This window comes from Mytilus edulis, chromosome 13 (genome assembly GCF_963676685.1).
Source record: "Mytilus edulis chromosome 13, xbMytEdul2.2, whole genome shotgun sequence".
NCBI lineage: Eukaryota > Metazoa > Mollusca > Bivalvia > Mytilida > Mytilidae > Mytilus > Mytilus edulis.
The window spans coordinates 67,356,869-67,420,249 of record NC_092356.1 but is presented as its reverse complement, the minus strand read 5'-3'; the positions used below and the strand labels follow the sequence as shown (position 1 = coordinate 67,420,249).

At 34.0% G+C, this 63,381-nt stretch overlaps 3 protein-coding genes across 5 annotated transcripts; 1 reads left to right on the top strand and 2 right to left on the bottom strand.

The window, feature by feature from the left end:
- Positions 1–3,480: 3,480 nt before the first annotated feature.
- Positions 3,481–9,339, bottom strand: LOC139500487 (uncharacterized). The gene is made up of 3 exons (XM_071289226.1): positions 9,275–9,339; positions 4,795–5,167; positions 3,481–4,437 (listed from the first exon to the last, which is right to left on the bottom strand). The coding sequence occupies exons 1-3, from the start codon at positions 9,337–9,339 to the stop codon at positions 3,481–3,483; spliced, it is 1,395 nt and encodes a 464-aa protein (XP_071145327.1).
- Positions 7,320–35,070, top strand: LOC139500864 (cytochrome P450 4F6-like). Of its 3 annotated transcripts, none has more exons than XM_071289754.1 (12): positions 7,320–7,339; positions 12,420–12,596; positions 14,643–14,790; positions 16,229–16,410; positions 18,676–18,800; positions 22,591–22,653; positions 25,129–25,252; positions 29,675–29,822; positions 31,020–31,149; positions 31,930–32,208; positions 32,969–33,034; positions 33,771–35,070. In XM_071289754.1, the coding sequence occupies exons 2-12, from the start codon at positions 12,426–12,428 to the stop codon at positions 33,871–33,873; spliced, it is 1,539 nt and encodes a 512-aa protein (XP_071145855.1). In that variant the 5' UTR covers positions 7,320–7,339; positions 12,420–12,425; the 3' UTR covers positions 33,874–35,070. The 3 variants fall into 3 exon arrangements, with proteins under 3 accessions (XP_071145855.1, XP_071145857.1, XP_071145856.1); XM_071289756.1 differs by lacking the exon at positions 7,320–7,339 and adding an exon at positions 7,497–7,517; XM_071289755.1 differs by lacking the exon at positions 7,320–7,339 and adding an exon at positions 8,991–9,105.
- A 2,194-nt stretch (positions 35,071–37,264) lies between these two features.
- Positions 37,265–38,335, bottom strand: LOC139500486 (uncharacterized). Its single transcript, XM_071289224.1, has one exon. It carries the CDS (start codon positions 38,333–38,335, stop codon positions 37,265–37,267), a length of 1,071 nt encoding a protein of 356 aa, XP_071145325.1.
- Between the last annotated feature and the right edge of the window lie 25,046 nt (positions 38,336–63,381).

The window sequence follows — 63,381 nt, the reverse complement described above, 5'->3', positions numbered from 1 at the left end:
GGGAAAGCGATGAGCGAGGTTCTTAGGTTTGATATATGTCTTTTTGTGCTTCTTTGTTGAATATTTGTTTGTTTATGTTGTGATTAAGATGTTTGCGGTACTTTTACGTCCTGTCATTATTGTTTGAGATATTCTAGTATTCCTGTCTTTCGTTTTTGCTGATGTGCTTTGTCTATATGCCTTTTGGTGTTGTGATTTGTCTATATGCCTTTTTGTGTTTCTTTGTTACATATATGACGTGGCTCTGTAGTTATACATCCCGTCATTGTGTTATTGTACTATGGCAAAGTTGTGTATTCTTGTCTTTCATTTTTGTTAATACGCTTGGTCAATATGCCATTTTGTGCTTCTTTGGTTATGCATATCTTTTTTTTAGGTGATTACGAATATAACACAATGTTTACTGCTGTATATTTGACATTTTTACCTATTATGTCTGTTTGGTTTGTTTGCGCACCGTTGTCAAAATAATGGAATTTGATGCGACTGTCATATACAAGTGATAGGTTTAGCTAGCTATAAAACCCGGTTACGGTTAAATCCACCATTTTCTACGTAAGAAAATTGCGGCCTGTGCCAAGTCAGGAATAAGACAGCTGTTACCCATTCGTTTCATGTGTTTGAGCTTTTCATTTTGTCATTTGATTAGGGACTTTCCGTTTTGAATTTTCCTCGGACATTTGTCGGAGTTCAGTATTTTTGTGATTTCACTTTTTTCAGAGAAATATGTCTTATCAGAGACATACAGTGTCTCTGGTAAGCTTGGATGGTGCTATATAAAAATGTATTTCATTGTTTTTATTTTAAAAGCTCATATTTGGAAAAGCTGTGGTATCAATCCATACGCCATATCTTTATCGTCATTAAAAGCCAAACTAGCGACTGGAACAGTATGTACCTTCAATATTACCGTTCAAAATTTAGCAATGTTCATGTGTCACCAATCTGCATAATTTGTAAAGAGGAAGTAGAAGGTATCAAACATTTCACAGCGAGATGCTCATCATTAGTAGCTATATATAGAGAGAGGATATAAGGTCCAACTACTTGATTCTGATACAAGAAGTACTAGCAGAATGGCTAATGGACAATGATGTCACTATCGAATTGATGACAAATGATGCAATTTGTGACAACTTATCGTCGACTGCTCAAAATTTAGGTTATCGCAAAGCAGAAAATAGAAACTATATCCCGTGGCCTCTGTCATGAATTATTTCAAGAACGGACAATTCTCTTGGAGAGGTAGTATCTATGATTGTAGTGAACATATCAAGATTTTTTGGATGGTGAACAGATGTGTATATAATTAAAATTGAGAAAGGAAATGGTGAATATGTCAAAGCGACAACCACCCGACCATAGAGCAAACAACAGCCGAAGGCAACCAATGGGTCTTTATAAGGAACATTTAAGATTTTTAACAAGGAATGAACTTTTTTACTTTATGTATGTGTATATATAGAAGCGATTGATCAGCCTAAACGTGTACGAAAGGCTTTATGTAAATATCTGTGATAGGATCACATACCCCATAAGATGTTTTTTATTATCTCTAGTTAAGCTTTGAAAGTTTTACCTTTCAAATCAACTGAAGATTTTTCAACGTATTTATTAGGGATTTTACGCCGATCTGGAGTATTGGTGGTTCTCCAGTCTGAGGCTGATATAGGGAGTTACAGAATAGGTAACAGGTAACGGGTAATAGCTCATCACAAACTCATTTGATATTGTCGCTTCATAACTGAAACTAATACATCTATGTATTAGTCCTTCAATGAATCTGATTTAAGATATATTACATGTGGAGTGTCACAAGGGAGTCTTTTAGGACCACTTTTATTCCTATATTATGTTAATGACATGTCTAGAAGTATTAGTAAAGACTGCAAAATTTTACTATATGCAGATGATAGTACCATACTATACTCTCATAAGAACCCAGAAGTTATATCTGAGAAACTTGGTAATGAACTTGAATCTTGTAGCAAATGGCTGATTGATAATAAATTATCAAGTGCTTCATTTGGGGAAAACAGAAACTATTCTGTTTGGGTCAAAACGTAAATTATCTAAAATCCGTAACTTTAATGTTACTTGTAATAATCACACAACTTCCTCGCAAAATTGTGTGAAATATTTAGGCCTTAATATAGATAATTCGCTTTCTGGTCCGAGACCACAATTATTTCGTAGTGCATTTCTTTTAGAACATAAATGAAAATAAAATCCCACCTGCGCTTTCTCAAAGAAACTTTTACAGTGTGTTGTACTACTTTTGGGACAAACTATATCAAAATTATAGAAAACTTCATCGTCTCTAACTCAAAATATGGACAATTTTATCTTTAGGGCGTCTTGAAATCTTTTGATAGCTTCCGAAGTACTATTTTTCAACCTTTTTCACCTGGACCAAATCACTACTTTCCTTTAAAATTCTGGACCCAAATTTTTTTACAGTGTAATTTTACCCCCCCCCCCCCCCACTTGTAATTTGAGGCATTAAACATGGAGAAATAAATTTGGAAGGGGTATAAAAATTAATGGCAAGTGACCTACTGTCAACACTAGGGACTATATATACAACGAGAACAACGAAAATACGAAAATCAAGGGACGACAAGTATTACAAAACAAATGTGTTAGATTTATAAAAAAAAACACTGGATATAGATCAAAAGTTGACCATAATGTATTGAATACTATTGGTTATGTTAATATTGAAAATCGTGTTAAACAATTGGGATTAAACAATGTACATAATATTTATTACCACCATTGTCCTAATTATATATATTCAAATTTTACAAAGGTGAGACATTTACATCATCATTTCACACGAAATAGTGAATATAACTTCTGGGTTCCTCCAGTTAAGAGTCAACAAAAAGACACATTTTATTTTAATGGCATACAAGATTGGAATATGTTGCCAATTAATGTTAAAATGCCATCAGTTTCATCAGACTCCTTTTTATATTATTATTCATATTTTTCTATAAATTATTTTTATATGAATTTTTAATATGTCATATCAATTTGTGAGTTATCTTTTTTTGTGTGTCGAAACAATAAGCCGTTTACATGAATGGACCCCATTGGAAACAAGCTTTAGTGCTTTCATGGGTTATCCCTGATAAAATATCAGCAAATTTGTTCATACACTAATAATGCCAATATATTTTACCATAAATGTGTTAGTATTGTCTTAAACTTTATGTAAAATTATGTGGCAAAGGAAGTGAGGACATTAAACATTTCCTTCTATTATTCTAATATTGAATGTGTATCTAGAGGTTATTGTTATAGACTACACCATTTTTTTCTACCATATAGTGACCGCCTTCAACAAATTGAAGATTATGTCACAGGAGGAAACTTACAAGACATAGATTGAAAATATGTACAATTTTTAAAAAATACGAAAAAAATAAAAAATATAAATTGTTTTGTATAATAAAGTAAGATGTTGTAATTGAGTTAATATTGATGCTTTGAAATTGAAGATTTGAAAGAGTCTACTGAAGTGCAATTTACAATGTTATCCGGTAGTTTGTTCCAGTCGGTAATAGTTCTTGGTAAATATGATTCTTTTCTGTACTGTGTTTTGCAGGATGGAATTTGGAAACTGTTCGAATTAGAATGTCTTGTTTGTCTTTTTTGTGGAATTAATTTGTTATTTTTAGGAATTGCAACCTTTTCGTGTTCAATTTTGTAAAGCATTACCAATCTGGAGTCTTTTCTTCTGTCAGAGAGACTGCGCCATTCAAGATGTTGTAACATACTACCAACGCTTGAGGTGTTTCTGTATTTGTTGGTAACAAAACGCGCAGCCCTCCTTTGAACTTTTTCAATGCTATCTATGTCTTGTTGTAAGTATGGATCCCAAACAGAGCAAGCATACTCTAGTGATGGTCTTACTAGGGACTTATATGCTTGCTCTTTAATGGATGTTGAACTTATGTTCAGATTCCTCCTTAGAAAGCCTAGTGTGCTATTAGCTTTCTTGCATATGTTGTTAATATGCACATCCCATTTAAGGTTGGAACTGATGGTGACCCCCAGATATTTTGCTGTTGTTACATGTTCTAAAGAATGATTGTGTAATGTGTAGTTAAATGTGATTGGTTTTTTATTTCTGGTGACTGAAATCACATTACACTTATCTGGGTGGAATGCCATTTTCCAGGTAGTTTCCCATGATGCCAGTTTGTCGAGATCTTTTTGTAGTGTTAATGCATCGGAGTTTGATTTTATTGCCAAATAAACTATTGTGTCGTCTGCAAATAAACGTGCTGTAGATGTTAGACCAGTTGGAATGTCATTAATATAGTACAGGAAGAGACTCGGTCCAAGAACTGACCCTTGTGGAACCCCTGACTCAACTGCAACATACTCAGATTTTCCCCCTCTAGAACTACTGCCTGTTTGCGATTGCTAAGAAAATTTTGTATCCAGTAATTTAATTCCCCCTGTATTCCGTAATGATGAAGCTTATTAGTTAAAAAAAGAATGTGAAACTTTATCGAATGCGTTAGAAAAATCCATGACCAAAATATCTGTTTGTTTACCGTTTTCCATATTTAATGAGACATCGTCTATAAATTCTAGTAGTTGTGTTTCGCAGGATAGACCTCTGCGAAATCCATGCTGTAGGGGATATAAAATGTTGTGATTATCTGCATGTTTCATGATGTGTTTAACTACGATGTGTTCTTAAAGTTTGCAACAAATACATGTAAGTGATATAGGACGGTAGTTTTCAGGGTTATATTTTTGGCCTTTTTTGTATACAGGAGAGACATGGGCAGTTTTCCAGTCATCTGGAACAACGCCTGTTTTGATTGACTTCTCAAAGATAATAGTGAGTATGGGTGCAATTTCATGTGAAAGTTCTTTTAAAAATCTTGGTTTAATTTCATCTGGTCCTGCTGCTTTGTTCGGATTTAAGTTATGTAAAAGTTTTTGTATACCTTCTGTTTTTATTATTAATTTTGATATGGGTGGAAAAGGAGTATTCTGTGGCATGTTACACTGTTTGACAAATTCTGTATGAGAAATATTAGATGCTGGTGTGAATACAGACTGGAATTGTGCGTTAAGTGCCCCAGCTTTTTGCAGTGGATCAGTTAGAAGTTTGCCATCTTGTTTGATTTCAGTAATTCCACTGTAATCAGTTTTTTTTTATGTTTAATGTTTAATGTAGGTCCAAAATTTTTTCATAGTGCCAAAATTTGTTTCATCTTGTGGTGGTAATATGATGCTTTCAATGTATTCCCAGTATGATTTTCGTATACTTTTCTGCACCTGGTGTTTAACCTCTTTGTATTTTTTAGCAAGTGATGCATTCCCAGATTTTTTTGATTTTTTATAAAGTCTATCTCTTTTTCTAATGAGCCGTTTTGTTTCCATTGTGACCCATGAGTGACCGTCCTTTGATTTTGCTGTTTTATGTGGGATGTGATCTTTCACTGCTTTTGTTATTGTTGTTTTAAAACAGTTCCACATTTCATTTACACAAAGATGTTGCTGATTTTCAAAGAGATGTTTATGTAAGGTGTTAATTTCTTGTTTAATTGTGCTCCAGTTTGCTTTTTTGTATAATGGAATTATTATTGGCTTTTGTTTAAGTTTTGATGAAGCTATTGCAAATTCTGCAAACACAATATCATGATCAGATAGGCCAGGGATAACTTCAACACGCTGTACTTGGTTTGGTAAGTTTGTAATTTATCAGATCAAGAATATTGTCTTTACGTGTAGGGACATCAACAATTTGTGTGAGACATGTGTCGTCAAGTGAGTTGCCAAAGAAGTAATGAAGGTGTGGGTAAGTAGTGTTTGGTTTTAATGATCTGTTATTCCAGTCCCAACCTGGGAGATTAAAGTCTCCCCCTATAATAAGCGTAGAATTATTTTTTTGTGTGGCTTTTCTTATCATCAAGTCAAAATTTTTGAGACACCAAAGAAGAGCTTCGCTACTTCAAATAACCTAGTTATCGTCATTATTCAATTGACAATAATCTTGAAACTGTGATTAATTCCATGTGAAGAACTGTTTTGAACTGTGCAAGTAGAAGTATGAATAAGCCAGGAGTGGAGTCATGCACATGTGATGATTTGGTATCTAAGGCTAGATTGTTTATATTAGTAACTGTTCTGCAGAAGCCTTATTTAATGCATTTGTATATACTTTAATTAAACATAGTAAAGAATTAGATGTTTCGCGGGTAAACTTTGGGTCAGGTCAAACGTGAAGGGGTGTTCCAAAGGAAACTGTCAGTACGAGTAATGAGACACTTTGGAAGAACACCCCTCCTATAATAATGGCACGGCTACCATTGGGGTATATAAGCAGGAGAGTATACGGACTTGTACATTTACAAGCGGAACCGTATTGTACCGTATAGGACAAGTGTGAGTCTGTGTGACCACCTTGTAAAGTACATAATTGTACCAGAGGAACAAAGACGAAGTGTGTAAACTTGTAGGGTACATTATTGTACCAGGAGGACAAGTTTGTTCCTGACCCAAGGACACATTTGTAATAGTACAAATTTGTACCAGTTGTATATATATATTAAAGTAGAATTGTTTGTAGATAGTTTATTAAAGATTGCAAAGAGCAGTTGTACATATTTTGGTTCATTGACGTTAATATTTGAATAAAGATTATTTGTTATATGTTTGTAAATAGAGCAATTTTGGATCCAGTATCTAACTGGTAACGGACTCATTCTAAAATAGAAACAGACATGCTTACTCTGTGTCAGAGACATATATACACATATGTCTCTGCCTGTGTACACGTTACACACATATTTGCTTTAAAGTTTATATATTTAATTTCCCATGATTTAAAGTAAATTTAAATTCCCATTAAAATATATATTAACTTCCCAGTAAAGTATATATTAACTTTCCATTTATGGTCATTATTTGTATATACCTGGTTGACATAAAATTCATGATGAAACCCATAATAAATCATGTAGTTAAGGTGTGATTGAGCCCCTGTATATAGCAACACCCAAGTTACACCGTATGGTGGTGCGCCGGACAGAGGCGGAACTTACAGATTAGGTAACAGGTACCGTATATATTGTGTATTGTAATTATAAATATGCTTGATATTTTATTGAATAAAATATTATTATTATTATTTCAATTGGTCCCAACATTAAACGATTTAGGATGCTTTGACAGAAACCTCATTCGGCGGTGATCCTCTAATTTAGGATGGAGATCATAAAGAAAAAATAATAATACACATCGCTTCCCTCCCTTTCAAAATAATTCCCCTTTGAATTTCAGATGCATTGTACATGTACATGTTGTAGTAAGTCAATGTCAGTTACAGTTTTATTTCACACCCGAAAAAAGCACACACGTCAATTATACATATACAATATTAAAGCCTAAACTCGTATGCATACAAATAAAAAAAATACATTACATGAATTGGGTCAATATCTAGAACGATATCTTTCAGGACCTTTGGCCCTAAAATCAGAAAGGTTAGCAAGTTAGCCTTTTTTAATGACCACAATGCTTTACTTGTATAAATCTTTGTTATGTTTTTTGAGAACAAAATATTACATGACCAAGGATTTGTTAAGAAAGAAGGTTCAAGATTACAAAAATTAGTCAAAATACAAAATATGTAGTGTTTTAAATTTGAATCACCACAAGAATATTTTGCTTGATAAATTCTCAGATCTGCAGTGACATCACAACATGTAACTGACCAATCAATGATTAGCATTTTTGTTATGTAAACAATGTTGAGAGGTGATGCGGATAAGATTCCTCTAGATTTTCCATAGACTTATTGCAAATTAATTTAATTGATATATATCGTAACCAGTTGAATATAGTAATTTTACTCTTTTAATACTGTTAAAGACACTATATAATATCTCTATTTTGATTTTTAACATACAATAACCTCTGGTTAAAAAATAATCGGCAATATAAATAATCAGTAATCCCCTTCAAATAGATGAAAAATCTAGAGGATTCCGGATGACATCACCTCCTGACAAATGTAAATGCCAGGATGTCCGGATCTGAGAATTAAGGTTCCTCTATAGTCCTCTGCTTCAGTGACTCATTTAGATGATATAAAATTATATCAAAGATGTGGATTCTATATATCGGCTATTTTCATTTCTGCAGGTTTTCAGTTTCAATTGTCAATAAATGTTTGTTGATGGTATTTAATTCTTCATTACACCTTATGTAAGAATGCTGCATTTTGATTGGTTGAGAACCAGTGTATTTTTTGCACATTCTAACTTTTTTTCCTCATTTAAAAAGAATTTGCCTCAAATACCCATGATACCATGGTGTTTGCCATTTTGGATATCCTTTTTTGGAAAATTACGCTTTCAGCGTCTTGTTCCAATACTGCTGATCTGAACTTCCATTACATTTCTCTGCCTTCTGCGCTTGGTTTCGCTGCCTTCCGGGCTTGGTTGAAATCGTATTATATTTTCTTCCCCATTACATTTCTCTGCCTACCGCGCTTGGTTTCGTATTTACTATTTTACATACAAACTGGAATCTGCTTGTATTATCATGTGTAGTAATCAACCGGGAACCAGTTTACATACCTCCGTTCCTTCTTATTACCAAACAGATCGAAGTGTACCAACCAATGCAGTTAAGATACTCATAAATCTATTTTTATAACTTTATTGATTATGTGAAGTAAAACTAAAACATTGTTAAAACATTAAAGATATATAATTAATCGGGGAATACTTGATAGACTTTTCGTTTTACAAACAACTGCCTTTTTTATAAGAAAATATAATATGTCCGTGTTGGTCCACTTTCTACTGGTTATAAGACAGATGGAAGTACCGGAAATCCATCTTTGTTTACAAAGTTACACCTGTAGAGTCTGTAACAGACTGTATCTGTATGACATGTGCTGCCGATTTATTGGCGGGGCGGGAGAACAGACTTGAAGCTCTCTACGTTTGATGCGTGCACAACAGTGTCGTCATAGCTGATTCGGCGCGATTATACACTGTCTTACAAAGGATGAGTTTGCATAATGTACGGTGTTTTACATAGTGGAATGTCAATAAACTCACAGTAAGAGTTATTCTTTATTTGCTTTTCCATTGCTTTCCACAATAATTGTTGCGTGGTATTCTTTGAATTTCTCTGCAGTTATGGTTCTCTTGGACATGCTTTTTTGAGGAATTCGTCTGGTTCAATAGCGTCAATCAGCCCCTCAACTACTTTTTACATAAATACTAACTTTGGCTTCAACTCCTTGTTATTCCTTGTCTGGAGATCTTGTTGAAGTTCCAGTTTGGCAAGCATTTCGGAGACTTATCCATCCTCTCTTGACTTGTAATCTCTGGTTATAAATTTTGCCGCTTGACATGTTTTATTTTGTTACCGGGTTGGGGACCCGGGTCCCATACTATGGTTCCATATTAAATTATGAGATCAATTCCTAAAGGTCTAGTTCATTATTCAATCTGATACAAATTTCAATAACTGGAATGCCACCCAAGTTGAATATATGGTGACCCACTATAACAGCATAATTACTTGGAATTGTGTTTAATACCATGATGGTTCGAAAGCATAAACTTAAATGGAGACAGTTTGACATGAAAGATTGTGGATTAGTGTAAACTAAAAATTAGATTACTATGCTATACATTGTATGGTTAAAGAATGAATATCAAATTGAGCAGAGTTGTTATAAAATATCAATATGGCAGATAAGGGGTTTCAAGTTTATATAAAGGGACCTGACTGACATGAAATAAAAAATCAAAGGAGTATCCCTATTTGTCTAATCTTCAAGGTTAAATAAGACAAGTATAACAATATTATGCAATTGTATAAAGCTACAGAAATAGAATTTGCTTCAAGTAACAGAAATAACTATGTCACTAGTAACTTATTTAATGAGTATTTGGGTAATTAGTCCTATAACATATGACCTCTGTAGCTTTATTTACTATTTCTATTTTACTGTTCTGATATTTTTTTTTACTATCAATGTGGCACACTTTGCATTCAAAATTAAAAAAAATAATGAAAATATCAGCATAAAAACGTTAAAAATTGAATAAGAATGCGAAGTCATATGTTATAGGACCAGTGGGGTATAAGAGCTTGTTACAACAGGCTCTTCATAATCATTTGGTTTGAAAGGATACTAGTGCACTTGTATTTTTGTCCGTCTGATGAGTTAAGCCTTTTTCAACTGATTTTTATAGTTCGTTCTTATGTTATACTGTTATACCACTGTCCAAGGTTAGGGGGAGGGTTGGGATCCCGCTAACATGTTTAACCCCGCTACATTATTTATGTATGTGCCTGTCCCAAGTCAGGAGCCTGTAATTCAGTGGTTGTCGTTTGTTTATGTGTTACATATTTGTTTTTCGTTCATTTTTTTTTACATAAATAAGGCCGTTAGTTTTCTCGTTTGAATTATTTTACATTGTCTTATCGGGGCCTTTTATAGCTGACTATGCGGTATGGGCTTTGCTCATTGTTGAAGGCCGTACGGTGACCTACAGTTGTTAATGTCTGTGGCATTTTTGTCTTTTGTGGTTAGTTGTGTCATTAGCAATCATACCACATCTTCTTTTTTATAGTCATGATAGTAGTCTGTATTCTTGATTTAGAAAAATGTAATTGCAAGAAAAAAATTACACATTACTTAGAGTACTTTAGCTCATTCAGGTAGTCTTTTTTTAGTATGTACAAAAGAACAGCCAGTAGCCATTGGATATTGTAGATCATTTAAATAGTCTTGACCTTTTTATTACTACAAAAGAACAGCTAGTGATCATTGGATATTGTAGATCATTCCAGTATTCTTGATCACCTATTTATTTGTACCAAAAAAACCAGCCAGTAGTCATTGGATTCTGTAGATCTTTCAGGTAGTCTTGACCTATTTATTTGTACAAAAAAAACCAGCCAGTAGTCATTGGATACTGTAGATCATTCAGGTAGTCTTGACTCTTGATCTGTTCATTTGTATTAAAAAAAAGCAGTCAGTTGTCATCTTCACTTCACACACCCATATACGAATATCAATTATATGCTTACGAGACATGTTGCAATGTTCAACTTATTACGGTATGTGAAAATCAAGACTTGCATAAAATATATCCCAATATTAGAGGCAGTGGCGTCATTTTTCCTCAGAGCTTTCAGCTCTTTGATTACCCTCGTGAGACTGTTCCCGCCAAAATTATTCGAAACCTTTCTTACTTATCCCGATTGTTAAGACAACTAGGTTAAACACTTGATTGAGTTAAACCGAAAACTGTAAGAGATATATACATGTAAAGAGGGAAAAAAGACGTCTGTACAAATGAACGATTTAATGATGGAATAACAATGACGTTTACACATACTGACATATAGATACCATGACGTTAGAAAAAAACAGCATTAACGGACATTTATAATTCCCGCGGTACTACGATTACCATTCATATGTACAAACAGTATCAATCAAAATATATTCGGTGTAATTAAACAGATATATCATGTTATTGAGTAGTATTTGCGAAAAATACCAGTCTTGGGACCAAATTTCCCTCGCCTAGCGTCTTGTGGAAATTTCACAGTCCCTTGACTGGTATTTTTCGCAAATACCCCTCAATAACATGATATATCTGTTCAATATTGACATTTGAAATGTTCAATAACTTATATAATTAGTTCTGTTTTAAAATAAATACACTTAATGGATGTTTGTTGTGCTACAGTTGTTGATATGACTTATATGAATGATATCAGTTCCATATGTTCAACTTCCACAAATAAAGTAAAATATAAACTCAGTTTTACATGGTTTATCTGAACCAACATCTGAAATTAAATCTTCAACATTTGTTCAATATGATGAGTCAAGCACTTAGTGTCTCCCTTTTTTATATATAGATTAGACCATTGGTTTACCTGTTTGAATGGTTTTACACTAGTCAGTGTGTTGCCATTTATAGCTTGCTGTACTTGTGAGTCAAGGCTCTGTTTTCAAGACCATATTTTGACCTATAATGGTTTACGTTTACAAATTGTGACATGGATGGAGAGTTGTCTCATTGGCATTCATACCACATCTTCTTATATCTATTAATACTTAAAGGATAGTAGCAGTAATTTGATTTGACATGTATTGGTCTTAGTGTAACCATCCTGAACACGAAAATAAGATAAATAATATGCTGTCTCATTTACATTATATATGTTTTTTAATATCTAGTTAAGTTATATTCATAGAGGGTGGTAAAGGGGGGCCCTGATAACAGAAACACATGAAAAATAAAAAGGCTGAAAACGTTGCACGAAAATAACCCTTTACCGTCCTCTTCACATATAATTATACACTGTAATAATGATATTTTTAATATTTTATTTTGCAGCCAATTATGGCAGTCACAGTTTCTGTCTTAGCCAATATTGTTGGAGTTGTTGGCCTTGTTGTCATAGTGATAAAACTGGTACAAAAAGTTCTGTCACACAGGAAGTGGGTAGCAGTTTATGATGCTTTGCCTGGAGAGAGTCATAAGAAACATTGGCTGTGGGGACATGTACATCTGGTAAAGTTTAACAGTTCATCATAGCTACATTTTTACTTTGATGTAAATAAAATTGAGAATGGAAATGGGGAATGTGTCAAAGAGACAACAACCCGACCATAGAAAAAACAACAGCAGAAGGTCACCGACAGGTCTCCAATGTAGCGAGAAATTCCCCCACTCGGAGGCGTACTTCAGCTGGTACAAAACTACTATAGATTCATTAATATTTGTTGCATACCAATTTTCTTTGATTTTGTTGGTCCAGAGGGACCATGAATTTAAATGAACAAAACGAATTCTAAATTTTATTAAGGAAAGTATGCAGAAGTTTGCCAAAACAACCATTAAAATGCAAGTCTTCGAAAATTGGTACCCATGAAAATAAAGGAATACATGCAGTATTACATGTGTAACATCATCTCTCGGAGCGTCCAGAATTTTTTTTGTTTTTACAATATTTTCTCTAGTTTAAAACAGAAAGACAAGTATTGAAAATTAAAATACAAATTAATTGGACAGAATTTGATTAAAATTTGTGATAAGCAAAACAATCTATAAATTAAAGCTTGAAGAATAATGAGATCCACTATTTATTTAGCCTCTGAACTCACAAAATAGTAAAGTCTTTCAATAGACAACTTTCGAGTTCGATGCATTTCTGTCAAAAACTCTTTTTTAGTGAACATCACTTGTGTGTTAAGGGGCCTCCTCTCTTCTGTTCCCATGTTGAGTGAGTGGTTGGAAAACTATGATACTAAGTTGCATGAATTATTCGGCAAATTGAATTCTAATAATTGACATTCAGCGCTTGTATCATTAGGAAATTGTGATTAAGCACCTACGGAACAAACATTATTGGTAGTTTATCCTGCACAATGACGATCACTAAGACGCTTGATGAACGTTAATAGTGGAGGGATACAGGCGATCCCCTCTATCTGGTAAATGATGTCTTAAAGGTGCGCATAATTGACGAGTTTTTTCCAGGTGAGGGAGGAACTTGTGGTCTATTCTTTCAAAATTATGCAAGTTCTATAGTTAATTGAATAGATTGATATAATCTGTTCAGAAAAATCAGTTGTAATGTCACCATGGTCACTATCACAACATTAATCATTTAAGAGGAATGTACTGTAGACAAACTAATTTTAGAAAAAAAATATTTTTATGACTTTCATGAGTAGGAAAATATTAAAGCAAATAAATTGTATCCAATGTATAAAACTTAGATCTTTCCTTATATAACCATGTCAAGTAAATTTGAAGTTCATGACTTTAAATCACCCTTCAGTGGCCATGGGCTAGTAAAGGGGCTAAACATAAAAATAAAATGTCTGCAAAAATGATTTGGTTTACAGTATCTAACCTAGATAGACCATTTTAAATATGTTTTTGGTCAAATGAGTAATGAAACAAGGCCATAACAAAAAAGAATGTGTTAAGGTTGCCATTTTTTATTAGACATCTTGCAGCACAGTATCTCGTAGGGTAAAGCCTGGGCTGATATCTATGATACCAATTTATATTAATGACTAGATCTCTAAATGAGGTTGGTTTTAAAGATTTTTTTCAAGTTTGAAGTCTTAAAGCAAAATGAAAGATACAATTCCCAATGATAGTGTTTTGTGAACACCTGCAAGATCATATTTGGCTGATATCTATATATAATACCAATTTATCCTTTAAAAATTGCAATAATAAATGCACACAATAATTTCTGAATTTACAGTAAAAGTTATAAGTAAAATTAATGTTTACAGATTTATATTTTCAGTACCCAGGTCCAAATGAAGAAGGATTGAAATTTCAGATGGAATGGGTTGCAAACTTTCCTAAAATTTATTGTATCTGGATAAGTCTCATTCGCCCAGTTGTTGTGTTACATCATCCAGACTCAGTCAAAGCTATTCTAAAAACGTCAGGTTTGTGCTATCACAAGTACTCAAACGTAATACTATGATAAATAGACCACACATTTCACTCCCTGTCTGCTTTCCTTTTGGAGACCTTATATGTGTGTAGCCCTAATTTTCCAATTTATTTACCAGACTTTATGTTTTTCAGTACCCTGGTCCCAATGAAGAGGGGTTGAAATTTCAGATGGAGAGGGTCTCAAGATTTCCCAAACTTCACTGCTTGTGGATAAGTTTTATTCGTCCTATCATTGTAATGCACCATCCAGATACCATGCGAGCTATCCTCAAAACATCAGGTTTGTTATTTACTGCCAAATTGGTTTGTTATTTACAGATTATCCTATCAAACTAGATGGTGTTTCTTGGTTTCAATCTTATCAAAGTTGTGAATGTAGAACATAAAGAAATTGACTCCAAGTTGATTGATTGTTTGCTGGTATTGGACACCAATTACACCACACTTGGCAGCTGTGAAAACTAGCAATCCTAGTCAAATACGATAACACCAATTACACCACACTTGGCAGCTGGGAAAACTAGCAATCCTTGTCAAATAAGATAACACGAATTACTCCACACTTGGCAGCTGTGAAAACTAGCAATCCTAGTCAAATACGATAACACCAATTACACCACACTTGGCAGCCGGGAAAACTAGCAATCCTTGTCAAATAAGATAACACCAATTACTCCACACTTGGCAGCTGTGAAAACTAGCAATCCTAGTCAAATACGATAACACCAATTACACCACACTTGGCAGCCGGGAAAACTAGCAATCCTTGTCAAATAAGATAACACCAATTACACCACACTTGGCAGCTGGGAAAACAAGCAATCCTAGTCAAATAAGATAACACCACTTACACCACACTTGGCAGCTGGGAAAACTAGCAATCCTAGTCTAATAAGATAACACCAATTACTCCACACTTGGCAGCTGGGAAAACTAGCAATCCTAGTCAAATAAGATAACACCAATTACACCACACTTGGCAGCTGGGAAAACTAGCAATCCTAGTCAAATAAGATAACACCAATTACACCACACTTGGCAGCCGGCAAAACTAGCAATCCTAGTCAAATAAGATAACACCAATTACACCACACTTGGCAGCTGGGAAAACTAGCAATCCTAGTCAAATAAGATAACACCAATTACACCACACTTGGCAGCCGGCAAAACTAGCAATCCTAGTCAAATAAGATAGGAGTAAAACTCACCTTATCAAATTAGGGTTTGAACCCACAACTTCAGTGTTGACAGGCTATTGCTCTCTGCCCTTCTTAGACCACTCACCAACCCATCTACTCACTAAGGTTGAATCTTCTAAGTCAAGATAAAGCATGAATACATTGACAACCACTGACAAGATAGCTGATTAATTACTGGCACATGTACAGGGTTACACTAGATTTATGAGATTAACTCAACCAATAGCCTTATCCAAATTGCTCTGTATTACAAAATGATCAAAATACATCTAAGTGAAGGAAAAATAGTTATTGAATCATATCAAAGACCTTTAGCACATATATTAGAACTAGTTTCATGCCTAATGATAAAAAAGGACCTATCTGTGTGTACACATTTGTGAGATGGTGTACAGGTACAGGTTTTCAAGATTGCAAAACATACAGTTTTCTTTATCATTCTCAATGAAGGGTTTATATTTTTTTTATGATTTAAGTATTGCACATCTGTCATTTTAGTTTTGACTTTTTGTATTTTAGAACCTAAACCAAGAGGCCTTGGTACAGTGTATATAATGGGTGTGGACTGGTTAGGAGAAGGTCTACTGATTGCCAATGGGGAGCGTTGGGCCAGGAACAGACGACTACTGACACCAGCTTTCCATTTTGATATACTACAACCATACATCAAGGTTTACAATAGAGCGACAGATATACTGTTGGTAAATATTTGTATACAACAGAAGTCCTTTGAGTATGAATGCATTATATATTCTGATGGTATTCATCTTCTTAAAAAGTCAAGCATATGTACATAATAGTATTAATGATAAGTATTACAGATGGATGGGTGTAGATGGCAAATTGAATGCATATATATTGAAGACATGAACATAATAATGTGATATGAAATAGACTGTGCTATTGTAGGAGACTTACACACAGAGCAGCCAGATTTGTTTTTTTTCTTGTTCAAAATATTACAGTCCATAGACCAGGGATGGGGTCGATTACTTTCAAATGTAATCGATTAAATTACAATTACTTTGCTAATAAAATGTAATCGATTACATTACAATTACACCCTATTTCATATGTAATCGATTACATTAGATTACTTTTATTTGAAGTAATCATGATTACTTTAGATTACAGCTATGATTACATTGTATATATTGCAATATCAAAGTTTTTTTTATAACTTTATATCCTCACAAAAAAGCTACTTTTGGTAATTTTTTGAAAAGCCTTAATGTATTCATCTTATTTAAAAGAATTTATAGACAAGTACAGTGTAACATGTGTTATTTGATAAAATAGCTATAGACAAGTGTCCTTTCTCCATGTAAAAGATATAACTTTATTTTATTCTACAAATTTTAACCAACAGCCTAATTAACAAAAAACCTGAAGAAATAAGGAAAAATTAATTAAGTATAATTTTATTGTCTCACAGTCTGTTTGGACATAATTGACACATCCATTAATGTTTTTACAGGTGTTAATCCCTTCTTTCATTTTTTTTTAGCAAACAATAGGTGAGCTTGGGTATTAAAATTTTATTGTCTTAATAACAATATCAATAACGTTAAAAGTGGTTGATTGTCATTATTTGTTTGAAAATTTTTAATACTTGATCTAATTAATAATTACTTGAATTATTGTCAGGTAAAAGCACAAAACAGCATTGTAACTTAGGAAAGTATATACATTTCTCTTTAAATTAAGAAACAGATTATTGTAATAAAAGGTATTTTGTATTCATGAAACTTCAGACGTCCCCTTTTGTTTGTAATATTATGCCATATGTATATACTGTACATGTACTTGTTTATACTGATGAGCCTTAAGGCTCCAAGTTAATAAAGAATAAAAAACTAGAACGCACATATTAAATTATGGAAAACAAAATTTATTCAATTTGTCAATAAATGAAATCTGGTTTTAACTTCCATTTTGAATAAAGTGGGCTCAAATACATGTATTTATGTCGACCATCAAAGTCAAATTGGAACTAAATGTTTTCTGCATTTGAATTTCAATTTAGTAATGTAAAAATATTGGATAAACTTATATGAAATTGGAGTTAATATCAGAAGTTTTCAAACAAGGAAAAAAATGCTTTCAAGGCATATTTTTGTATCATAATTAAGAGCTCAATCTCACAACAAAATATTGGAGAGGCAATTTCCTTTAGTTAACTGTTAACAAAGTAAAACATTTGGTTATACAATTTTTTTATACATAAAAAAGAAGATGTGAGATGATTGCCAATAAGACAACTGACCACAAGAGACCAAAATGACACAGACATTAACAATATATACTTAGATGATACAATTTATCACATTAAACAAGGTCCCATCATTGTGAATACTAGTTTTATGATTTTCATTCAAGCTTTACATTTTCTTATTTTCATCTTGTCTATCAAAAACTATTTTCATATATATACAAGATTTGTAATCAGCAAGTAATCATATGAATGTAATCTTAAAGTAATCTAAAAGTAATCATGATTACACCTGTTTTTTTTACAATGTAATCGATTACATTTCGATTACTTGTAATCAGAAATGGCATGATTACTGATTACATAGGATTACACTGCAAAATGTAATCGATTACAGATGATTATGATTACTGATTACGATTACCCCATGCCTGCCATAGACCAACATATCATCTTTATATCCAGACACGTTAGTTTTTAACTCTAAATCTTTTGGAATTTATTCCAATGGCTTAATCCAATATTATTATAGGGTAGATTGTTTTGCAGCTGATCATATAAAGGAACATAGAAATAACCTGCATTCTCCTAGATCATTTGCATTGAATAGGTATGACTTTATGTACACTAAATAGTCCATTAATTTTTTTCTTATTCTATTTTGCTTGAAAAAAAGGTATAACAATAACCCTCAATCTCCTGAATTTTATTGTGTTGTTAATATTTTTATAATTTATTTTCAATAATTTTGTAGGAAAAGATAGAAGACCAATCTCAAGCTAACAAGTCATTTGAATTGTTCTCAAACATAGGCCTGTGCTCCTTAGATATCATACTGAGATGTGCCTTTTCATACGAGAGTAACTGTCAGACGCTAGGGTAAGATATCATTTTTATTAAAAATTAAAGTGAAATGAGCTTCATGTGATAGAAATATAGTTGTTCCCAATCAATGAATTCTAATCTAAACATTGCTGTTACTCGATTGAATACTTCATAAATTAAAAAGAAATAAAAAGATTTAAATAGACAACCATCAGGTACATAAAGAATAATTTGGAATTTGATGCAGCTGTTAAGTGAGAGGTTTAGTTAGCTTTAAAACCATGTTTAATCCACCATTTTCTACATAAGAAAATTGCTGAACCCAGTCAAGAATGTGACAGTTGTTATCCATTTGTTTGATGTGTTTCAATTTTCAATTTTCAATTTTGCCATTTCAATAGGGATTTTCTGCTTTTAATTTTCCTTGGAGTTCACCATTTTTGTTTTTTTACCTTTTGGCATTGATTTCTGTAGAAATACCTAACAAAGGGAGATAAATATGGATGTAGAATTACCTATTAAAGGGAGTAAAAAATCTCCCATTGACTTTAATGCTAATCTATGTATAGAATTAAATTTATACCTGATTTACCTTTAGAAATTAGAAACTTTCATATATCATTCATCATGTTCATGAAAGTACAAATGTAGCCCTTTCTTTTGCAACAATAAAAACATAGGGTCATGCGGCATTTTTGGGCATTCACTGTCTGATAATGGCCTTGTTTACAAACAATGTAGATTCACACTGAATTCCTATACTGACCCCATTACTTTTCAACCCTGAAGTAAAAAAAAATAGTACATTCAGCATTTTTAGCTCACCTGGCCCGAAGGGCCAAGTGAGCTTTTCTCACCACTTGGCGTCCGTCGTCCGTCGGCGTTGCCGTCGTCGTCGTCGTTAACAATTTACATTTTGAACTTCTTCTAGAGAACCACTGAATGGAATGGAACCAAACATGGCATGAATGTTCCTTATGAGGTGCTGACCAAGTGTTGTTACTTTGTAGCCGATCCATCATCCAAGATGGCCGCCAGCGGGGGACTTAGTTTAACATAGGACGCTATGGGAAATGCATACAAATGACTTCTTTTAGAGAACCACTGAATGGAATGAAACCAAACATGGCATGAATGTTCCTTATGAGGTCATGACCAAGTGTTGTTACTTTGTTGCCGATCCATCATCCAAGATGGCGGCCAGCCGGGGACTTAGTTTAACATAGGACCCTATGGGAAATGCATACAAATGACTTCTTTTAGAGAATCACTGAATGGAATAAAACCAAACATAGCATGAATTATCCTTATGGGGTGCTGACCAAGTGTTGTTACTTTGTAGCCGATCCATCATCCAAGATGGCCGCCAGCGGGGGACTTAGTTTAACATAGGACCCTATGGGAAATGCATACAAATGACTTCTTCTAGAGAACCACTAAATGGAATGAAACCAAACATTGCATGAATGTTCCTTATGGAGTGCTGACCAATTGTTGTTACTTTGTAGCCGATCCATTATCCAAGATGGCCGCCAGCGGGGACTTAGTTTAACATAGGACCCTATTGGAAATGCATACAAATGACTTCTTCTAGTGAACCACTGAATGGAATGAAACCAAACATGGCATGAATGTTCCTTATGTGGTGCTGACCAAGTAATGTTACTTTGTAGCCGATCCATCATCAAAGATGGCCCCCAGCAGGGGACTTTAGTTTAACATAGGACCCTATGGGAAATGCATACAAATGACTTCTTTTAGAGAACCACTGAATGGAATAAAACCAAACATAGCATGAATGTTCCTTATGGGGTGCTGACCAAGTGTTGTTACTTTGTAGCCGATCCATCATCCAAGATGGCCGTCAGCGGGGGACTTAGTTTAACATAGGACCCTATGGGAAATGCATACAAATGACTTCTTTTAGAGAACCACTGAATGGAATGAAACCAAACATGGCATGAATGTTCCTAATGAGGTGCTGACCAAGTGTTGTTACTTTGTTGCTGATCCATCATCCAAGATGGCCACCAGCCGGGGACTTAGTTTAACATAGGACCCTAAGGGAAATGCATACAAATGACTTCTTTTAGAGAACCACTGAATGGAATAAAACCAAACATAGCATGAATGTTCCTTATGGGGTGCTGACCAAGTGTTGTTACTTTGTAGCCGATCCATCATCCAAGATGGCCGTCAGCGGGGGACTTAGTTTAACATAGGACCCTATGGGAAATGCATACAAATGACTTCTTCTAGAGAACCACTAAATGGAATTAGACCAAACATAGCATGAATGTTCCTTATGGAGTGCTGACCAAGTGTAGCTACTTTGTAGCTGATTTATTATCCAAGTTGGCCGCCAGCAGGGGACTAAGTTTAACCTAGGACCTTATTGGAAATGCATACAAATCACTTCTTCTAGTGAACCACTGAATGGAATGAAACCAAACATGGCATGAATGTTCCTTATGTGGTGCTGACCAAGTGTTGTTACTTTGTAGCCGATCCATCATCCAAGATGGCCGCCAGCGTGGGACTTAGTTTAACATAGGACCCTATGGGAAATGCATACAAATGACTTCTTTTAGAGAACCACTGAATGGAATGAAATCAAACATGGCATGAATGTTCCTAATGTGGTGCTGACCAAGTGTTGTTACTTTGTAGCCGATCCATTATCCAAGATAGCTGCCAGCGGGGGACTTAGTTTAACATAGGACCCTATGGGAAATGCATACAAATGACTTCTTTTAGAGAACCACTGAATGGAATAAAACCAAACATTGCATGAATGTTCCTTATGAGGTGCTGACCAAGTGTTGTTACTTTGTAGCCGATCCATCATCCAAGATGGCCGCCAGCAGGGGACTTAGTTTAACATAGGACCCTATGGGAAATGCATACAAATGACTTCTTTTAGAGAACCACTGAATGGAATAAAACCAAACATGGCATGAATGTTCCTTATGAGGTGCTGACCAAGTGTTGTTACTTTGTAGCCGATCCGTCATCCAAGATGGCCGCCAGTGGGGGACTTTTGAATGAAATTAAACATGTTCCTTTCCTTATAAATGAGGTTGTATTGTCACCAAATTTTATATTTTTTTATATGATTTCAAAAACCCAAGTAGAATCAGGTGAGCGATACAGGCTCTTGAGAGCCTCTAGTTTTAATTTTTTTTTCAAATCTAGTTTTGATCCATCTACCAAAAAATATTTATTACAAACATTATCTACCAATCAGAAGAGCATATGACTTCAGTTTTCAGTGATATTGTTTTCCTTAAATTAGTGGAGAATAAAGACTGTTTCCCCTGGAGAAGATTCCCATTTTAAAGAAAAAAATGGTTTAAAATTATTCCCCAAAAGACAACTTTTTCCCAAAACAGTGCAGTCTCAGTAGTACATTTTTAATTGTGCATGAATACAAACTGAAAAACACTCATTTAAACAATTTTCTTGCCTAAAATGACTTTATATGTGCACATTTGAGGGTCTATTTATGTTTCATCATTGACAAAATGGGGTCTTATTTAAATGAAGGGTTTGTCTCTTGAAAATGGGTCTGTAAATAGAAGTTTCAGTCAAATTCATGGTTTATTTTAAATTTACCAATTTGATGAAAATGATGCATATATATTTTCCCAATAAGAAAGGGTAGAGGTAGTTTTGAAAAAAGCCAACAATATCACTGGTTTTATACAGAAAGCTCTCCCCCAAATGGGCGGTCCCAAAAGACATATATTTATTTACTGAATTTACCCCAACAAAGGGAGATAAATTTGGATTTACTAATTGTACCTATTGAAAGGAGATAATGTTGGATGTTTTATTATTTCAGAGAGAGCCATCCTTATGTTTGTGCAGTAGAGAAATTGAGTGAAATTTGGGTGGATAGATCTTTGTAAGTAAACAGATAATGATTAAAACAAGGGTTTATTGATAAAAGATATGTCTATGTTTGTATTGTTATCAAAGGGAGATAGCTTTCAGCATTGAAGATGATGAAAAATAAAGTATTTATCTTTTCCAACATTTTCATTTTTATTTAATAAGCTTTTTTTAAGAGTATTTAGATGTTTGTATGCCCTTGAAAACAGCTTGAACTGAATATGATTAAAATTTTAAAGTTGTTCTTTCATAATCCAATTAAGAACATAATATGTTATGAAAGATGGCTTTGGAATGAGAATTCATGAGTGATATATAGAATTACAGCAAAGTATACCTGTCCCTAACGCAGGTTTTTATGCAGTAAAGCTGCATTATGCGAGCACCCTAGATTTGTGTTCTACCCAATAAATGCTGAAATACTTGCCATTGTTATTATCTAGCTCGCTACTATGTTATATATATCTAATTGAACACTTTTTTAATACTTTTTATTCTGGATTACAAAAAATATGACCAGAAAAACCTTAAATGATCGTCGATTTATCCCAAAGTTTTGAAGTTACACATAGGAAGTAGTGCTTATTAAGAATCCTTGTGTAGTTCATTATGACTTGTGCTTTTGGCCAAGATGTCAAGAACTATTGTATGAAATATTTAATTGCCGAAAATCTCTTAAGACAAGTAGTATAGATTTCCCAGATGGCAAAAGTCGTAGAAATATTGTTTGTCATCAATACGTAGTACAACTACGTCAGTAGTCTATTATATAATAAGTTCAATTGTTCATGCTGTTGGCGGCAATTTCAAATTAGAAAAATTTTCACAAATAATGCAACTATATTATATATACCTGAATGTAAGTAAATCATATGATATATAGGTGGCATCCTTTGGGCCACTCTACCCCCTCCTGTTTAATAGCTTGGAAACGGTCGAGCTCCCCATCCCTAAACCATATGAGGGGCAGATCCAGGATTTTAGGTTAGGAGGGGCGCAAACTAAAATTTTCTCCGAGCAGAGTGATGCTAAAAAAAATTTGAGGTAAAATGATCGGAATATTCTTTATTATGCTGAGAACAACCCATGCTTTGCAAATTTCAGGGGTGCACACCCGCCCCACCCCCATCACCACCCCCCCTGCACAGTATATTCAAGTATAGGACAACATAATAAATAAAATGAAATGTAGGGGGAGTCCCTGGAGTTATATTCATGTATGGGCCAATATAACTCATTAAATGAAATATAGGGGGAGTCCTTGGAGTCACCATACCCTGTTTGAGAACTTGGAAACCAATGAGATCACCACTCCTAAACTATATATATTCATGTATGGGACAATATAACAAATAAAATGAAATGTAGGGGAAGTCCCTAGGGTCACCCTACCCCCAGTGGCGGATCCAGAAATTTTCATAAGTTGGGGCCCACTGACTGACCTAAGAGGGGGCCTGCTCCAGTCACACTTCAGTGATTCCCTATATAAGCAACCAATTTTTTCCTCTGCCTACCCCTACCTGTTTGAGAACTTGAAAACCGTTGAGATCCCCACCCCTAAATTATATATATTCATATATATGGGACAAAATAAAAAATTATTTACATTTACTATGGGCAAGTCAGTCAGACCTCACCTTTGATCCCTGTTGTAGTGAACATTTGTCTGATTCGTGTCTCATAACTTTTGTACTATATAACACAAATTCAGTTTTCTTTCCAGGGAAACCAGTCCATTCATACTATTACATGTTCATACTAAGTCAACTTGAACTTCTAGCAGTCAAATAAAACCAAGGTTAACTACCAAGTAGAACAACTGCAATCATTGGGAACTTGTACCACTGCAGACTCACCATAAAAAATATACATTGCTATATGCATTGATTTTGAAACCTTGATAACATATAAATTATGTTGAGGTAACTTTGCTACAGTTTTCATAATTACGGTTGCCTTGGTTTTTGGTTAACTGCCTTCAGCGCTTACAGCGCTTTGATTATTTATTATTTTCTAAACTGATTGGTTTATTATAAAATATAAGTTATAAAGTCTTATTGATTACAAGTGAGAGTCCTAAATGTGTATTTAATAATTGCTGCTAAAATTAAGCAACACTGAATTGGTAGCTGTCATTTATCTTTTTTATGCCCCACCTACGATAGTAGAGGGGCATTATGTTTTCTGGTCTGTGCGTCCCTTCGTTCGTCCGTCCGTCCGTCTGTCTGTCTGTTTGTCCGTCTGTCCCGCTTCAGGTTAAAGTTTTTGGTCAAGGTAGTTTTTGATGAAGTTGAAGTCCAATTGACTTCAAACTTGGTACACATGTTCCCTATGATATGATCTTTTTAATTTTAATGCCAAATTAGAGATTTTACCCGAATTTCACGGTCCACTGAACATAGAAAATGATAGTGCGAGTGGGGCATTCGTGTACTGAGGACACATTCTTGTTTTATTCTATATTTAGATGCTATATTTATAATTACAGAAACCCAGTTTTGTTTCCAGACTTCATTTTCTACTTAACCAAAACAGGGAAGGAATTTAGAAAAGCTTGCGATTATGTGCACACTGTTGCTGAAGAAATTATTGAGAAAAGGAGAAAAACACTGGTTTGTAGAACAATATATCATAAATAAGTGGATATGTGGGGTATATCGATTACACATAAATAAAGGCAACAGTAGTATACCGCTGTCAAAACTCATAAATCCATGGACAAAAAACAAAATCGGGGTAACAAACTAAAACTGAGGGAAACACAATAAATATAAGAGGAGAACAAAGACACAACATAAAAATGTAACACACACAGAAACGGACTAAGCATTAGACAAAATCCTATGAGAATAACAAATATAACGTCAAAAACCAAATACATGAATTTGGGATAGATAAGTTCTGTGACACGTCTTATAGTAATGTGAATTCACACTCAAAAATAAGAGAAAACAAAAGACACAACGGAAAAACAACGTTAAAATGTAACACACACAGAAACGAACTATAATATAACAATGGCCATATTCCTGACTTGGTACAGGACATTTTTAAAGGAAAAAATGGTCGGTTGAACCTGGTTTTGTGGCATGCCAAACCTCCCTCTTTTATGGCCATGTGAAAAATAACAAAAAAAACAACATTATCCCACAGATTTTGAGTTGACACAGTGAGTTTCTTTGATAAAAGCTCATATAATAAGGAACATGTCTTCTAAGTTTCAAGTTCATGAGGCTTCAATGTCACGGTGAAGTACCTCAAACCAAAATTTAAAACCACATATAACCAAACTTTAACCTGATCAGTAAACCATAAAATCTACATCAAAGCCATAATTTTGGATATATATTTTTTGATTTGCACATTATAATGAACATGTGTACTAAGTTTCATTTTAAGGTGATTACAACTAATGCAAATTATATTAAAATCAAAACTCTTACCTGTTATTGAACTAAGGAACAGTTGGTAGAATGAAAAAGACTGACTACCAGACAGAAACAGCCACAGAATAATTAGGGCCCCGCCAAAGGCGGGTCGCCCTATAGTGATCAGTCTGTCCGTCCCTCCGTCTGTCCGTCCGTCCGTCCGTCCGTCCGTAACACTTTGTGTCCGCTCCATATCTAGAGAACCATTATGATTTCATACTTTATACTTTACATGTTTATTAACCACCACCAGAGGGCGTGTCATGATGTATGTACAACTTCCTAGGTCAAAGGTCAAGGTAAAAAAAACTGGTTTCAGTTGACAACCCTGTGTCCTGTGGTGAAGATCGTGTCCGCTCTATATCTTGAGAACCGTTATGATTTCAAAGTTTATACTTGACATGTATATGAACCAACACCAGAGGGTGTGTCATAATTTATAAACGACTGCTTAGGGCAAAGTTCAAGGTCAAAAACTTTGGTTTCAGTTGACAACCCCATGTCCTGTGGTGAAGAGCGTGTCCGCTTTATATCTTGAGAACCGTTATGATTTCAAAGTTTATACTTGACATGTATATGAACCAACACCAGAGGGTGTGTCATAATTTATGAACGACTGCCTAGGGCAAAGTTCAAGGTCAAAAACTTTGGTTTCAGTTGACAACCCTGTGTCCTGTGGTGAAGATCGTGTCCGCTCTATATCTTGAGAACCGTTATGATTTCAAAGTTTATACTTGACATGTTTATAAACCAACACCAAAGGGTGTGTCATAATTTATTTACAACTTCCTAGGTCAAAGGTCAAGGTCAAAAACTTTGATTTCAGTTGACAAACCCATGTCCTATGGTAAAGATACAATTTTTTAATGCACATTATTCACAGCAGGGCCCACAGAGATGGCTCCCATCTCAATGATATCTAGTTGTCTTAATTCCCCCTTCTTGACAGACAGAAACAGCCACAGAATAATTGTCTTAATTCCCCCTTCTTGACAGACAGAAACAGCCACAGAATAATTGTCTTAATGCCCCCTTCTTAACAGACAGAAACAGCCACAGAATAATTGTCTTAATGCCCCCTTCTTAACAGACAGAAACAGCCACAGAATAATTGTCATAATGCCCCCTTCTTAACAGACAGAAACAGCCAAAGAAAATTGTCCTAATTACCCCTTCTTGACAGACAGAAACAGCCACAGAATAATTGTCATAATGCCCCCTTCTTAACAGACAGAAACAGCCACAGAATAATTGTCATAATGCCCCCTTCTTGACAGACAGAAACAGCCACTGAATAATTGTCTTAATTCCCCCTTTTTGACAGACAGAAACAGCCACAGAATAATTGTCATAATGCCCCCTTCTTAACAGACAGAAACAGCCACAGAATAATTGTCATAATGCCCCCTTCTTAACAGACAGAAACAGCCAAAGAAAATTGTCCTAATTACCCCTTCTTGACAGACAGAAACAGCCACAGAATAATTGTCATAATGCCCCCTTCTTAACAGACAGAAACAGCCACAGAATAATTGTCATAATGCCCCCTTCTTGACAGACAGAAACAGCCACTGAATAATTGTCTTAATTCCCCCTTTTTGATAGACAGAAACAGCCACAGAATAATTGTCATAATGCCCCCTTCTTAACAGACAGAAATAGCCACAGAATAATTGTCTTCATGACCCCTTCTTAACAGACAGAAACAGCCACATAATAATTGTCATGATACCCCCTTCTTAACAGACAGAAACAGCCACAGAATAATTGTCATAATGCCCCCTTCTTAACAGACAGAAACAGCCACAGAATAATTGTCTTAATGCCCCCTTCTTAACAGACAGAAACAGCCACAGAATAATTGTCGTCATGCCCCCTTCTTTAATATGTAGACACAAAACATTTTTTTGATTTTAATACAAAATAAAGTACTTGCATCTGATTATCTTTGTGATTTATTTAAGGAATGGCTGTAATATTTTTTCTGTCTATGAAGAAATAACATAAAAAATGTGGTGCACACTGAATAACGCGCGTAGCGGGTTATTTAACAGTGTGCACCACATTTTTTATGCTATTTCATATAGACAGAAAAAATATTGCAGTCATTTCTTATAATTTAATTCTAAATTCCATTTTAAACCGTAGAAAACCATGAAAAAACGTTGATGACTTCACGGTCACATGACTAAATTATGTCTATGTGCTAATAACAAAATAACGTCAGCCAATCAGAAGACGTGTTGCATCCAAAATTAAATCATTTGATAATAACCAAAATGTTAATGCAAGATATTCTTTTGTTCATTGGACAATAATATTAGTTACATAGTGTTCTTGTGACTTAATACAGTATATATGGGGTCAGTAAATTCCATATGGGGTGAGAGCGAAGCTCGAATCCCCATATGGAATTTACTGACCCCATATATACCGTATTACATCACTAGCACACTATATATATATATGTAACGAATTTATCTGACAGACTATCTTAACGTGTGAAATTTAGACTAGTGACCTATCAAAATGAGCAAGTTTTTGATATTGTTACCATTAAGAAACTTCTTCCATTTACCCTACAAAAAACAGATGCCAACAAGAACAACTTGTTAGGTTTAAATGTGTTTTATGAATTTATTTCCATCGTTATCATCAATTTCTTCGTCTGTTGAAACCTTTAAGATTTTTTCTTGGTACCGTTTTGTTTTTATAAAGGGACGTAACACCACTACTAACCGTGTATGAAATAAACCCTGCCTCCCTTCTTACCTAATATGGAATATAAAGGGGTGTAACACCACTGCTAACCGTGTATGAAATAAGCCCCGCCTCCCTACTAACCTAATATCAAATATACACGGTTTGCATGCGGACGCTTTTAACCAATCATATTCCTAGAAATGTATAGAAGGTAAGATAATTGTCTTTTCATACCACATCCGAGAAGTATGATGAAGACTTTTCAGTATTCCGGTACAGTTCTTTGGAACAGTATTCCTGTTCAAATAAAAAAGATAGAAACGATAGAACAGTTCAAAAAAAGTTTTTATAATTTCTTGTTTCTAACCTAAAAATGTAATTATCAAATGAAATTTACTTATTATATATAAGTCCATTAATTTATCTTGTATGTCTGATATTTACAAAATATGTTCATGAACCTATTCTGTAAGTTTTTCGCCTTTTATTTTGCATAAAATTATGTATGTAAATGTATATATTACATAATGGTATATTTTGAATTATTCAGATGGCATCAGGGGCGATAAATAAAGTTTATATTATACTTTCATTTGATAAAGATGTAGATCTTTTAAAATACCAACTTGTTTGCCTATGTGACAGCATTATTACCATATAATAAATCATATATATATATATAGAACGTATTTCTTAAGGATCTTCATAAAAGATGGATGATTATTCTTCACATAATAAGATAGTATATATGAATCATAAATCACCATAGAATTTTTAGAGATTAAAAAACCCTCTAATCTTTCAAGTTCTGGTTTATCATAATAAACCAGCTAAATTTGATATATTTCTAAAAATTATTTTGTTCATCTAAATGCGATAATGTTTTTAACTGTGTATTTACAGGAGGTGGAAGGATTACCAAACAAAGACACGGGTAAAAGAACGAGATATTTAGATTTTCTGGATATATTGATTACAGCTAAAGATGAAAATGGTGAAGGATTAACTCCCTTAGAGATCAGAAATGAGGTTGATACTTTCCTATTTGAAGGTAATTAAGCTACAGATAAAAAGGATGTTGATTTTTATGCCCCACCTACGATAGTAGAGGGGCATTATGTTTTCTGGTCCGAGCCTCCGTTCGTTCGTTCATTCGTCCGTCCTTTTGTGCGTCTGTCTGTGCGTCCGTTCGCTTCAGGTTAAAGTTTTTGGTCAGGGTAGTTTTTGAAGAAGTTGAAGTCCAATCAACCTGAAACTTAGTACACATGTTCCCCATGATATGATCTTTCTAATTTTAATGCCAAATTATAGTTTTGACCCCAATTTCATGGTCCCCTGAACATAGAAAATGATAGTGCAAAGTTCAGGTTAAAGTTTTTGGTCAAGGTAGTTTTTGATAAAGTTAAAGTTACATCAACTTGAAACTTAGTACACATGTTCCCTATGATATGATCTTTGAAATTATAATTCCAAATTATAAGTTTGACCCCAATTTCACGGTCCACTGAACATAGAAAATGATAATGCGAGTGGGGCATCCGTGTACTATGGACACATTCTTGTTTAAGAATTAATTTAGAGCAGACTTTAATTTGGTGCAGATTTTACAAAATGGATGCATTACTTTTGTTAATTTTCCCAGTGTGCTCTTTATAAATATTATACCATGTGGTTAGATTATATAAATGAAGCAGACAATCCCATTTCACAAAAGTATGACGTATGTACACAGACCACAATGTTATTTATCCATTCCTCCGTCCCGCTTCAGGTTAAAGTTTTTGGTAGAGGTAGTTTTTGATGAAGTTGAAGTCCTATCAACTTGAAACTTAGTATATATGTTCCCTATGAAATGATCTTTCTTATTTTAATGACAAATTAGAGAATTTCACCCATTTTCACGGTCCACTGAACATAGAAAATGATACTGCAGATGGGGCATCCGTGTACTGAGGACACATTCTTGTTTTCTATGAGTCATGCCATTTTGAACTTTGAAATTTGGCCTAAATATATTGCTGCAATACTTTGAGAGTACATGTGTTACTTTTTTTTCGCTTCAAATATCTTTTTGTTATGAACACTTAAACCTATTGTGTTGAATTGGATTTTTTTTCTTCTAAATGGCTGCTCATTGACATATGCTTTTCATTTTACATGTTTAAAACCTTGAACCACAAATTCAGAAATCCATGAAGCAATGATTTCCCCACTAATAACCATAATTAAACGTGTCTTTATCTTACAGGACATGATACCACAACCAGTTCTATGTGCTGGACTTTGTATTCTATCTCACAACATCCCAAATGGCAGACAAAAATACAGGAAGAAATAGATCATTTGTTGAAAGCTAAAAAATCTTCTGAAATTGAATCGTAAGTTCTATAGAGAATACATTCAGTGTATTTTGTTTTGACCAGTGACTGCATCCTAACGCAAAACCTAAAGGGAAACAATATTTGCAAGGATCATATGAAAATAGACTCCTCGAAAACATAAAGTATGAGAGGCGGTAGGAGGGGTTCTGATCCAGAAATCCTGGGCTTTAAAACACCAGATCCTGAAATCCTGGGCTTAAAACACTAAATCCTGAGGTCCCTCAAGTTAGCTGCGGAACGGTAGCTCTTATTTCCTTATGTTATTTTTTTACTTTTTTCGGACCATATGGTCCGCAAAAAGTCAAAAAATAACATAATGACCTAAGAGCTACCGTTCCGCAGCTACCCTAAAGTATGATTTTAAATTTTTCCAATCAAGAACAATTTTGGAAGGGTAAAGTGCCCTAATTAAAAATAATTGTTAAGTATGAGGAAATTTTAAGGTGTAATATATTTTAAATATTGTGAATATTTATAGATATTTTATGTCAAAGGTTGCAAAATTCTAATTTTTCTATTTAGAAATTTGCATATTTTCACACATATTTCTTATTTGGCAATATGAAGTGCATGCAAATTCTACAATAGTATTTACTTGAAATTTTGTATTTATATAGACAAGCATTGTAGTAAATTATTGAGTTGGTACTTGCATGTATTATAAATTTGCAGGCCAAAAAGCTAAGGAAAAATGAGTTAAGAAAGGACTTTTTTGTGATGACAAACTGTGTTTGAGTAGAAAGTAAAGCCAAAAAGGAATTGTTTATATTTTTGTAGGGAGGACTTACCAAAACTAGAATCCCTTACCCTTTGTATCAAGGAAGGAATGAGACTCCATTGTCCTGTTGGTTTTATATCTCGTGTCACCACCAAGGAGATGGTCATAGATGGCGTTACAATCCCTGCCAATACAACGTTAGCTTTACAGATCTATAATCTACATCACAATGACACTGTGTGGGAAAATCCACATGAGTTCATGCCTGAACGATTTTTACCGGAGAATTCAGCTGACCGAGATTCTTATGCTTTTATTCCATTTTCAGCAGGGCCAAGGTGAGTATTACATTCAAAATTTGAATAAAAAATGTAATGATAAGAATCTGCCATCAGACAACTGTGACGCAAATACATGTAAGGAATGAACATTGATTTTTTTTTTCTGATATGAAGTTTGCATGTAGGGCAGGAACAAAATTTCCATGTTTCTCCTCACAATATTTTAATAAAATATTATTATTAGTTAGGAAATAATAATATGCATACAACCATCATCATAGCTGCAGAATGCAAACATTATTTTAATATTTTAATTGACTAGTTTTTGTTAGCCACATAGGCAACTTTTTCAGTAGAAAAGAAAATATGAGTGAATGATTTATCAATTTATTGGTGTTTAAAGCACAATATTTACTTTTTAGTGGGGTTAGTTTCTTTTGTTGGAGGAAGTCTGAGTGCTTGGCAGGAACCATGACCATCAGTAGGAAAACAAAAAATCCTTGTCAATTAAGGTTGGACTTGAGCACACCTTCCCCTGCAGTGTTCAAACTCACAACCTTAGTGTTGACAGGCTACAGATACAGTGGTTGAACTACTTAGACCGTTCAGTCAACATGGCCTAATTGAATCAATGAATCATTCAGAATAATTCAAAATGATCTTTATTTATGTAACTTTATCAGCAAAGATACAAAAAAGTTTAAAAGGCTAGAAAGGTTGAAACATAAAAAGACTAATCCGTGAAAATAAGATAGATAAATGCCTAGATAATGTTTCAAAAAGAACAATTAAAACAGGAGTGATATTTTGTTTTTAGAAACTGTATTGGTCGGCATTTTGCCATGAACGAACAAAAGGTTGTACTTGCCAGACTTCTTCAAAAGTAAGTAAACAATAGAAGTAAAATGACATTGGCAGAAATAGTACTGTTAGGCAAAGCACCCAAGTGACCATTTATTTAGCTTAAATCTAGAATTTGTGGCTACAAAGTTTTATAAGTTAGTATATTTTATAAGTAAGAAAGAGATGTGACAAACACATCAATAAAACAGCATCCCAACCGATTAAGTCACCAGTTTACATTTAGACATAAATAACATTTAGAGGTAAAGATAAAGACTTCATCAATAAACAGATGTTAACAATATTTCAAGCTCTAAATTGCCTCTAGTCTTACCCTTAGAACATATCTATCCTTTTGAAACATAGAATATACACTTGTTTTAAATATTTATCACTTTTCTTAAAGAAATACATTAGAAATAACTAAACTTGCTTCCAAGGACCAAAAGACACAGAAATTACTTTATCAATCTAAGTCATATGTGGCAAAACAAATAAACACAATAGAAAAATCCTGACCAGATACCAAAGTGTACAAGGACATAAGATATGGCTCACAATTTGGACAACTAATTTAGGGGCATAAAAATGACCTTAATATGGGCTTTTTGTGACAGTTTAAGTTTCATAACATTGGTTGAGGCAAACAAAAGTTACACAATGGAATTTTATTTGGTATGTATGGACAGATAGACAGACCGTTGGACATATGGACAGTCTGTCAGCAGACCATCAGAAGAAAAAACCATTCTACAACTTGATATTCTGTTTTATAGGTTTACTTTTCAACCAGATCCCGACTGTCTGGTGAAGAAAAAGATTGGAGTTGTAATGAGAGCTGAAAATGGAATTAAACTGTTCACACATCCGAGGTCTTAAAGATCTGAAATACATTGTAGTTTGTTATTGTCTAATTTTTACTGTATCATGTGTATTGGAATAATTATATTGCAATTTTTTTAGTTTCACAAACATTTGTTTGGATTGGTTTTTTTAAAGTTTTTTTAATCATTTCTTTAATAGTTTTTTACATGATTTGTGACCAAAATTGTTAAATTTTTATTTTTTGCAAATGCTTTCAAAATAACATGTTTAACTGAACTGTGTTTAACAAAAAATCTTAAGACTAAAATTAAAAGGAAGCCATGAACTATACTAACGCTCAATTTTAATGGATTTTTATTTTGTGAAGCACAGGCCTGTTGTTTTTGATTGTTAACATCCCTCCCATAACTTCTATTGTCAAATATTCAGCTTTCCTGAATAATAAAGAACTCATATCAATAATTGTTGAAGTGGATCAAATGTCAGACAGCTGAGCTTACATAGTTTAACTTATCAGACAGACATATTTTCTGTCAGATTGCAAAAGGAGTGCATGGGGTTGGTAGGGAGTCACTTGACATAAATAATTTTGATATTTGGTTGTATTTTAGAGGAGAAAAATTTGACAAGTGTTATATTAATATTTTTAAATTGTATATTGTGTGTTGATCAGAGTATTGTGAATAGGGTGTCTAGAGGTTAGAAGGGCATTCTAGCTTATATATAGTTATCAAGTAATTATCAATGTTTGGACTTTCAACAATTAGTTTGCATAAAGTATACATTATGACTTAATTGTGTGTCAGTTTGCTACAACTGTAAAGTAATCAAAAAATAATATTATATACTGTGCCATCGAATGAATTATGAGTGTGATTATTGTGATAATGTTTTATTGTTAGAAAAGTTGGTTGACGAAAAAAAATCAGCTTTAATTAGAATGAATTTAAAAACGCATTGTGTACCAAATTGTCTTTCATTAATTATTGTTATAAACACAGACTTTAAATTGAATAAATTTACAAATGATTTTAAAAATAATGTTATAATTGTTGTTATGTTTAATTAGAGTGGAATTCTCCACAATGTCTTGACTTTATCAAGCTAAGGACATTGTTCATACTTTTCCTAAGATTTTGTTATCACTTTTCCAGGATTTATTTGTTTAATTATATGTTGTTCTTGGAAAAGAAAAGAAAAACCCTCCATTTAATGTCTATGCAAGACCAAATAAAAATAATCTATACTTATTATTGAGTTTTGTTGTGACTCATTTTATTTTTAGGCAGTTAAGCTGCCTTATGCGAGCACCCTAGATTTGTGTTCTACCAAATGCTGAAATATGTGCCATTGTTATTATCTAGCTGAATGTTATGTTATTTATAACTAATTGGACAGTTTTTTCATACTTTTAATTCTTGATTACAAAAAATATGATCAGAAAAACCTTAAATGATTTATCCAAAAGTTTTGAAGTTGCACATGGGAAGTAGAGCACATCAACGATTTGTATAATAAGAAGGATTGGAATCTTGTGAACTTTTGCATAGACTGTAGTATAATGTCTTATGCAACGCGAGATTTGTGTGATTACCCGTGATGCATCTGGAAAATGCTCAATGTGCCTTGATTAATGGCAGACATTTGCATCACCTAAACAAATTGACACCCGATATGTAAGTATTACAATCCATATCTATCAAATGTTATGCTTGAAATAAGAAGTTTAAAAAAGTTCTTTGAAGACCTGTTGGTGACCTTCTGCTGTTGTTTTTTTCTATGGTCGGGTTGTTGTCTCTTTGGCACATTCCCCATTTCCATTCTCAATTTTATTCTGGTGAAATTAATAACTTTTACGATCGCAGTAAGAATATACACGGCTCCATAGGATTAATTTGCATATTGATCGAAGTGACCTCACCCTATCCCGCCTATTGGGCGGTCCATCATCATTTTCTATTTTTATACTCCTTCCTCAAAAAAACGGAAATGAGTGATAAAATTTATATTTTCTGATAGATATATGATTTCTTCATGTATTGAGTAAATTTCGTAGTGATTGATTAGTTTTCCTAATTTTCCCGTTTCTTTGAGTTGATTACAACAAAAATGGCGTTCTGGAGCGATTAAATATATTTATAAAATAAAGTATTATTGGTGTTAAAATAACCTGAAAATGCTTAAATTATACTGTTTTTTTTAGGTATATTGGGGTAAAAAGTCATGCCGCCAAAAAAGCATGAACATGTGCGAGACTCACACTAAATGTGTGAGACTTGGCAACCCTGCATGATACATGTACATTTTACAAGGATGCAACAATAACCTTCTGTTCTAGCACAGAAAATATATATCCCTTATGGAATATAGTACCCCAATTGGATTTTTATAACCAATATTTTTGTGACTGGTCTCATATAGTCTTTATGGAGTAAATATTTACTATTGTTTTGTTTGTTGCTTTTTTGTAGGATTTAGCTTTATTGGCAATGGAGCGCTCAGTAGGTCATATCATGTTTGAGTTTTTCATAAATCACATCTAATTTACACAAAGGACAAGCCTGACAGGTCTGCTTTGTTATGATAGTCACGCAAGTCGGGTTTCATAATATTATTTTATGCCTACAAGTCAGTTATTTCCTTGCTGTGTGTCTCTTTGCTATGCAGCTTTTTATTAAAATAGCATGCTGAAGCTGTGTGTCTGTATCTGGTTATTGTTTTTTTCTGTCATTTCACAGGTTTGTTTATATTTTGCAAGCGAGCTGAAGTGCGTTCGGAGTCACTCGGCAACCAGAATCGGTGACAAAAATGTTCATAGAACAGAACAGAACATATTTTATTTCCAATTAAGGGCCCACAAGGGGCATACAGAGCATACATGAATAAGGAAAAAGAATATTGATTTGCATAGATACAGAGATAGCAGTGGCGGATCCAGAAAGTGGGGGCCCACTGACTGCCCTAAGAGGGGGCCCGCTCCAGTCACGCTTCAGTGATTCCCTATATAAGCAACCAAATTTTTTCCCAAAAAGGGGGGTCTGGTCCCCCTGCCAACCCCCCCACCCCCTAAATCCGCCTCTGGATACATACATTTTTTTACATACAGTTCCTCAATCCTCAATCTTAAGGCCTGTTGGCACGAATTGTCCCAATGTACGGTTTTCCTCTCTTGTGCGTTTTCCTCGATGTATTTTCTTCTCTGTGCTTTAAATTTGGTTAAGATTGGGATTGAGGAACAGCAGTATTAAATCTGCCCGTTCTTTCAATGTAATGTGCCACTGTTTGTAATTTGGCTTTTGTCTCTTCTGTGTTGTCGCCGTCCAGTCTCGTTAGCATAGTAGCTAAATTCAAGTTTCTGACCCCGACCTCTTTGGATATTTGGTGTAGCATATCTTCTCGTTCGTTTTCATAGTAGGGACACTCCAGAAGGAAATGTTGAGGCGTTTCAAGTGCTCCAGTTGCATGACTCTATGGCGTTGGTTTGGCCTACTCGGTTCTTGTAGTAATTCAGTTCTGTATAGCCAGTTCTTAGTTGGGCGAATATACTGAAATGTCTTTTAGTTGGGAAATCATACATAATTGAGTGTTTTGTAGTTGGTATTTTTTCATAAAGGTCCCTGCCTCTCTCAGATATTTCCCATCTTCTCTGCCATTTATTTCCTGTACTTTTGTATGCTGCTTGTTTGACGTCCTGTAGTGTTATGACGTTATTTTCCGGTGGTAATTCATTTGCTTCCTCTGCCGCTGTTTTTGCAAGGATGTCAGCCTCATCATTACCAACTATGTTGGCATGTCCTGGTGTCCATGCTACAATTACATTGAGTCCTTTTTGCCTAAGATGTTCAATATTTTCTTTTATTTCTCTTATTACGGAGATGTAGCTGTTTGGGGCCCAGTTCAGTGTAAGTAATCCCACGGCGCTTTGACTGTCAGAGAAAATTTTGATTCTTTGTATTGCATTGTAAATGTTTGCTGTAATGCAGTATTCTAGGACCATGAGAATTGCTATGAGTTCCGTCAGAAGGATGGATCCTCTTTGTGCCACAGGTCTATGTAATCTGGCAGCAGGTTTAATGTGTTCAACATAGATAATTGCACCTGCTCCACAGGGTCCTGGGTTCCCTAGGCATGATCCATCTGTAAACGATATTGCTTGTTCTTGTGTGCAGTCTCCCATGAGTTGGTTAATGGTTTCCTGGCAAAGTTCCTGTTGCTCATTTGTCCTCGATTTTGAGTTGCCTAGTCGACTCCAATATAGAGGTTTTGATTGAGTCATTTGAGTTTCTCCCAGTCTGTAGGTAAACTCTGATTCTATAAGATTGATGTTTATCTTTGTCTGTTTTTCCATTTTTGCTGCTTGGCTTAGTGCTTTGCCCATTGGTGTTGGATACTTGTCATATGCGTCATGTTCTTCATACCTCACAAGTTGCTGTTTGATTGGTTCCTGTGCAGATTTGGATTTAATCTTTGCAATCTCTTTAATGGCTATTTGTTCTAGTCTCAGGTCTATTGGCATAACTCCTGATTCTCATTCTAGTGCTTCTCTGCCAGATGTTGTAGGCATATCCATGCATAGGATAAGTGCTTTTCTCTGTACTCTGTCAAGTTTTTGCAGGTCTTTTGGTTCTGCTATTTGCCAGGCCGGACTACAATATTCCATGACTGATCTGACCAGACTGTAGTATAATTGTAATAACTTTTCTGTCTTTAATTTGCTGATCTGTCGCACTTCTTTCAGAATAGTTAAGTTACGGTTTGCTCTCTTTTCAATTGCATCAATGTGTTTACTGAAGGTCATTTTTTCGTCCATAATGATTCCAAGAAGCTTTGGTGTTGAGTTGTATTTCAGTTCTTTACCTTGAATCAAAATGCGTTTGTCCTCTTCATCGATGTTTTTTTTTTGAAAAGATGCATATTTCAGTTTTGTCTAGGTTGATGTTTACTCTCCATTTTTGAGTCCATTTCACTGCCTTTGTGATGTCATCCTTCATTCTATCTTTGAGTTCCAGTATCTGGTCTGGTTGAGCCGTTTGCCAGAGTGTTCCGTCATCAGCAAATTTGGTGTAGTCTCCTAGAATGTCTCCCAGTAGGTCGTTGATAAAGATGTTGAATAATGTGGGAGCCAGAACTGATCCTTGTGGTAGCCCTATCTTTGTTTCAAATTCTTCACCTACATAGTTTTCGAAGATGCATCTTGCCATTCTGTTATTTAGGAAATCTTTAATCCAGGCCCATGTTTTCCCTCTAATACCCAAATGGTGTAGCTTTACTAATAGTCCCTCTCGCCAGATTGAATCGTATGCCTTTTCAAGATCAATAAGACATGCAAGGGTGATTTCTCCTTTATTGAATTTTTCTATTGTGTTCTGAATAAACCTGATCAGGCAGTTTGATGTTGAGTGTTTTTTCCTGAATCCTTCTTGTTTTTCTTCTATAAGCTTCATTCCTTCTATGAACGCTGCCAGCCTGTTAAGAACCATTCTTTCAGTAATTTTGCACATGACACTGGTTTGACTTATTGGTCGGTATGATGATGGTGAGTAGTAATTGGTTTTTCCTTGTTTCCTCGGGAATTTTATGTTTGCTGTCTTCCATTCCTGTGGTAGCCGGCCATGTTTTAGTGTGAGGTTCATCATAGTTCGTATTGCTTTTATGAGGTTTTCTCCGGCGAACTTAAATAGTTCTGGGAAGTGGCCGTCAGCTCCAGACGATTTACCTATTTCTAGTAGGTATATTTCTGCCTCAACTTCATCCGTGGTAACCTCATAGTCCAATTTATGTTCTCTTTTTGTCAATCATTTCTCTAATTCACATATTCTTTTGTATTCCTCTTGAGTCTGTTTGTAGATCTCTTCGTCAAATTCATCGGTCTTTAGATGTTTACCCTCAAAAAATGTTTTTTGCAAAATTTTACATTTTTCTTGATTTGAAAAGGCTGGTGGGTCGTCTTGGTCTATCAGTGGTAGGATGGTGTTGCAATCTTTCTTTTGGGTCAATTTCTTATAAGTTGTCCATACCTCTTTTGAATTTCTTGATGTATTGATCTGATCTACTAGGTGTTCACTCCAATCATTCATAGCTTTTTCTTTCTCATTTTCAAACGTTTCTTCTGCTGTAACAAGGGCTTCTTTATTTTGTGGGATGTTTCTCTTCCTATATTGCCTTTAATTTGTTTATAGTTTAAGTTTTTCTTTGCCTGATTAACATCATAATTCCACCATGGAGGTTTAGTTGATTTTTTTTTCTTTCATCTCTTTTTGGCAGATAACTTCCTGCATCGTTTTATCAATAGCCGCTTTAAGTGATTGGTATACTTCATCTACATTATCATTGCTTGGATTGTTCAGTAGCCATTCTTCCATGTTCTTTTCTGCCTGTTCTTTCCATTTATTCCAGTTTACTTTGTTAATTTGCCATACTTTCCTTTTTGTTAAGTTGTTTTGTTCCTTTTTGCATACATCAAGTTCTGTTAGTATACATTTATGGTCAGATCGTATGTTTTCATGGACTAGTGTTGAGCAGTTGTGCACTTTACTAATAGTGCTGGGTGTTATAATGACTAAATCAATGACACTTTTGGTATTCCGTCTTGTAGGCTGGCCATCATTAACGCACAGCATGTCTGTTTTGGTCAAGAAGTTTTCAATTATTTCTCCTGCCTTGTTTGTATTGTCATTGTTCCATTCTAAGCTTTTAGCATTAAGGTCTCCCATTATAATCAGTTCATGCTTGTTGTTTTGTTGTACCTTTTGAACTTTGGTAGTTAGTTCTTCAAGTTGTTTTGTTTCTTCTGGTGGAATGTAGGGTACTAGCAGATTGAATATGATGTTGTTATCTGTGTGTATGGTAGCTGCTACACTTTCATAGTTTGTGTCTTCAAAGTCTGTGCATTTAGTGACTGTGAAATTGGTTTTGTGAGTGTTGATGCAAATAGCCACGCCCCCGCCTTTTCTTCCTTTACGTGGTTTATCAAACACTTGCCAGTCTAAAAAAGTTAGTTTTTTATTCTCTTCTTGGTGTGTTTCATTTAAACAAACAATATCTACATCATAACTATTTACAATAAGTACAAGTTGCTGATAGGCCGTACTAATGGCCTGTGCATTCAGGAAGAGGAGTTTCATTCTGTGTATTCAGTATGCTGTAAAGTCTCCTCTTGTTGATTATTTCAAGATATTTTTCGCACTTTGTTGATGTTGCTTGGTGTATGTTCCCACAGTTTACGCAACACGGGGTGTTTTTGCAGTCTTTAATCTTGCAGTTTTCTTTCCCACAGTTTGAACAGGTAGCTATGTTTAGACAGCGCTTGCCAATGTGTCCAAATTTGTTGCAATTGTAGCACCTAACAACTTTAACAGGTTGTTCTGCTTGAAATTTAGAGTATGTTGTTGTGCCGGGGTGGCAGTATCCTTTTGAGGTGATAGCTTTTTTAACTTCCTCGTGGTCAGTAAAGGTTACTTTTACTACTGGCATAAGTTTCCCAGTGTCTCTGTACTTTTTTCTCTTCACTTCTTTTATTTTATATAGGTGTGACAGATCTAATGATAGATTTTCTTCTGATAGATGGACAGGAATATTATGTAGGTAACAAGAGTTTGTTCCGTGGTTTATAGATCTTGGTTTGTGGGCCACAGACTTTTCGCCAAATACGGATGTATTTATTGGCCAGGATTTAATGATTTTGTCCTTTGTTTTTTGGTCTTTCAGGTGGATAGCTATTCCCCCTTTTGGTAGGCTATGCGCCTCTTCTATTTGATCTTCAAGTGCTTTGATTTTTGTTAACTCTTTTCTAATTGTTGTACTGTCTATAGCTGTGTTTGGCTGTTCTATGTTGTCTATAATTGTAATTTTTTCTGGGTCTTTCTTCTTTCTTAGTGCCCTTGGTAGTTTTCCTTCTGTATTCTGCTTATGGTTATTACTTTGCAGATAGCCTTGTCCTATTGTTTTTGTGATCTCTAGTAATTTATCAATTTTCTGGTCTGTTTTGGTATCACTAGTTGTTTGATGATACTCAGCTGTTAGTAGTATATATGGTTGCTTTATGATGCAGAGTGCACATGGGAATTTAATACCTGTACATTTGTACTTATAATTTTTCCTGCATCCTCTGTTGTGTATCCTGCGCATACACTGTGCCACCACTTATTGCACAGATCGCATTCAAGCCAGGTGATTTCTTTCACAGTACTTATAGTTTTTGGTGGTTCGTCTCTACAACATCCAGCACATAGAATGCTCTCCTTTTGCTCTTCAGAGCTGTTTAACTTTTCTTTCTCTTTCTTGTCCTGTGTATCTTCAGTGACTGATTTTCTTTTTCTATTGCTTGTCAAACGGTTACTTCTTCTGATGGGAGGCATGGGTTGTTTTTCATGAGTTGAGTATATATCTATATTTATATACTAATTGACTATATGTTCGTATTATATATATTTATCCGGATATATGTTTGTACTCTATAAGGATCTAATAGTATAATACGTGAATACAGTTACTAACTCATATTCACTTTAATAAATTTACCAACAGCATTAAGTAAACTAAGCGCTCCATTGCCAATAAAGCTAAATCCTACAAAAAAAGCAGCAAACAAAACAATAGTAAACATATGTTTTCCTGATGAAAATACGATATACAAAACGCTCTAAGAATTTAGTTAACAAAAATTCCGCGGGAATTTGAAATTTTGTTGTGCGTTCGAATATCATTCTTTAATAAATTAAACCGATCAATTTGTCAAACCTTTAAAAGCACACACCTAGCTGCCAACTGTCACTATTTGCGAGGAATTTTTCCCATGCAAGCTCCCACATGGATTTTTTTTAAAGAGAAATTTTGTCCACCATTCAAAGCAAAGCAATCAATTTTACGATGGCTAGATATAGGTTTGTAAAATTATGAAGAAGCAGAAAAATTAATTTAAAATTAAACAATGTTAGATACATTTGTAGCCCCCCTTGAAGATTGTGTAGGACTATAGGAACCATCTTGTGCACAAAACCCCATGGTGATTTTGTAAAGTTGGCAGACATGAAACGGAAGGCAATGTATAAATACATAGAAAGTTTTAGTGAAATATCACTATTTTATCATTTAATTATGGGAGGAAATACATAAATAAATAAGGATAAAAAAGAAAAATATTACAATGTGACAGTATTACTAGGATTGTAAAATAAGCGAATTTTTACTTTTACATTCTTTCCACGAGCAATCATACTATGGAACCAGAGACATATAATTATGTATTATATGTCTCTGATGGAACCAACTACCACTGCCTGTGCCATAGCCGTCCCAGAATGGGACGTATTTAAGTCGGCAGTCAGGTGAGTATACTAAACTTCCACAAAATCGTACAGTGTATATACTTGTATTCTTTAAAAGAAATTGAGGCTGTGGCTATTTTGCTTGTGTAAATAGTCCTTAGTGAGATGTCCGCTTGCGGATGCCGGTTACTATTAGTAACCTAATTTAAGTTGAAGTTGATTGAGTACAGAAACGTTACGAAACGCGCGTCTGGCGTATATACTAAATTTAGTCCTGGTATCTATGATGAGCTAATTTATGGTGTTTTAGGTACCAAGTGTTTTTGTTTGAATTCGCCTCACTGTTAAATTTACAATTAATTTGGCTAGTTTATTCTTTTTTTAATTTTTACAAAATATTTACTCTGACTCTTTGAAAAACTATAGAACTGAATACCAAAAACTTGAACTACTCACTCTATCTGAAAAAAAATCGTTTGATATCAGTTTGACCGAAACGCTAATTTGGATCATTGAGAAACTTAATTTCTCCTTAAAGTTTAACGTTCATGATAACGATTGACCTTTACAGAGCTATCGCTATCTCCCTTTAGTGATATGCACCACCTTTATGAGTAATATGACCAGAAGGGATGTATATATTTATTTCAAACCTTAATCGCACATCGGCTGAAAAAAAATAAATGATTAACTCTGTCATTTCTGGGAAGACGGGATAACTAACAAAAATGTTAAGTCTCATGTTCTTTGAAACAATTTTTCGAGTATATACATGAATAGTCGTACTTTATCATTTATAACGATTAAATTGCAATAGAACTGTTTGTAACACTGTTTTTGAATTAAAAAAAATGTATGCTGCAACATAATCTTATTAGAGACAACAGTAGTTTACCGATGTTTAAATCTCATAAAAAGGGAATATACAAATCAAGGAACCATTAAAAGAAACTTGAGAGAATCATATGAACTCCGAAAGGATCTAGACCGGGATCTATGAAAGTGGACGTGCATCCCGGACGTGCATGTCTCTTGAAATGCATGTATCATCCGCCCAGCTAATTTCACATTCATAAGTTGGACACAATTAATTTGTAAATTATAGATGAGACGAGTATTCAAGTGTTCTCATATCTAAGGACCCCAGGCAACATTTCCCAAGTGAGACGGTTGAGGTGCGTACACCTCACATTTGTCAAACATTTCGTGACGGTGACAGTAAAAGTGTAGTAGTGTCGATTTCAGTTTACCTCTATCAGAGAAATGTTTGTGTCAGGATCCCGGATAAGATGAGGTTGAACAACTCAAATGTCAGTGAACGGTTCATTTTCCATGAGAACGTCTGTTTGGAAACTCATGTGAATTTATAATTGATAAAGCTACCCAACGCTTAAATCTTATGATTAACTTTTAATATGAATAATCACGAAATCACCTGCAAGTTATTTATACCAGTCATCAGACCTATTGTCGAATAACTAGTATCATCGGTTGTATGGATTGCACCAACGCTTTGCATCATAGAACTGATATATCAGAAAATGAATTTAATTACTTTATATAATCGAAGATGTTCTTTAATACATCTTATTTGGTCCAGTGGCTGATCGAGGGGACCCGATAGTAGACATAGGAGTTGTAGCACAATCGTGGAAATCTCAGTCAGAAACCTGGTCATTCAATTTGGATTTCTTTTCATATATTTCAACTTTGTGATTTTTGTCATTGTGGAAAATTTGGTGTTAATAAAGTCTTTTGATAAATAAGATAGATACAACCGTGAATTTAGAGCATGATTATTGCGTAAAAACCTGTGTATTGTTGATAACTTATGTTGTTCCCTGTTTGTTGGTCTGTTGAAATTTGTGTGTACGTGTTTTTTTTTTGCTGTCTCGTCGACATTTTTCTCACAAGGTAAATAAATCAGAGAAAAACAGACAACACAATGGTCAAAGTAAAAAAAAAAGACAAGACAACACAATAAGCAACACAATAAGCAACCAGGAAAAAAAACAGGCAGTCATATCAGGTTCTTCTGAAGAGTAAGGAGATACTATTTAACCAGTGGCATTCGTTGTCGGTTGCTTATAAATCGTATTTCATAATGCCATACTAAAGATAAAGATGACGGATTGTTGCCATAGCAATTGAAAGAAACAAATCAATGATTATCGCATTTTTACGAAATTTTCCTTTGATCTTACTGTCAGACTATTAATTTCCTTTATCAGCACAGAAGAGTCACTGGTGTTAAGGTTCATCTGAGTGAATTAAAAAAAGGCCGTATTTTGTGTGTAAAAACGGCAATGTCCCGATGACATTTGAACGCAAAATAAAAATAAACGAAGCAACTACAGAATATGCATATAACCATTTGATATATGACATATATATATATACATGTACCTGTTAAAGATATGATAAATAAAGCAGCTGTCTAGTCAGTTATTGTGGTAAATAGATCGATATTTCAATTTCTTTCAAAGTTTCAATGTTGTGTGCGCGTTTAGAGCTGGGGAATAGGGGGAGGGTATTACTAATATCCCATATCTCAAAAGTGCAATCCTTTTAATTTATTGCTCCTAATGAAAATCCCATATACCACATTCAATATGCCATATGTTTTGCCTCAAACAGCGCATATATCCAATCAACATAATCACTGATAAAAAATGGCAAATTAACCGACCCTATCCCAATATACCATACACCACGGGGTTGGCAGTGGGTTACATCCTATAAGGCTATATAAGTCATAACATGGATCAAATTTTTTTTATCTTCGGCAACTAATGAACTAACTGAACCTTTATACTAAAATTCTGCGCGAAATGAACAAAATTTTCCATTTCAACAGTCACGGAATTGTTTTACATGTGTCATTTCGGGGCCTTTTATAGCTTGGCTCATTGTTGAAGGCCGTACGGTGACCTATAGTTGTTGATTTCTGTGTCATTTGGTCTCCTGCGGAGAGTTAATAGTCGCATTGGCAATCATATCACTGTAATATTACCACATCGATCTTCTTTTTCATTTCCAAATTTCCTATAGATTGTTCCCCTTCCAATTTTATGACATACTTGTACAATGTATGTAGCTGTTTACATTAGAACTGTTAATCATATAATTATGCACAAAAAGAAATATCATAAGACAATGTAAGATGTTGGATTTTTTTTTTTCGTGATTAATTCATTATCATATTTTCATCACATGATATCAGATTGCCGTTCTTAGTGTCAATATCATTAAAATACTATCCAGTTACGATTATCTTCTCATTTTTTTACTACCGTAATTACGATTATCCTTTTTTTCGACTGAATAACGATTACCATCCCGAATTTTTTCGACGGTAGATTTCTAAGCGCTCAGACAATTATAGTACACCGTTACGATTCAAATAGGATAGTTATGGTATAGAAAAACCTTAACTCTTAACAACAACAGGCTACATTTGAGAAAAATGACTGAACAGATTTTACCTTTTTTGCCGTCGCCATATTGGGATCGTCGTAATTCCAGTTAAGATTACACCAGTTAGAGTGATATGGAAAAGGTACTGGCTACTATTACATGGAAATGTAACAATAATAAAAAAAAATATTGTTTCATTACTATAAAAAAAATAACTTATTTCCCTTCATGATAAATCGAATATGATAGACTATAAAGTAATGCGTCACAAAACGAAATATGATGCATCATCATGACGCTAATTGCTACATTACTCAGACTAAATATCTTAGAAAACCTGAGTAACTCGAAAAACACATGCATGGAATTTTAAACTCTTTCAAATTTAAAGTACACTCTTTGTAAATATTTAAAACTATCTGGGTAAGAATTTCTTGTGTAACAGGCTCCATCTAAATTGTTAAGTCCAATGGATCTCATAGATCTATTCCTCTTTACCAGTGATCTCTAAAATTAGTCTCACATGTAATACACCTAATCGCTATTTATTCCATTCCGGATAAGTTCTAAAATTACACAACTTTTTCATCCAGTTGTTACGGACAGAAATCGCCTTTAAATTGTAGCCAACAAAAGACACAAATCAATAATAAAATTTAACAATATTTATTATACAAAATTTTACAAGAAGTATTACACAAATATTACTGTCAACTTAACTGTCAAAATATGAGTCCAATCTTTTATCTTTATCTGTATCCGGATATCTTTCGGAATCCAATCTGAATATTACGGTCACAATCCAGTATGATGTTGTTTGCAGAATAAAAATGTCAATCCAAATGCTATGAATATTGATGTCTATCGATGTCTAAGTCCAAATCAAAGAGTGAGTATTTAACTTTAGTGTCTGTATATATATAATTGTCAAGGAATATTCTAGAACAATCTATACTGGAACATCCTAGAAAGTTACAATGGAAGTTTCTAGTAAAATGTAGAAGTTTATATAACGCATCTTTTATCAGGATCATTCTGGAAAGTTCCAATCATTCTGTAATTGTTCCAGAGATTTCTTAACTGCACAGTTCTAAAATTATTCTGTAAACAACTATCAGGCCACACAATACAAATCAGGCCATCATAAATAAATACAATAATTACAATATCATAACACAGTTGAAGCTATCTGGGACCCTGTTTAAACAATGCACCATGCATGATACTTTTTAATGAGACCTGTTTAAACTACAGTAAATACTTCAAACAAAGTATTTTTTTTACTTCAATTCTAATTTCGAAAAAATGGATCATACTCTATCAAAGTTCCTTAATTGTCGCTTTCTTAAGTTTTTCCTTCCTCAGCTCACTACTGATGACCTCTATTTTCTGCGGCATGACCCAAACAGGAAGTTGTGTAAATGACTGTTTTTCCCGGATTGGACTAAATAGCGATAAGGTGTATTGTAACACCTTCTACCTTATGAACTCACTTAATACTATACAATGATTGGTTATTGCTACTTGTAACCCCTTGTCATCCCAGAACCTATTGGAAAGTCATTGTCCAAATCATGGCTTTTGTGATTCTACTCCTGTTTTAAAGATTATACATTTATCATCGCTCTTTGACTTTTTTTTCCAATGAGCATTATACAGTACCGTGATTTCGATTCAAATTATATTTTTGGGAGGTCCTAAATGGGCCTTCGTCATACTGAGACCTTTTTCTAAGTAACTTTATAGTGATTAAAATTGAGAATGGAAATGGGGAATGTGTCAAAGAAACAACAACCCGACCAAAAAAATAAAAAACAACAGCAGAGGGTCACCAACAGGTCTTCAATGTAGCGAGAAATTCCCGCACCCGGAGGCGTCCTTCAACTGGCCCCTAAACAAATATATACTAGTCCAGTGATAATGAACGCCATACTAATTTCCAAATTGTACACAAGAAACTAAAATTAAAATAATACAAGGCCAGAGGCTCCTGACTTGGGACAGGCGCAAAAATGCGGCGGGGTTAAACATGTTTGTGAGATCTCAACCCTCCCCCTATACCTCTAACCAATGTAGAAAAGTAAACGCATAACAATACGCACATTAAAATTCAGTTCAAGAGAAGTCCAAGTCTGATGTCAGAAGATGTAACTAAAGAAAATAAACAAAATGACAATAATACATAAATAACAACAGACTACTAGCAGTTAACTGACATGCCAGCTCCAGACTTCAATTAAACTGACTGAAAGATTATGATTTCATCATATGAACATCAGGCACAATCCTTCCCGTTAGGGGTTTATATATAGTATCATACCATCATAACATATATGAGAAGAACATAACCCGTGTCATGCCAACAACTGTTTTTAGAATAAATGTGTTTAGTTCCGATGCAAAGACCTTATCAGTGACTCAATATTAACGCCAAAATATGCAATCTTTAATGACTTGACAACAGTATCGTAATTATATCCCTTCTTAATAAGTCTATTCAAAGGTTTTGTAAGTTTCTGAGGTGAATACTGACACCTTTGTGCTTTATAAAGAATATTTCCATAAAAAATTGGATGTGAAATACCTGAACGTATTAGAAGTCTGCATGTTGAGCTATATTTACGAATGATGTCTTTATACCGATGATAAAATTTAGTAAATGTTTTGACTAGTTTGTGATATCGAAAACCCTGGTGTAATAATTTTTCAGTAATACATAAATTTCTCTCGTTAAAATCTAAAACATTGTTACATACACGAACGAATCGTACAAGTTGAGATATATAAACACCGTAAGATGGTGACAAGGGAACGTCACCATCTAAAAACGGATAATTAACGATAGGAAATGAAAAATCATCCCTTTTATCATAAATTTTAGTATTCAGCTTTCCATTAGTGATATAGATATCAAGATCGAGAAAAGGGCAGTGGTCATTGTTAGTATTAGCTTTATTTAAAGTAAGTTCAACAGGATAAATTTCATTAATATACATACTGAAGTCGTCATTATTGAGAGCCAAAATATCATCCAAATATCTAAAAGTATTATTAAATTTGTTTATCAGATGTTGTTTCGATGGGTCTTTGCTTATTTTTGTCATACATTGTAACTCATAACAATAATTATAGTGATTACATGTATCATGTATATGAGACAATATCTGAAAAAAGTCTAATTTTTGGCAATAAGAAAAAAACAAAACAAAAATCTTTAGATCCGGTATTTTAATAGCACAAATCGAAGAACACACATCGGGGATCTAGGAACTGTTGTCTGTAATTCAAACACTTGTTTAATAAGGAAACAATGGCAATTTTAAAAATGGTACAAAAAACATCCAGTTCTTTCCTGTTACCAAAGTGAATCAATTTTAAAAGGTTTCTAATGGGAATAAGGAATAAGTTTAAGACACTATTTGTTGTTTACTAGTATATCCTGCAATAGTTTATCAAATGTCAATTATTGATTTTAGCATTTGCAATACAAAAGGTTTAGAAATATATAGTCAGATATGTCGGTAACATGAAAGAATCTTGAGTAACAGGACAACGGTAACAGGACAGAGTTGGTAACAGAAAGGATTTTTCAGCTTTATTTTAAAGTTTAAGAAAAATACATCATTTTAGATTGGTCACAATTGGAAGATAACAGCAAACAATGTCATTTATCCCGCTTTAAAACTGTATTTGCAAGATGAAAAATCTGCGTAGGTAATGAACAATTCTAAACTAAATTCCTTTCTGTTACTACCTACTATACTAGAATTGCACAATGTTCTCTGCTGTTATCAAAAGCAAAAAACCTATTTTTTTATTCAATATACTGTATTTGCTGTTACTTTTGATCAGGTAAAATGACAAAACGTAACAGAAAGGAATTACGCGATAGTTTTTGTCCTTTTTATCACATTAAATGTAAGTGTATTTCCTGTGACATATAACTTTTAAAAAGATGATATAAAAACACACTTAATTTTGTGGTGCACACTTAAAAATATTCTCAGAAAGTGTAAGAAAAGGCTGTAACAGGATAGAACACCAATAAGTATTTTTCTATAAATTCTTACCTTGCATGGGCTTGAATTTTCAAACCTGGCCGCCTTTCCAACCATTTCTTTGTACTAATGCACTCAGGAAATGGTGCTATTCACAATACATAATGAGAAAATAACTCTTGGTCTTGTACACATTTCCACAGGTAAAAAAAAACCAGTGGTAACAGGAGGGAAATCACCCCTGGGGACAAATTTTTTTCTCAAGATTAAAATTTGCAAAATTTTATTACATACTATAGTTATAATATAAGAAGACAAATTAGGGGCAAGTTTATTATATAATATATCGTATATGTGAGAATCGGACGCATGTTTAATTAATTTGGATATTATTTGAATGATTTAGTTTAAAAAAAAACACAGGGGACAACATGATTTTAGGGGGGGTTGAACATTTGAATTACAATATTTCATTGGAAGAAATATAAGAATGAGTGTTAAATTGGCAGGAGTTGGTGCATTATATAATTTAGTTTATACTAAAATTTAAAATTTTCAAAAAAGATGGTTGAATAAAAAAAATAATTGCTGGTGAAGTGCGGGACATGGAAATTATACTTTTTCAGATATTGTCTCATTTATAAGACCAAAGTTGTGTTAATACTGTGTGGCGGGATTGCTTCCCTTAGAAAACTTAGTAGATACTTAGTCAGCCGTAAGCGGTTCAGCTAGGGAAGTACTTCTTTCAAATTAGCTCAGTCGGTTAGCGCGCTGCCTTGTAACACAGAGGTCCCGGGTTCGAGTCCCGGTGGAGACAAGCAATTTTGTAATGAAATTCGTCCTCTCCGGTTACAACTGCTAAGCAACTGTTATTTTTATGTAAATATGTATTTCTCTTAGTTTCCGATATCTATTTTTATTAAGCGTATATCAATAGAGTCTCATAGCTGGACATCGAGAACGTAGAAACATCTAGGACTTCATTGTGTACCTTTTTAAATTTGAAAATGAGAAATTAACAAAACAACTACGGCCGTAAACAAAAGTGATAATCAAAAATACAAACGCTGAAAACAAACTGAGTCACAGGCAAATCCCGTCGAAGGCATTATTTAATAAAGCATAACAAAACAACAAAGCTATCATAAAATTACTCGATGAGTAGAAAAAGTGTTGTCTTTTAAGGTACCGTTTTGGAGATTTGATTACTTAAAAATCTTTTGAAGTATTCAGATGTGATAGAAATGATTCCATGCAATGACTTTCTCACCAAATACAACTTTTCTTCAGGGTCTCGACAATTACCGAAAAGAAGTGCAAATGTACGTTATTTGTTGACATTAAATTCAGAAACGTAGTTTTCTAGTACGTTTCCTCCCAGAAAAACGTTTGATTTTATTTTGTTGTCCTTTTAATATAACGTTTTGGCGATTTGTTTACTTAAAAATCTTTTCAAGTATTCAGATGTGATAGAAATGATTCCATGCAATTACTTTCTCACAAAATACAACTTTTCTTTAAGGTCTCGAAAATTACCGAAAAGAACTGCAAATGTACGTTATTTGTTGACATTAAATTCAGAAACGTAGTTTTCTAATACGTTTCCTCTCAGAAAAACGTTTGATTTTATTTTGTACCTTTTAAAATTTGAAAAGGAACCAAACAATCACGGTCGTTAACAAAAGGGATAATCAAATACAAACGCTTTATACAAATCGGGCCTCAGATCGATTCTGTTGAAGGACAATATTTAATAAAGCAAAACAAAACAAGAAAACTATCCTAAAATTACACGATGAGGAGTAAAAAGGTTGTCCTTTTAATATAACGTTTTGGCGATTTGTTTACTTATAAATCTTTTGAAGTATTCAGATGTGATAGAAATGATTCCATGCAATTACTTTCTCACCAAATACAACTTTTCTTCAGGGTCTCGACAATTACCGAAAAGAAGTGCAAATGTACGTTATTTGTTGACATTAAATTCAGAAACGTAGTTTTCTAGTACGTTTCCTCCCAGAAAAACGTTTGATTTTATTTTGTACCTCTTAAAATTTGAAAAGGAACCAAACAATCATGGTCGTAAACAAAAGGGATAATCAAATACAAACGCTTTATAAAAATTGGGCCTCAGATCGATTCTGTTGAAGGACAATATTTAATAAAGCAAAACTAAACAAAAAAAACTATCCTAAAATTAAACGATGAGGAGTAAAAAGGTTGTCCTTTTAATATAACGTTTTGGCGATTTGTTTACTTAAAAATCTTTTCAAGTATTCAGATGTGATAGAAATGATTCCATGCAATTACTTTCTCACAAAATACAACTTTTCTTTAAGGTCTCGAAAATTACCGAAAAGAACTGCAAATGTACGTTATTTGTTGACATTAAATTCAGAAAGGTAGTTTTCTAATACGTTTCCTCTCAGAAAAACGTTTGATTTTATTTTGTACCTTTTAAAATTTGAAAAGGAACCAAACAATCACGGTCGTTAACAAAAGGGATAATCAAATACAAACGCTTTATACAAATTGGGCCTCAGATCGATTCTGTTGAAGGACAATATTTAATAAAGCAAAACAAAACAAGAAAACTATCCTAAAATTACACGATGAGGAGTAAAAAGGTTGTCCTTTTAATATAACGTTTTGGCGATTTGTTTACTTATAAATCTTTTGAAGTATTCAGATGTGATAGAAATGATTCCATGCAATTACTTTCTCACAAAATACAACTTTTCTTTAAGGTCTCGAAAATTACCGAAAAGAAGTGCAACTGCTACGTTATTTGTTGACATTTAACTGCAATACTGTTGGCATATACAACCGTAAATTGTATATTAAATCACGATTTTTAGAAAAATCATCTGTCGCACAGATTTATTCGTTCTACAGTTCATAGGTAGCCACCAGAAACGTAGTTTCCTAAACGTTTCCATTTTATTTTGTACCTTTTAAAATTTGAAAAGGAACAAAACAACTACGGTCGTAAACAAAAGGGATAATCAAATACAAACGCTTTATACAAATCGGGCCTCAGATCGATTCTGTTGAAGGACAATATTTATTAAAGCAAAACAAAACATGAAAAATATCGTAAAATTACACGATGAGGAGTAAAAAGGTTGTCCTTTTAATGTAACGTTTTGGCGATTTGTTTACTTAAGGCGAAGTGTACGTAATAAAACTTCACAATGGATTTTTTTTAAATTTCACATACGAATTCTGCTTGTAAAATTACACCAGAAAATGAAATAAAAAAAGGGGGTAACCGTTTTCGTTTTTTGAGATACGAGCCGTTGAAATTAACTACACGATACACCAAAACTACAAAGGATATATAGGGAAAATCATCAAAATTAGCAGATATTTTTACATTATCAAGATTTTCTATTTTGTTGGACAATGGATTTTTTTCTAAAATTGATATACGATTTAAAAATGAAAGACGAATCCATCGGTGCAAAGAAAGTCCTTAGCAACCGTATTAGTTTTTAGGCTACTCTCTGTTGAAGTTTAGTTTTTGGCCGGAACATTGAAATTATCTGGCGACGTCATTGTCTGCAGTAACGTCGCCACAACTTCTACGTCGAAACTCTATTATACCGTACAATGCCGTAGCAATGGCGTTCGTGTGTATTACCCATCTTCCTATGTATTACAAATGATCTTACGCTATAATTTGATAAAGAAATAAACTAACTAATTTTAAAGAATTTTTCTGTCGCAAAAGAAAATGCAAGTTTGTAAATTAATTTACCGCAAATGAAAGAAATTTGCAGTAGACTCTAATTTCTTCTTTTCTATATTAGAGTGATTTCCGAACCTTTTTCAATGCTGGCATGGATTGTTTGATTCTTTTATGAATCAAATATCGAGTTTGAATTTGTCCCGGTTAACACAGTGTTGTCAGAATGAATTGATCGGCTTTAATACTAAGATCGGGTATACACCTCGTTTTCAATCTTACTTCTGTATGTTTGTATTTAAAAAGTAGACCTATTTTCTGCATATTTTCATGTTCGTCATTTCTGCATGTTGTTAATCTGAGGATTTGCACACAATATAGTCTACATCATAAACCTATTTCATTAGTCATGTTTACACACATGGTAAAGACGCATCTCTGCCAAAACATATTTTATTTTACAAACTTTCCAATCTAGATCACTTTCCCTTTTCTTTAACTAAATGACAAAGAATGATGTAATGTTTGCTGGATGAAGTTTCAGTAACATAAGAAAATATTTGTTTGTTCCATGCATTATTTGTTAAAAATCCACATTTAAGGATTTAAATTGATTGATTGATTGTTGGTTGCTTAACGTCCAGTGGCAAATATGTCATGCATGTTCAGGACGAGAACAAGTTAATAATAACTACAATAGGAAGTTTTGTTCATAACAGAGGCCATCCGGGATGATGGTCTTGGAAATTTTGAGTGCCACTAGAAAATGAGAGTACACGTATATTGGATAGGGACAGAAATTTTGCCGCGTGCAACAGTCCACATATTCAACCCTTTAATTATAGTTGTTGCAATGTTTTTTAACGGGCATAGAGTGTGGCACTCTCTTTACACGAGGCATCGGATTTAGTGTTCCCATTCGTGACGTGACTGCGAGCTTAATAAATCCTGCACAGCCAAACGGACGCTCCTTTTCGGCAAATGTTTTACTGCCGGTCGGGAGAAGACCAAGCGACCATATTTCGTTTCCCAAGTCACCCTTGGGGTAACACGGATTGAAACAATAAGCATAATGCATACTATGGTTCTTCAACTATTTTAGTTCTTATACATCCGTGGCTTTAAAATGTTCTGCCTTTAGCGCTCCTTATCTAGGTTAATCCAGAAAAGCGCTTCATTTCATTTTATCTTCAGAATTTTTTAGACCGCAATGAGGTTAAAAAGAAGGACTCGCTTATATATACATTTTTTTAAAAAATAGAAAAGATCGGAATACTTGGTATAACTACCAGTCGCAGATATTTCATACATGTATATTCAAAATGAAAACCTTACACCTTATGTGATACTTTTGAGGTCGACGTACATAGTCAGTGCAATAACGACCGTAACATACCCATGCAGTGTTATGAAACAAAATTTGTGTAGGGGAATGCTTTAAATAGCGATGAATATAGAGTAACGCTTTAAATTAACTGGTGTAAAATTAATTATATATGAATGCGACCTTATGAGAATTATCATGTTCGATGCTTTAAAAATTTACCTACACAAATGTTACAAGAATGTACTCAGTGTAATGCACGGAGATTATTTATACTGTATTGCTACACTGGTTTAATTACCTAGCAAAGTGCCGTACGAATATAGCCTCTGCATAATGCAAACGCACGGCTTTCCTTTTTATTTCATATAAAACAATAAGGAGATGTGGTATGACATCCAATGAGTCAACTACCCGCCACTGGCTAAATGAAGTCGATGTAAGCAATAACTATTAACAACCAAACTCTTTTCAACAATTAAGGGGGCAAAAACATAATGTGTAGGCCACAAAAACCCCGATATGAAAAATGCAAAAAATTTCCAACGAGAAAATCAACAGCCTTATTCATGAAAAAAATAGTTACGAAAAACAAATACCATGTTGTGAAGTAAAAGACTTGAACCAAAGTGAATAACAACCAGTAAACTATTAGTCTAATAATACAAATCTTTGGAGTTTGAAATGATTTATATTCAACGATTTTTATCGGATACATTTTATTTATGTATTTTTTTTTTGGGGGGGGGGGGGGGGGGGGTCAATGTTGATAATAAGAAAAGAAATATCCTATAAAAAAAATGTTGAATGTAAATGATATGAAACTCCAAATTCTTACATTATTGGACAAGTAATTTGCAGATCCTTACGGGAGTTGGACCCCCTTTTTTGACCGATCAATGCATTTGAATGGGGACATATAGTTGGACCCCCCCCCCTTTTGTCCTTGGTTGGGGCCCCCTTTTTTTAATGGCTGGATCCGCTCCTGCTAGTACACCACGGGCTTCTCAATTCTTGTATTATGATCTATTATCATACACTATAAAGTGAAAGCATAGAGCTGACAGAGTGCGAGATCTTCCTGGATAATCATTGAGGTCGTTTATATGCATTCCTTGCAGTAGACTTCCCTTAAATTAAAAAAAATCTTTAAAATGCTATCGAAATGTATAAAAAGTCTGAACTTATTTCACCTCTCATTTCACTAAACATAAAATTACAGTTACAAGTGCCACAAAACTTTCCTGGCCTCTTTTCTTTAATCGTAATGATATTTTCTACTCATTTATAATCTTGTATTGAGACCTATTAGAGATCATTAGAAATAACACGTTACTCAGTCAAAATTACATTTTTTTCTTTAATTTGAAATGTTGCACACAGGCACAATAAAAGAAAACAAATTTTGCTATCTCTTCGAAATTGGAATTTGAAAAAGAAGAAATGACGTGTTATATTTTTATCATACATGAATCATGTGTATTTGTACTTTCAATTTCAATTTGGTTCTAAATTTAGATTCAGTTTTCCAATAAATTTCGGACGGAATAGAAGACACCTGTTTATTTTTTGCACATGTATAAAAAGTTGATAACTGGAAGTTGAATGACATAGTTTTTACTTATTCTAAGATAAATGTTTAGAGTGATCACTTTTTAGTTTACTATGAGTATATTTTTGGGGCCTAATTTGTTAACTTTCGTCTTTGTTCTTCCGACTTGTAAGTGTTGCCCTAGACTAGTCGTCAAATTATATTCTCTTGGTATCGTCTTATTTTCTAAATTGATATAAAACATGTCCTAAAATTTTCATTAGCACAAAAGACGAACGTTTTTTTAATATAATAATTAATTTCACATGTCATTGATTAATTGTTCGGTAACCTAAAACTGTATGTTGAGTACTGTGTGTTTTTGTTCAAAACTACGGCTTTTAAAACGATATTGTTGGGTCAATTCAGGTTTAATTTTAATAATTAAATGATTAAAAATAGAAGTAGAATCGTCACATGTTTATTTATTTATAATTCTGTTGTGAGGCGTTTTTACAATCTGTTGATATCACAAGTTTTTACACGAAATGCCTTTCATGTCCCATGCGTCTGAAACAAAAAAAATCAACTAGTATTAAAGTCAGGCTGCACGAAACAATAGAATGCTTTGATTTCTAAATGGAGTAATTCTGATAATTTCTCGTGATTAGTTTTTTTAAGACAGCACGGGCGTGCGTGTTGGATTTATGATAGACCGCACGAAGTATTTTCTCTTTCGTGTGTCCTTTCTTGGGGTAAGGGAGATAACTTGCGTAACTAACGTCGAACGTTATTAATCCCGTATTCCGCTAGGGGCGTGCAATTACGTACACTTCGCCTTAAAATTTATTTTGAAGTATTCAGATGTGATAGAAATGATTCCATGCAATTGCTTTCTCACAAAATACAACTTTTCTTCAAGGTCTCGACAATTACCGAAAAGAAGTGCAACTGCTACGTTATTTGTTGACATTAAATTGTGATTTTGATTATCAATGCAATTACGTTGGCATATACATCCGTAAATTGTATATAAAATCAGGAATTTTAGAAATCATCTGTCACACAGCTTTATTCGTTCTTAAGTTCACAGGTAGCCATCAGAAACGTAATTTTCTAATACATTTCCTGTCAGAAACACGTATGATTTTATTTTGTACCTTTGAAAATTTGAAAATGAAGAAACCAACTACGGTCGTAAACAAAAGGGATATTCAAATATAAAGTTTACGCTTTACACAAATTGCATAGGCGGATCCAGGGGAGGGGGGGGGGGCGGTTCCCCCTTTCGTGGGAAACATTTGGTTGATTATATAGGGAATCATTGAAGCATGACTGGAGCCCCCCCCCCTTTTAGATGAGTCAGCCCCCTCCTTTTCCCTTAGGAAAAGTTCTGGATCCGCCTCTGAATTGGGCCTCAGATCGATTCTGTTGAAGGACATGTTTAATAAAGCAAAAAAAAAAAAAAAGAAACCAAGAAAACTACCGTAAAATTACACAATGAGGAGTAAAAAGGTTTTCCTTTTAATGTAACGTTTTGACGATTTGTTTACTTAAATTTTTTTTGAAGTATTCAGATGTTATAGAAATGATTCCATGTAATTACTTTCTCATCTTCAAGGTCTCGACGATTACCGAAAAAAAGTACAACTGCTACGTTATTTGTTGACATTAAATTAAATTGTGGCATTGATTATCAATGCAATTGCGTTGGCATATACAACCGTAAATTGTATATATTAAAATCACTGTGTTTAGAAATAATCTGTCACACAGTTATATTCGTTCTGAAGTTCATAGGTAGCCATATAATTATACGTTTCCTCTAGAAACATGTATGATTTCATTTTGTACCTTTCTAAATTTGAAAAAGAAGAAAACAACTACGGGTGATTTGTTCATTGAAAAAAACTTTTGAAATATTCAGATGTAATATACATGATTCTTTGTTATAACATTCTCACAAATACAAGTTTTCTTCAAGACTCGACGATCAATAAAAACAAGCAATAACTTTTCTAAAAAGCTTGCCGTATTTTAGCTGATGGTTTGTGGGTATAGTTTTTTTATTGGAATATTGCACTCCAAGCAGTATGAATATATAGTGTATTTTTTCTCCTGTTTTTTTTGTAATTTTTTTATTTTAGTTGTATTATTGGTTGATCAGGGTTATGATGGAACCGCCGTTGTGGTAAACTTGAAATTGATAGTAAATAGCAAATACAATGCACACTTAATTTATAATATATGTATATTCATAGTTTACAGATAAAACAAACAAAAAATATAAGTCCTGTCCCCCAAGCACATATGCAAACTATGTGTAATTTTAAACCGTCTTTTCTCGTTTGAATTGTTTTACGTTGTCATATGGGGGCCTTTTATAGCTGACTATGCGGTATGGGCTTTATTAATTTATTGTGGAAAGAAAATCGACACACAAAATGAGGTCTTCTCGTTTAGTAGTATAGATACCGTTTTAGAAGAGATATATGTATATAAATATATGTATTATATGTCTCTGGTTTTAGTTAGGTTTTATAATTGATTGTAATTAATATATACTACCAGACCAAGATACTCATTATTAACCTGAGACTGAATTTACTCTTAATAGAATATAATTGAAATTGTGTAATAAACGTGCATTGCGTATTGTTATGCGTTTACTTTTCTACATTGGCTAGAGGTATAGGGGGAGGGTTAAGATCTCACAAACATGTTTAACCCCGCTGCATTTTTGCGCCTGTCCCAAGTCAGGAGCCTCTGGCCTTTGTTAGTCTTGTATAATTTTAATTTTAGTTTCTTGTGTACAATTTGGAAATTAGTATGGCGTTCATTATCACTGAACTAGTATATATTTGTTTAGGGGCCAGTTGAAGGACGCCTCCGGGCGCGGGAATTTCTCGCTACATTGAAGACCTGTTGGTGACCTTCTGCTGTTGTTTTTTTTTCTATGGTCGGGTTGTTGTCTCTTTGGCACATTCCCCATTTCCATTCTCAATTTTATTATGTCTCACAGGTTTGAACAGTAATCACATTATGAAAATTGCATGCAACTTACGAGCACCAATGCGCAGGGATGCGTACCCAAAGTAAGCTAAATATCTATAAATTTTAAACGGTTGTGAATGAAAAAAATACTCCCATGGTTTCAATTCACAAAGATGTTAAATCCTGGCATCTAACAAAAAACATAATTAACAGTTCTCAGTAATCATAACAAAATTTAGTTACTATCATAATCAAAGTTAATTATTTTATATTGTTTTAGGTTACTGTATTGATTTATAAGTCTTTGCTTATCAAGATATATATAGCAATAAACTCATATAATGAAAATTAATGTAAGAGTTTAAAAAGCGATTAATTTGATAAATAAAATGTCCATTCGCAAATACTTGACGTTTTATTGATATTAATATCATCTAAATCTAAAGTTCAATGACAGGAATTTATGTTAAATATTTCTTTTTTTTGTGTATATGCTTTAACATATTTGTACTACATGAACATTATATTCACTAGCTGTTGGCCAGCTATCGTTCAAATTATACATCACCCTGTCCACACATGCACTGTCGGTTTCACGGGTGTCATTCGGTTGATCGAGAGAAATGATCGTGAAAGAATATATAACAATGGTCAAGTATTGCGGGGGGCCTTGGTGGCCGAGTGGTCTAAGTAGTTACTACTGTAATCACTTCCTTCACCAATAAAAATTGGCCGCCACGACATAGCCTAAATGCGATACTTTATTAAAATGTAATTAAATGTAAACTACATGTATACTTCAGAATCTGGGAAAAAATCGCTGAATTTTCAAACCGGGGAAATGACAAAACAAAACTGACCGTGCAACTTTGGGTCGAATTTAAGCTTTTTTGTGTACTGGCCAGTCGGACCAGTGGACTGAAAAATCTCCTGGTCCGGCCACAAATCTACTGGTCTTGCAAAAATTACATTCATTTGACAAACAATAATATAATTGATTTGATTTAAAATTTGAAGGATTTTCCCTGCCTTTGATTCCCCGGATGATTTCCTCTCCTTTAATATGCCCGTAGATTAATTGTCCTGTTCTGATATCTTATCAGTAAGTCTGTCACAGCATATTTTTCACATGTTAATATTTACATGATGTTATACTATCCATTACATTGCGATCGACTGTATAATTCAATCATTCGCGATTTTTTCCCAAGCATTATGATATTACATGTATTTTTATACCACACTATTTACGAGTTAACATATTTAAACGACGAACCCGCAGGATGAGTTCGTTTAAACATGTTAAGCTAGGTTCACACTGCCTATCAGATTAACTCGATGATCTCAATTGTCCAAATTTCCACGACCAAGCTCAACCAAATTCTTGATTGGGACTGTCTACGACTTTAACCCGACTGCCATCCGCACACGACCTTAACTGGACCATTCACGATGCTCCTTAAAGACTCCATCACGACTCCATCCCGACAACAAAATGAATACTTATTCGATAATTCCGATCCGTTCACGATCTTTACACGATCTTTACTCGACTGGCTAGACCAAATCAACTATTCACGATCTCAGTCTGATCTCGACCAGACCAGACCGACCTGATCGTAAATTGGTCGTAGGGATAATCGGGAATTAGTCGGGTATGCACAATTTTAATATAAAAACTTCCGAAATTTTTATTCCCCACAGATTCGGAGTTGGCATTAAGTGCTACCCTTGTCCGTCCGTCCGTCCGTACGTACGTACGTCCCAACATGACTCGTTACAATGTTATATATGCTAACTGGGGCATTATCAGTGTCCCATGAACACACTCTCCGTTTGTTTGGTTATATTCAGTAGAAGGTCCGAGTAAAATCATACATTTAAAATATTTTCATATTTCAATTATGAAGCAATTGGATTTGTGGGCAAAGTGGTAAGAGCTTAGAGAGACAGGTTTTAAATAGCTGTGACGGAGCTTGAAGAGTGCATAGAAGACGAACAAGAATGTGTAGACAGCATAGGGCGATGCGAAATCTAGGTGAGACAGTGGCTGACACGACGACCACTGTGTGGGCAGTATGAGAAACTTGCACGAACTCAACAAAGAGGAATCCAATACTTATAAAAACTTCCTCATAGTGGACACTGATATGTAATAGTAGTTTTATTAATCATTTTTGGAAATGACACCACATAATGAGATTTGTCACTGGATTAGTACTTATGTTAGGTAGCAATATACATAAACTTTCATCCCCATGTCCATGCTTTCTTACAAATAAAGCGTACTGTTTGTCATATATGTGCATAATTATGTAATCAGTATTTTTCATAGATTTGATATCAAGTAGTTAAATGTTTAGAGACATTCATTTTCTTTTTGCTGTATGGCAACAACCTGCATGTATTTGCCAAAAAATATTGCAAAAAGAGTGCAAAGATGTCACATATTTCCCAAAATTTGACCCTAAGTAGAATTTCTATCCCCTGGAGTGATACCTTTTCTGAAACTGTTTACAACTTTACATATATCTATCAAGAGTGCATTTCTTTCTAACCAAAGTTTGGTAAACATTTTGTGCCGTTTGTTAAACCTTAGAGAAGTAGAAACAACTGCATATTTTGGTTAAAGGGGATTGCAATTTTGAGTAATTTTTTTAGGCAATGTTAATGTTAAAGTTAGAAAGAAATGCTTGGTTTGAACTAAAAAACGACGAACAACAAACTGTAGACGCCTTTGCAGCTAGTGTACAGTTTGTCAAAGTTTATGCACACTTGCAAAAGTATGTTAGAAACAGATGATCAGAACGTGTGCTCGCTGAACAGTTTTTATCGTTACTGTTAGAAAGAATTTCACTCCAAATAAAAAAAAAAAAACATTTGTAGTTCGTCTCATTTTTGAGTGAAATAACGTCAAAAAGTTCAAAAGAAAATCAAAATGACTGTAAGATGACCTATAGTTGTTATTGATAATGTCTGTGTCATTTGGTTTTCTGTAAAGAGCTGTCTCATTGGCAATTGTACCATGTCCTTTTTTTTTATGCCACAACCATTTCTGGACAAACGGAAAATACGGACAGACAGCCCATAAAACAGGTAAATTATAATCTTGATGTTCTTATAAACCAACTTTGAAAGATAACTTTGTCATCAGCAGTCTAAGAATGAATGTTATTTCACAATTACTTTCATATTTGAACAATCCGCCGGTGCCAAAATTGCAAGATTTTTTTCCCTTTCGGAACATCTGAAATCATCCCAGATTTTGTTAGGTTACGTGTTGCTAGGTTTTAATTTTTTATGTTACATTGTATGTGGACTGCTGTTTGTCTTCTCGTCGGTTT

Excerpts from the sequence above, each read along its gene's own strand:
- LOC139500486 (XM_071289224.1), bottom strand. The coding sequence starts at position 38,335 with ATGCCAATAGACCTGAGACTAGAACAAATAGCCATTAAAGAGATTGCA.
- LOC139500864 (XM_071289754.1), top strand. The coding sequence starts at position 12,426 with ATGGCAGTCACAGTTTCTGTCTTAGCCAATATTGTTGGAGTTGTTGGC. Across the intron at positions 16,411-18,675 it reads GAGCGACAGATATACTGTTG|GAAAAGATAGAAGACCAATC; the intron begins GTAAATATTTGT and ends ATAATTTTGTAG. Across the intron at positions 18,801-22,590 it reads AGTAACTGTCAGACGCTAGG|AGAGAGCCATCCTTATGTTT; the intron begins GTAAGATATCAT and ends TTATTATTTCAG.
- LOC139500487 (XM_071289226.1), bottom strand. The coding sequence starts at position 9,339 with ATGCTTGCCAAACTGGAACTTCAACAAGATCTCCAGACAAGGAATAAC. Across the intron at positions 5,168-9,274 it reads AACAAGGAGTTGAAGCCAAA|TGGAATTACTGAAATCAAAC; the intron begins GTTAGTATTTAT and ends AACTGATTACAG. Across the intron at positions 4,438-4,794 it reads AAACTGCCCATGTCTCTCCT|CAATCGCAAACAGGCAGTAG; the intron begins GTATACAAAAAA and ends AAATTTTCTTAG.